The 71190-nt window shown below is 43.8% G+C and overlaps 4 protein-coding genes and 2 pseudogenes across 6 annotated transcripts; 5 read left to right on the top strand and 1 right to left on the bottom strand.

The window, feature by feature from the left end:
- Nucleotides 1-31051: 31051 nt before the first annotated feature.
- On the top strand, nucleotides 31052-34979 carry LOC115664388 (omega-hydroxypalmitate O-feruloyl transferase-like). The gene is made up of 4 exons (XM_030586325.2): nucleotides 31052-31187; nucleotides 31677-32143; nucleotides 33520-33846; nucleotides 34291-34979. Exons 2-4 carry the CDS (start codon nucleotides 31712-31714, stop codon nucleotides 34828-34830), a joined length of 1299 nt encoding a protein of 432 aa, XP_030442185.1. The 5' UTR covers nucleotides 31052-31187; nucleotides 31677-31711; the 3' UTR covers nucleotides 34831-34979.
- Nucleotides 34980-47568: 12589 nt separating this feature from the next.
- On the top strand, nucleotides 47569-54519 carry LOC115663075 (fatty alcohol:caffeoyl-CoA acyltransferase-like; annotated as a pseudogene).
- Nucleotides 54520-56680: 2161 nt separating this feature from the next.
- On the top strand, nucleotides 56681-59806 carry LOC115663079 (alpha-L-fucosidase 1-like). Its single transcript, XM_030585132.2, has 3 exons — nucleotides 56681-57545; nucleotides 57982-58218; nucleotides 58811-59806. The coding sequence occupies exons 1-3, from the start codon at nucleotides 56944-56946 to the stop codon at nucleotides 59577-59579; spliced, it is 1608 nt and encodes a 535-aa protein (XP_030440992.1). The 5' UTR covers nucleotides 56681-56943; the 3' UTR covers nucleotides 59580-59806.
- A 1144-nt stretch (nucleotides 59807-60950) lies between these two features.
- Nucleotides 60951-63533, top strand: LOC115663076 (S-adenosylmethionine synthase 1). 3 transcript variants are annotated; one of them, XM_056313216.1, is made up of 3 exons: nucleotides 60972-61075; nucleotides 61685-61799; nucleotides 62058-63533. In XM_056313216.1, the coding sequence occupies exons 2-3, from the start codon at nucleotides 61771-61773 to the stop codon at nucleotides 63235-63237; spliced, it is 1209 nt and encodes a 402-aa protein (XP_056169191.1). In that variant the 5' UTR covers nucleotides 60972-61075; nucleotides 61685-61770; the 3' UTR covers nucleotides 63238-63533. The 3 variants fall into 3 exon arrangements, with proteins under 3 accessions (XP_030440989.1, XP_056169191.1, XP_030440988.1); XM_030585128.2 differs by having other exon boundaries at nucleotides 61019-61075; nucleotides 61621-61799; XM_030585129.2 differs by lacking the exon at nucleotides 61685-61799 and having other exon boundaries at nucleotides 60951-61075.
- Nucleotides 63534-63694: 161 nt separating this feature from the next.
- LOC115663077 (serine carboxypeptidase-like) lies at nucleotides 63695-66737 on the bottom strand (annotated as a pseudogene).
- Nucleotides 66738-69105: 2368 nt separating this feature from the next.
- LOC115663078 (uncharacterized) lies at nucleotides 69106-70173 on the top strand. The gene has a single exon (XM_030585131.1). It carries the CDS (start codon nucleotides 69106-69108, stop codon nucleotides 70171-70173), a length of 1068 nt encoding a protein of 355 aa, XP_030440991.1.
- The last annotated feature ends 1017 nt before the right edge of the window (nucleotides 70174-71190 follow it).

Genomic DNA, 71190 nt, shown 5'->3' with positions numbered 1-71190 from the left:
TTGGCCAGTTGAGTGTAGTAAATGCTTGTTGAGCACGTGCATGAGTAAGAAAGAAATGTGGTGTGGTATGTGCTATCGTGGGAATTGTACCGTCCTGAGGCGTATACTTTAACGCGGGACGATGCCCGGTATTACCGGAAGACTGCCAAGCCTGAGGCATGTACTTTAACGCGGGTAGTGCAATAGGTGGTAGATGTTGAGCCTGAGGCGTGTACTTCAACGCGGGCAAGAAACATGGTCTGAGGTGTATACGTTAACGCGGCCCTGGAGTGTTGTGATAAGTTGGTCGCAGTGGACCTGAGGCATGTACTATAACGCGGGTCACTGGCGAGAGTTGTGGAAAAGATGTGATTAAACCGGAACGAATGTGCGAAGTGTAATTTGAACATGCCTGTCATTGCATATGATGTGATGGTGGTTAACGTGCAGGTAGCGTACATGATAGGCCCGGGTAAGAATAATTGATGTGTCTGGGTTGTGCTGATTATATGTGTGAATGTGTGTTTTGCGTGATTGTCTAGAGGTACGTGATAGCCTAGGTGGGGTTTAGGGGTGTACTTACTAAGATGTGATCTCATGGTTGTCTCAACCAATATTTTCATAACCCTGACCTGAGCCATGAATCCTCCGCCACCGCCACCAGAGTGTTTTGGAGTGCCAGTGCACACCGAGAATGAGGTTGCAGAATTTCCGATGGGTGATGGAATGACCTGGATTAAGCATACCACAACGGTTTCGTAGAAGTAGGATTACCTTTATGGGAGACTCATGTTTATACTGCCTGGTTCTTCCGGGATGTAGATGGGGATGAGTTCGGGCCCGTTAGGGGTTTTGATGTTCCGTTTGACTTAGTTGGGGATTGGGACCCGTCTGCCATACCCTCGATAGATGGAGAGTTGACCAGTACAGAGTTCAGTTTAGCTCAGTTGGGTTTGCATCCAGCGCCAGTAGCTCAAGAATCTTCCGGGGCTGAGCACGAACCTGAACCCAAAGCATCGCAGGCTAAAGGCCACCCGATGGATAGAGATTTAGAACCAATTCCCGAGGAGGAACCAGGGAGGTAGAACCCGAGATTGAGCCTGACGAGTCTGAGGAGCCTGAGGAGGAACCAGAGTATATACTCCTGTATGAGCAGTATATGGATCCCAATTTCGTGCCTGAGTATAATTTCTTTGATTTTCTAGCCGAGGAGGATCAAAATGAAGTTCCAGCTGAGTCGGGTGACATTAATCACCTGATCGTGATAGAGGCAGAGTCGGAGTCCTCAGAAGAACAGGCTGATCAAGGAGGCTTAGATTCGGATGAAGAGGAGTCAGACTCGGAGTGGACGCCGAGTAAAGGTCGTAGGGGTTAGTGTAGGGATGGAAAGATAAGCTTTTAGCGAGTACCATTTTTGAGTGTAGGATGCCAGGTCATCGGACCTTTTTGAAAATCGATGGTTGTATAGTTCGGTGTGCATATATATAAAGGCGGTCTGTAAAGTTGTGAATATTATGGTGTAGGTTTGAATGAAGAATAGTATATGTATTTTCTCCATGTTTTTCCCCAATTTCATATTGTCCGGGTGATTTGTGGTTCCGCTGTGGAATTAAATATTTGACGATTTTAAGTGAGGTCGGCGATACCCTGGGATGTCGCATAAATTGACCAATGGAGGATGTCGCAAGCTCGATGGGGTTCGGGGCGTGACATCCCTTTTTGAATTGGTATCAAAGCAAGGTCAGCTCGATCTAAACTGGTCGAGGTTGGAGTGATAAGGAGCAGAGAACCTGGGGTAGTATTTTGGGGAGACTTTACTGGGTTATAGGGCGGAATAAGCTACACGTGCCTCCAGATTGTTTGTTGTGATTGATTGAGTAAGTTAATTGTTGTGGTAATTGAAATGCAGGTGCGTCTGGACCTAAGGTAAGTGTTCAGACTCTTGTGATTGTGACTTCGTGATTAGTAGTGAGGGATTGTTTGCTGAGTGAACTCTTGTGTTAATTCACTGCTTAGAATTGGATTAATCTAGTGGGCCTAGATTGTTAATTCCTGAGTTGAATTATAGCAGGTAGGAGAGTGGTAGAATTGTGATGATGAGCAGTGAAGGAAAAGGTGTAGGAAGAGTCCCAAGAAGGGGCGTAGGTAGAGGAACAAGGGGTTGAGGTCGTGCTCGAGCTAGAGCCGTAGAGGACCTTGGAATGGGTGCAGGAGCGATAGAAAATCTTGGGGTTGGTGCTGGAGCTACAGTGGACCCCGGAGTGGAAGTTAGACCTGTTGAGGATCCTAAGATGGAAGCCGTTATGAGAACATTGGAGCAGATCGGAAATCTGTTAGGACAGCAGACTCAGGAAAGGGCTGCTACGATTGCCCAAGCTGCCGAGGCCGCTGCTGCTGTCAATAATAATGAGAACCAAGGGCATGGGCAATTGAATGTGAATAAGCCCATGCACCAACTGGTAGAGCAATTTATGAAGTTAAAACCGCCTAAGTTTTCTGGGAAAGGTGATCATGAGGCTGCACCTCGATGGGTAGAAGAACTTGAGAAAGCCTTTGAGGTGCTGGAGTGTACCGATAACGAGAAAGTAACTCTGGCGGTTTACCAGTTGCAGGATAACGCGAACGATTAGTGGAAAGCCACCAAGGATAGGGTTTTTCCGGAAGGTACAGCTCGGACTTGGGCTGCTTTTACTGAGAGCTTTTATGAGAAGTATTTCTCGGCCAGTGCCAGGGAAAGAAAGTTAGCCGAATTTATGAGACTCCGCCAGGGCCAGATGACAGTAGATCAGTATGAGGCGGAATTTGTGAAGTTGTCTAAATTTGCGCCGAGAATGGTGGAGCATCCCGATGATAAGGTGCGAAGATTTCGGGATGGATTGAAGGCTGACATTCGCAGCCAGTTATTACTGGTAAATCTGAGAACGTATGAGGAAATATTTGATCGGGCCCAAGTTCTTGAGCGAGATCAGATGGATAGTACCGCAGCTTCTGGATCGAGGTTTACCCCAGGTAGGGATAATCGTAATCTTGGGAAGAGACCGATGTCGGGCAACAGACGTTTTATTCCTCCTATTAGGCGGAACATTGAGAAGCCGGCCCAAAATCAGAATGGTCTGTGTAGGTTGTGTAGAGGTAGACACGAAAGTGGACCTTGTCCAACCCGGGGCGGAGCGTGTTTTGGATGTGGGGGATTTTGTCACCACATAAGGAATTGCCCCAATCCCAGACAGAATAAGCAGCCTGCGTTGCCGCCACCTCGAAATGGAAATCAGACTGGAGCGGCCCAGATAGCAAACCAGAATAGGCCTCAAGCGCAAGGACGAGTGTATGCTATGGCCAGACGAGAGGCTGAGAACGCACCGGAGGTTGTCACAGGTACGATTTCTCTGTGCAACCATGCTGCGTATGCTTTATTTGACCCTGGGGCATCACATTCTTTCATATCGAAACAGTTTGTTGAGTTAATTGGATTGGAACCGCAATTGCTTAATGTCGTATTATGCGTGACGACTCCCTTGAATGATAAGATGCTGATTTCGTTGGGTTGTCCAAACTGTAAGATCATGATTGGGGATAGGGAGGAAATGATTGATTTAGCAGTTCTAGACATGTACGATTTTGATGTGATAGTGGGTATGGATTGACTGTCTAAGTAGAGGGCCGTAATGGATTGCAATAGTAGGGTAATCCAATTTCATCCTGTTGGACATCTGGAATTTAAATTTGTGGGAAGTCGAGGAGGACCCTCGATTCCGTGGATTTCGTCGATAGAAATGACGAAGTTGTTGAGTGAAGGGTGTTAAGGATTCCTAGCTGCAGTAGTTGATTCAACGGCTGAGGAGCCGAGGCTTGAGGATATAGCTATGGTGTACGAGTATCCCGATGTGTTCCCTCTGGAATTGCCGGGACTGCCACCAGCAAGGGAGGTGGAATTTGTAATCGAGTTGGCACCTGGAATTGAGCCAATTTCGAAAGCACCTTATAGAATGTCACTGTCGGAGTTAAAAGAATTAAAGGTGCAAATGCAAGAATTGTTAGACAAGGGATTTATTCGACCGAGTGCGTCTCCGTGGGGAGCGCCGGTGTTATTTGTGAGGAAGAAAGATGGATCATTGAGGTTGTGTATAGATTACAGGCAGCTGAATCAAGTGACGGTTAAAAACAAATATCCCTTGCTGAGGATCGATGATTTGTTTGATCAGTTACAAAGGGCTTCGGTGTTCTCTAAAATTGATTTGAGAACGGGGTATCATCAGTTGAAGATTAGAAAGGAGGATATACCGAAGACGGCATTTAGGACGAGATATGGACATTATGAATTTATGGTAATGCCGTTCGGATTGACGAACGCCCCTGCTGCCTTTATGGATCTGATGAATCGGGTGTTTAAGGAATTTTTAGACCAGTTCGTGATTGTGTTTATAGATGATATATTGGTGTACTCGAAAAGCCTAGAGGAGCATGAATTTCATTTGCATCGAGTGTTACAGACTTTAAGGGAGAACGCACTGTATGCTAAGTTTAGCAAGTGTGAGTTTTGGCTCAATCGAGTAGCGTTTCTGGGACATGTGATCTCGGGGGAAGGAATCTCAGTAGATCCGTCAAAAATTGAGGCAGTAATGAAGTGGCCAAGACCAACGACGGTAACAGAGGTTCGAAGTTTTCTGGGTTTAGCGGGATATTATCGTCGTTTCGTGGAAGGGCTTTCGGCAATAGCAACGCCGTTGACGCATTTGTTGAAAAAGGAAATGAGATTTGAGTGGACCGACAAATGTGAGAGAAGTTTCCAGGAATTGAAGCATAGATTGACAACGGCACTGGTGTTGACGATTCCATCAGGACCCAGAGGGTATGAGATATATAGTGACGCGTCGTTGAAAGGATTGGGATGTGTACTCATGCAACATGGACAGGTAGTGACCTATGCGTCAAGACAGTTAAGATCGCATGAGTTGAATTATCTGACACATGACTTAGAATTGGTCGCAATCGTGTTCGCCCTAAAGATTTGGCGACATTATTTATGTGGAGAGAAGTTTCAGATTTATACAGACCATCAGAGCCTCAAATATTTGTTTTCTCAAAAGGAATTAAACATGAGACAGCGTCGGTGGATGGAGTTATTGAAGGATTATGATTGTGAAATTCTATATCATCCCGGGAAGGCTAACCGGGTAGCCGATGCTTTGAGTCGGAAGTCGAGCATAGCCCATTTGATGATTAAGGAATGGACACTGTTAGAAAAAGTGCGAGACTCGGAGTTTAGATTTGAAGTAAGTCAAGTCTCGAGCTTGCTGGCTACGCTTAGAATTGAACCGGAAATTTAGGCAAAAATTAAGGTATTGCAGTCTACGGACCCAGAGTTTCAAAGAATTTTAGAGATGGAGGAGGCCAGAAAGAAAACTAGATTTCTAGGTATCCGAAGATGGGACATTGAGGTTTCGAGGACGATTATGCGTGCCTAACGATGCGGAGTTGAGGGAAGAAATTGTATCAGAAGCACATCGTAGCAGTTATAGTATCCACCCAGGCAGTACTAAGATGTATCGAAATTTGAGGCAATATTACTGGTGGAATGGTATGAAGGTGGATATCGCTAAATACGTAGCTAAGTGCCTGACGTGCCAGCAAGTAAAGGCACATCATTGTAAGCCTGGAGGATTATTACGACCCTTGGAAATTCCAGAATGGAAATGCGAGCATATAACTACGGATTTTGTGACAAGATTACCAAGGAGCCAAAGAAGCCATGATGCTCTTTGGGTGATTGTCGACAGGTTGACCAAGTCGGCACACTTTTTGGCAGTGCGAAAGGATTTTGCATTAGAACGGTACGCTGAATTGTACGTGCAGTAGATAGTCCGTCTACATGGGGTACCAGTGTCGATAACCTCAGATCGTGATCCTAGATTTACCGCCAATTTTTGGAAAAGTCTGCAGACGGCATTAGGATCCAAGTTACAGTTCAGTACAGCGTATCATCCCCAGACAGATGGTCAGTCTGAGAGGACGATTCAGACTCTAGAGGATATGCTCAGGGTATGTGTGCTGGATTTTCAGGGTAAGTGGGAAGAACAACTGCCCTTAGTAGAGTTTGCTTATAATAATAGTTTCCAGCAGAGCATTGGAATGGCGCCTTTCGAAGCACTATATGGCCGTGCTTGTAGGACGCCCGTGTGCTGGGACGAAGTGGGAGAAAGAACTATAACCGGGCCAGAGCTAGTCGAACAGTCGATTGAGGCGGTTAAGATTATACGCGAAAGGCTGAAGACAGCGCAGAGCCGTCAAAAGAGTTATGCAGACAGAAGGCGAAGGCCTTTGGAGTTTCAAGTAGGAGATCACATGTTTCTTAAGGTATCGCCCATGAGAGGATTATCCAGGTTCGGTAAGAAAGGGAAATTGAGTCCGCGGTACGTGGGACCTTTTGAGGTTTTAGAAAAGATCGGGGATTTAGCGTATTGACTTGTACTTCCGCCGAGTTTATCGCGGGTGCATAATGTATTCCACGTATTGATGTTGAGGAAATATGAACCGGACTCGACGCATGTGCTGAATTATGAAGAGATAGAAGTACATGACAGAGTGTCATTTGTCGAGAGGCCGGTAAGAATTGATGATCGTAAGGAACGAGTTTTGAGGAACAAGACAATCCCAATGGTCAAAGTTATTTGGGAGCACCACGGGACTGAAGGCGCAACTTGGGAAAGTGAAGAGATGATGCAACGTCAATACCCCCAGTTGTTTGAGTATTAGTAGGATTTGTAAATTTTGGATAGTGGTGAGATTTGTAAATTTCGAGGACGAAATTTTTGTAAGGGGGGAAGAGTTGTGACATCCTGAAAATTAGTTCCATTTGAGATTTATAAAATACTGAGTTTTATGAATGTACTCGCAGTTAGTTCTCACCCGGAACTGATCATTCCTGGGATACTAACCATTAGGGAAAGGCTAATTAGGGATTTAAATTCGTACGACAAAAGAAAATTCGATCGTGGACTGACTTTCAATCATGAAATCGTCGAGGTGATATTTTGAGCCACTGTTGGCCGATCCAAGGATAGCTAGGGGTCAGTCCGCCACTGTCATAGTAATGGAACGCGGGTGATTCCGCCGGACCACGAAATGACTTGACGAATTATCCTGAACCTATACCGAACGATCGTACCCCTCGGATCTAGTAATTGATCCTCGCGATTTGAATGACAATCGAAGTCGTCGCGACCCGAATAAACTTACACGTGACCTGAATTATTGTCAGTCACGGGTCGAATATGCAAATTTCCCCAACAAGCCACCCGTTAGTTTGAGAAACGCTCGAGTTGCGTTTAATAAAAAAATAATTATTTAATTTAGCCCAAATCGGATACCGGAAAAATTTGGAAGTCACAATGGGACGTTAGGACGACGTTGCGGTTGTAACGTGCAATTTTGGATGTGCCCAAGTTTTTCAGAAAAATTCATTTTCGATGAGAAACGGAGAAAGTGACCATTTTACCCGTGGGAATTAATAAAGGGTTAGTTTTATGGGCAAAGGGCATTTTGGTCATTTCGGAAAAGACAATTTTGCCCTTGGACTTTTTGAGAAATTACAAGATTGCCCTTGGATATTTTTGGTAAGATTCGATTTGGGCCGTCGGTTTCAAGATAAGATCGAATCTGGACCGTCGGATGAAAAGATTAGAGAGGGGCATTTTGGTAATTAGCCAAAAGTGGACTTTTTAAGAGATAAGTCTCTCTCTCTCTCCTCTCTCTCCCCTCCCATTCGGTTTCCCCCCCCACCTTGAGCTTCCCCCTTCGGCCGCCTCTCCCCTCACCGGTCGCCGCCGTCCGTACGCCCGCCGGACCGCCGCCGCCGTGTGCCGCACCACCCGTCCGCCGAGCCTCACGCCACCCTCACCCCACCGTGATTCTCTCTCTCCCTCTCGGTTCCTCTCCCCTTGGCCGTGAGCCAACCGGCAACCGCCCAAGCCGCCGCCGTTCGCCGATCGTCGCCGATCATCACCGCCGTCAAAAGCCGCCGTTAGATCTTGGTTTTGCCGCCGCTTTCGCTCTAGCCGCGTGAGTCTAGAGTCGGGTAAGTCTCGCCTAAACCCGATTTAGGATATTGGGTATCGACGGATAGTTTTGGTTGGGAACCGGATTTATTTGGGTGCAGGATTGTGTGGATTAGAAGTAGAATCAATTGGCGGGCCTAGGATTGATTTCGGAAAATTTTTAATGGAAATTTCAAGGACAACAGTGGGCTGTGGATGGCTGTTCATTGGGCTATGATGGGCCGATCAGGACGCAAGTTGGATTTTTAGAACCGGCAATTAGTGGTGAGAAAGTGCCGTGAAGGGCCGGAATTGATTTGACGCCGTTTGGTTGGAGAAAAATGACAGATTGTGTGTTTAATGTGTGTTAGAATTTCGACTGGGTTGGGATGATGAAATTGAGTGCGTGGTTGTGTAATTACATGATTGAAATATGCCTGTTGAGTGCACGTTTGGGCCAGACTGATTTAATTATTAAAATTTGGCCATGTCAAATGTTGAGTGAGCACTGTATTGCGTGTGAATTGATGCGTGCACGGGGCCACGTGTGATTGGCCAGTTGAGTGTAGTAAATGCTTGTTGAGCACGTGCATGAGTAAGAAAGAAATGTGGTGTGGTATGTGCTATCGTGGGTAGTGCAGTAGGTGGTAGATGTTGAGCCTGAGGCGTGTACTTCAACGCGGGCAAGAAACATGGCCTGAGGCGTGTACGTTAACGCTGGCCCTGGAGTGTTGTGATAAGTTGGTCGCAATGGACCTGAGGCGTGTACTATAACGCGGGTCACTAGCGAGAGTTGTGGAAAAGATGTGATTAAACTGGAATGAATGTGCGAAGTGTAATTTGAACATGCCTGTCATTGCATATGATGTGATGGTGGTTAACGTGCAGGTAGCGTGCATGATAGGCCCTGGTAAGAATAATTGATGTGCCTGGGTTGTGCTGATTATATGTGTGAATGTGTGTTTTGCGTGATTTTCTGGAGGTACGTGATAGCCTAGGTGGGGTTTAGGGGTGTACTTACTGAGATGTGATCTCATGGTTGTCTCAACCAATATTTTCAGAACCCCGACCTGAGCCATGAATCCTCCGCAACCGCCACCAGAGCGTTTTGGGGTGCTAGTGCACACCGAGAATGAGGTTGCAGAATTTCCGATGGGTGATGGAATGACCTGGATTAAGCATACCACAACGATTTTCGTAGAAATAGGATTACCTTTATGGGAGACTCATGTTTATACTGCATGGTTCTTCCGGGATGTAGATGGGGATGAATTCGGGCCCGTTAGGGATTTTGATGTTCCGTTTGACTTAGTTGGGGATTGGGACCCGTCTGCCATACCCCCGATAGATGGAGAGTTGACCAGTACAGAGGTCAGTTTAGCTCAGTCAGGTTTGCATCCAGCGACAGCAGCTCAAGAATCTTCCGGGGCTGAGCACGAACCTGAACCCGAAGCATCGCAGGCTGAAGGCGACCCGATGGATATAGATTTAGAACCAATTCCCGAGGAGGAACCAGCGGAGGTAGAACCCGAGGTTGAGCCTGACGAGTCTGAGGAGCCTGAGGAGGAACCGGAGTATATACTCCCGTATGAGCAGTAGATGGATCCCAATCTCGTGCCTAAGTACAATTTCTTTGATTTTCTAGCCGAGGAGGATCAAAATGAAGTTCCAGCTGAGTCGGGTGACATTAATCACCCGATCGTGATAGAGGCAGAGTCGGAGTCCTCGGAAGAACAGGTTGATCAAGGAGGCTCAGATTCGGACGAAGAGGAGTCAGACTCGGAGTGGACACCGAGTAAGGGTCGTAGGGGTTAGTGTAGGGATGGAAAGATAAGCATTTAGCGAGTACCATTTTTGAGTGTAGGATGCCAGGTCATCGGACCTTTTTGAAAATCGATGGTTGTATAGTTCGGTGTGCATATATATAAAGGCGGTATGTAAAGTTGTGAATATTATGGTGTAGGTTTGAATGAAGAAAAGTATATGTATTTTCTCCCTGTTTTTCCCCAGTTTCATATTGTCCGGGTGATTTGTGGTTCCACTGTGGAATTAAATCTCTGACGATTTTAAGTGAGGTCGGCGATACTCTGGGATGTCACATAAATTGACCAGTGGAGGATGTCGCGAGCTCGATGGGGTTCGGGGCGTGACATATACCAACAATCTGCATATCATCTTCATATAAGTAGGTTATAATTCCACACTCTTTGGTAACTTTATAGTAAATGCATGGGAAAATGACACAAATGGTCCCTAAACTTTGGCTTAATATGCAATGTAGTCCTTGAACTTTTAATTTACTCAATGTGATCCCTGAACTTTAGCCCAATGTGCAATGTGGTCCTTGAACATTTAATTTGCTCAATGTAGTCCCTAAAATGTTGATACATGTTCAATTTAGTCATTGGACTATATAAAAATGTTCAATACCGTCCCTGATCTTAAATTAATCAAAGGACTACATTGAATATTTTCATACAGCTCAAGGGCTACATTGAATATATACCAAAATCCAAGGACTACATTGAATAAATTAAAAGTTCATGGACCACATTGAATTTTATGCTAAAATTCAAGGACCACATTAAACAAATTAAAAGTTTAGGGACCACCTTGCACATTAGGCCAAAGTTCAAAAATTATTTGTGTCATTATCCCTAAATGCACTTATCATCATTGTAATGCATAAATACACGTGATAATATCACCGAATCAAATTTTTCATGCCATTGTTTCAATGCTTGCTTCAACCATATAATGATTTGTTTTTTTTTTTTGGTCGAAACCATATAATGATTTGTTTACTTCTTAATTGGCAAAAGAACACTACAAGTACCATAAGTTGTGTACGGTGCTCACTTTGGTGCCATAAGTTTTTTTTAGATCACTTTAGTGCTAAAATTTTTTAAAAACGATCACTTAAGTGCCAACTCCGATGCCGTACACAATTTTTCGCCGGAAATCCGACGTGGCATTTTTTTTATTAATTTCTGAAGCTGACGTGGCTCACCGGAGATTGGCACTTAAGTGATCGTTTTTCAAAAATTTTAGCACTGAAGTGATCCAAAAAAAACTTTTGGCACTTAAGTGATCGTTTTTCCTCCGATTTGGCACTTAAGTGAGGCGGCGAAAACTTTTGGCACTAAAGTAAGCGCCGTACACAATTTATGGCACTTATAGTATCCTTTTGCCATTCTTAATTTATTTGTCTTTGCTCACGTTGTCATTCTCAACAAATTGCACATTGTTTGCAACTTCTTTTACATAAGTAGCCTCATGATCTCTAGAATCTTCCTCAATTAGGACGTGTTTTATCAAATTATCCACAATCAGGTTTTCGGTTATGTGGGGAAGTTTCTTTCAATAATCATTCCAAGTTGAAGGCAATTTTAAAATAATTGAGACAACTTGAAGAGGCTCGGAAACTTTCAATTATAAGATCTTTGAGTTTGGCAACATATATTTGAAGTTCATCCACTTACTTAGAGATGGATTTTCCATTAAACATAATAAATTTAAAATATTTCAAAGCAGTAAATCTATCTATACCTTGTTTGTCAATCTTGTATTTGGTTCCAAGGCATTCCAAACATCTCTAGGATTTGTGTAAGATCAAAAAATTTCACATAGACTATTTAACAAAGCATTAAGAATTCTTCCTTGGCACCTTCTTTCATCATAAATTGCTTCTTTCCAAAATGATGCATCTCTAGATGCAATTGCCTCAATAAACGTTCTTGAATCTTTGATAACAATTTCTTAGTCATTTTTGCATGTAAACATAGTTCACAATCGTTCTTATCCAAATTATCACAAGATGTCATACCACTTTTGTGACATTCTGAATTTCGATCCATGTTTGGGATTTATAAAGCGTGTATTTCGTCGGTGTGCTTATAGTAAAGTCTCACCCGGAACTGATCACTCTTGGGTTATTTTTAAATTAGAGATTTTGCTAGAATCGCACTCGATCGAATTTGGCCGTTATTTAGAGCCCGAACTTTGGTGTCGAATTTCTCGGAGTTTCATGACGAATTTAATTGGACGGTGTCTATATTATTGTGGCCAGCGTCGATATTGCCCGGAGTTAGTCAAAAGTGAAATTTGGACCGGGTGTGGATTTGGACTAGTAGACCTTCCTTGTAGTATCTTTTATTAAGTGTCTTTTGGCCTTTTTCCTAATTTATAATTAGGATTTTTCGTAGACCGTTGGATCGACTTCGAGTTCGAATGTGGGTCGTCGGATCGCACTCGAGTGTGTTTGACTTTCTCTCTCTCTCTCTTCTCCTCTGCCGCGCACCCCCTTGCGCGCACGTCCATTCCCCCCTTCCCCATGCAGACATCCTCTCTCTCTCTCTCTCTCTCTCTCTCTCTCTCTCTCTCTCTCTCTCTCTCTCTCTCTCTCCTTTCTTCTTCTTTTCTTCTTCTTCCTCCCTCGCCTGCTCCTGCTCCCCTCTGCCGATCGTCGCTCGCCAACGCCCAACCGCCGCACTCCACACACCGTCCACCTTGCGCCGCCGCTCGCCCGGCCGCCGCGACCGTCTGCCCCAGCCGCACCGTCCAACTCCCCCTACCCAGCTATCTTCCACCCTCCCCTTCGCGCGCAGCAGCCGCTCGCCGCCGTGGCCTGGCGCTGCCAAGCCGCCAGCCGGCCCGTCCGGCCTCGCCCAGCCACCTGCGACGCCGCCGTGCCACCCCCGACCGTCGCCAGCTCGCCACCACCACCCCAGCTCCCCCTCTCGTCCATCGCCGCTGCCCTGCTACCCTTCTGCCCGTCGTTACCGAGTCGCCAACTAGCCCGTCCGGCCTCGCCCAGCCGCCTGCGATGCCGCCGTGCCGCCCCTGACCGTCGCTGGCTCACCACCACCACCCTAGCTCCCCCTCTCTTACATTGCCGCTGCCCTGCTCCCCTTTTGCTCGTCACTGCCGCCGTCGTCGCCACAGCCGTCGCTCGTCGCCGCCGCCGTGCCGCCCAGCTAGCCGGCCAGCTCGCTCACTAGCCAGCCCAGCCGCTTGCCCAGCTCACCAGCTGCCTATCCGAGCCGTGGTCGAGCATGCCCGGCCGTCCCTACCGTGGCCGGACTGTCCCGGCCGTGGCCAAACCCGTTGCCCGAACGCCTGGTCGCCTGTCCCGGCCGTGGCCGAGCAGCCAGCCGCTGCCCTTGCCCATGGCCGAGTCGCCCAGTCGCTCGTCCAGCCGTGCCCAAGTTGTCCCAGCCGCTTGCTCGCTCTCCCGCTCGCTCGCCCGCTCTCCCGCTTGCTCGCCCGGCCAATCACCCGTCATCTGGCCGAGTGCCCTGCCGTGGTTGAGGGCCATGACAAGAGCTTTGCCGAGTGCCCCGGCTGTGCCGAGCCGTGGCCGGCCACCGTGCCCACTGGGCCATCGCCCGCACCAAGCCGCCGCTACCCCGACTGGCCCATTTTGGCCCTTTGTCGATTTTTCGCGGCCCAAACTTAGGTAAGTGACTTCCTAAACCTTACCTAGTATAATGGGTATTATTTTGACTTGTTTAGGGATTGTTTAGTATCGGTTTAGTGGTTAAGCTTGGAATATGATTGATGTGTGAATGTGGCTAGTTGGTGGATTAAATTGTGGTGAGTTGTGGCTAATTTATTGACTGAATGAGATGGATTCGATGATTGGGTTGTCGTGGCGTTTGTGGGTTAATTGATCTTTGAATGTGCCGACTTGAATGTCGGGTTGGTGGGCTAATGTGGGGAGCATGATTTGAGTTTGGAAATTATGACGTGATAGAATGGCGAATTGTGTTGTGGTGTATGTGCATGAGAAATGTCCTGAGGCGTGGTTACGCGGGACTAAGCCCGGATTGATCGGAGGTCTGCCAACCTGAGGCGTGGTTACGCGGGTGTGGCTACAAAGGCAAGAAATGACCTGAGGCATGGTTACGCGGGTCGAGAGAAATGTCCTGAGGCGTGATTACGCGGGACTGAGCTCGGATTGTTCGGAGGGCTGAGCCTGAGGCGTATTAACGCGGGCTGTAAGAATGGACCTAAGTCGTGTTGACGTGGGTTGTGGATAGTTGCTCGGCCACGCATGCGAAGTGTATTTGGTTGAATTGAGTGAATGTACGTAGTTATGGTGTTTGAGGGCAAAAGTACACTAGAAGTACCATAACTTGTGTACGGCGATCACTTTGGTGCCATAACTTTTTTTCAGATCACTTTGGTGCCAACTTTTTTGAAAATCGATCACTTTAGTGCCAATACTGACGTGGCTCGCCGGAAATCCGATGTGGCGCTGACACGGCTCGCCGGAGAGGTCCAGTCAGCATTAAAAACGAAAAACGACGCCGTTTAGCCCGCTGACGTGTACTTTTTTAAAAAATAAATAAATTATATTTTAAAAAAAAAACTTGCAGCAACTGCGAGGGAGCCCTCACCGCTGCTGTCGCTAACCCACCACCGCCAAGAAGGGCCGGCGGTGGTGGGCGCAGTGGTCGGAGAGGGTCGACGGCCCCTAGCTGGGGCCCAGCGACCCTCGCCGAGCCCAGCGAGGGCCGGATCGGGCGAGGCGAGACCTCGCCGTCGCGACCCGAGCGACGGCGAGGTCTCGCCACACCGGCAAGAAAGCCGAGACCTCGCCGTCACTTGGGTCGCGACGGCGAGGTCTCGCCTTCCCGGACGAAGGCGAGGCCGACCTCGCCGTCGCTTGGGTCGCGACGGCGAGGCGCGGCCTCATCTTCGCTGTGCGAGGCAAGACCTTGCCGTCGCACAGGTCGCTACGGCGAGGTCTCGCCTCGCCCGGCGAAGGCGAGGCCAACCTCGCCGTCGCGACCCGGCGACGACGAGGTCGGCCTTGCCTTCGGCCGGGCGAGCGAGACCTCGCCGTCACGACCTAGGCAACGGCGAGGTCTCGCCTCGCCCAAGCAAGCGAGGCGACCTCGCCGTCGCCCTGGGTCGCGACAGCGAGGTCTCGCCTCGCTGGATCCGGCCTTCGCTAGGCTCGGTGAGGGTCGTCGGATCCGGCCCTCCCTGGGCTCGGCGAGGGTCGCCGGATCCGGCCCTCCCTGGGCTCGGCGAGGGTCGCCGAGCCCCAGCCAGGGGCCGGCGACCCTCGCCGACCACTGCGCCCGCCACTGTCGGTTCTTCCCGGCCATGGTGGGTTGGCGGCAGCAGCGGCGAGGGCTCCCTCGCCACTGTTGCAACTTTTTTTTTAAATTAAAAAATTCGAAAAAAAATCCACGTAATTTTCACCGTGTACAAGTCAGACCATTTTTTTTTTAAATATAAATGCCAGGTCAGCTTTTTGGCCGGAATTTTGGCCGGAGTCACTAAAGTGATCGATTTTCCTCCGACTTGACACCAAAGTGATCCGAAAAAAAGTTATGGCACCAAAGTGATCGCCGTACACAAGTTGTGGCACATCTAGTGTACTTTTGCTGGTGTTTGAGTGTTGATGTTATGTTCTCTAGTTATTATTGGATTATGGTGATTGAACTAATATGCACAGTTGGCACTTATTTTAAGGCGAGGTAAGTATAATTGTGTGGATTCGAATGTTGTGGCTGTTAGATCGCATGTTAGACTCGTCTGGGTACGCATTGGCCTAGATGGGATTTAGGGTGTTTGCTTTTTGAGATTTATTCTCATTGTTGTAGTGCAAACCTTTTCAGACCCCTAACCCAGACCTTGATCATGCCGTCTCGGCATTTTGGGATACCCTTGCATATCGATCACATGGTGACGAAGTATCTAGTGGGGGAGAACATGGTGTACTATAGGCATGCTAGTGTGGTGTATGTAGATGAGGGCTCAGTGAACTGGAAACCCATGGTGTTTTTGGCTTGGCTGTATCGAGAGAATAACGGAGAATTGGTGGGGCTGATACAACGATTTGGTGTTCCCCAAGGAGGCTTAGTGGCAAGGCTTGGGGACTGGGACCCAATGGAAGTTGTCCCTCCCGACGGTGAAGTCATCGATCCGGAGTTCGTCCCTGAAAACCCTGACCCGTAACCGGAGCCGATGGAGTCTGACCCGGAGCCGGATCCTGTAGTTGAACCCTCTGAGTCCGAGCCCGAACGAGAGCCCATGGAGTTGGAGCTCGAAGAAGAGCCGTTCCAGATCGAAGCTGATACGGAGTCGGAGTCTACAGGGTCCGATTCTGATTGGGCACTGTAGGAGCGTTTGGGTGCCGGGCTTAGAATCTTTTGGTGGAGCCCTTTTTGTGTAGCTAGCTAACCTACCCTACCACCTGTTCCTTTTTTATGATGAAGGTAGATGCTAACCTTAGGAGCCTATTGTATGAAATTATGGTCTCAAGCTAATGATATGAGTTTATTGATTTGTACAAGTACTACCCTTTTGTCATTATTTATTGTCTGGATTGTTTGATTTCCGCTTCCGCTTCCGCTTGCGTTTGTCTTCGAGTGTTTCGTTTGGGTCAACGACGCATCCTGGGACGTTGCGTTCAATACAACCCTCGAGGGGTGTCGCGAGCCCGTTGGGGTTTGGGGCGTGACATCCCCCGGTTGATTTGGTGTCAGAGCAAGGTCAGCTCTATCCAAGTCGGTCGAAACCTGGAGTGATATGGAGCGATGACTTTGGGGTAGCCAATTAGGCAGACTCGTGTGCCATGCGTACCCCAAACTGCGTGATTGTGATTGCTGAGTGATTTTATGCAATAATATGTGGAGTGCAGGTACGTCAGGACTTGAGGTAAGTGCACGAACCATGTTGGCTGCGATTGAGTACTGTATGTGATTGACTGTTTGCTTAGTGAATTGTTGTTGTGATTCACTGCCTAGGGTTTTAGACTGGTATAGTTGGCCTAGGTCTCTAATTCCTGCGTAGAATTATAGCAGGTAGGCGAGTGTGAGATCCCGTGAGAATGAGTAGCCGAGGAAGAGGTCGAGGTCGAGGTCGTGTGGTCCTGCAAACTGGAGTTGTGGAGGACCCCTGGGTGGATGGAATTCTGAGGGCACTACAAGAAGTCGGGATTTTAATAGGTAGATAGACTGAAGAGTGAAATGCTACTGTCACTGCTATTGCTGAGGCCGCTGTTGTCGCCGCCAACGGAGCCAATGGGAATAATAAAAACAATGGGAACCACGGGAATGGTGAGCACCCCGCTCAGGGTCAAGTACAGGCAAACAAGCCGATGTCTAAGGTGGTTGAGCAGTTTTTGAAGCTGAAACCTCCGAGGTTTGATGGTAGAGGTAATACTGAGGCTGCACCTCGATGGGTGGAAGAGTTAGAGAAAGCTTTCAAGGTGCTAGGATGCATTGAAGAGGAGAAAGTAACCCTGGCAGTCTACCAGCTTTAGGAAAATGCAAGCGATTAGTGGAGAGCCACCAGAGGTCAAGTGTTTCCCACTGGTACTGCCCCGACTTGGACTGTTTTTACCGAGACCTTCAATGGCAAGTATTTCTCGGAAAGTGCCCGAGAGCAGAAGTTGGCTGAATTCATGAGACTTTGCCAGGGTCAGATGTCGGTGGATCAGTATGAGGTCGAGTTCGCAAGGCTGTCCAAGTTTACCCCAAAAATGGTAGAGGACCCAGTGGACAAAGCTAGGAGGTTCCGAAATAGACTGAAGCCGGACCTCCGCAGTCAGATGATCTCACTGAACTTGAGGGGCTATCATGAGATTTATGACCGGGCTCAGGCAATTGAGCGAGATTTGATGGATCGGGCTGCCGCCTCTGGATCGCGGTAGGCCCCGGCTTGGGACAACCGTCATTTTGGGAAGAGACCTATGACGGGAAATAATCGTTTTGTCTCTCCTGTTAAGAGAAATATCGGGAAGCCTAATCGCTTTCAGAACGCCCCGTGTAGGTTATGTGGAAGGAGACATGGAAATGGACCTTGCCCAAATAGGGGCGGAGCGTGTTTTCGATGTGGCGGAAGGGGCCATCATATGAAGGACTACCCCAACAACAGGCAGGCTAGGTCGCCTGCACTACTGCTACCGCCGCCCGGAATGGAAATCAGTTCGGAGCTATCCAGCCGACCAATCAAAATAGGCCACCGGCCCAAGGACGAGTATATGCAATGGCAAGGAGGGAAGCTGAGGATGTGCCTGGCGTGATCACAGATACGGTCTCTCTCTGTGATCATGCTACATATGCCTTATTTGTTCCGGGGGCGTCGCATTTGTTTATATCTAAGCAGTTCGTTAAATTATCTAGAATTGAGCCGAAACCGCTTGAAGTTATGCTGTGTGTGACTACTCCGTTGAATGATAAAGTGCTGATTGAGTTTGGATACCCTGATTGTAAGATAGTGATTGGTGATAGGGAAAAAAAGATAAATTTTGCGGTTTTAGCTATGTATGACTTTGATGTGATTGTTGGTATGGACTGGTTAGTTAAACAGAAAGCTGTAATGGACTGTAGTAACAAGGTGATCCAATTTAATCCGGTTGGACATCCTAGATTCGAGTTTGTGGGAAACCGAGGGGGAACCTCGATCCCTTGGATCTCGTCACTTGAGGTGACTAAGTTGTTAGATGAAGGGTGCCAAGGATTTCTGCCAAATGTAGTTGATTCGACGGCTAGAGATCCGAGGCTAGAAGACATAGCCGTGGTGCGCAATTTCCCCGATGTCTTTCCTCAGGAATTGCCGGGATTGCCACCTGATAGAGAAGTGGAGTTTGTGGTCGAGTTGGCCCCCGATACGAAACCAATCTCGAAAGCGTCCTATAGGATGTCATTATCAGAGTTAAAGGAATTGAAGGTTTAGATGCAAGAGTTACTAGATAAGGGCTTTATTCGCCCGAGTGCGTCTCCATGGGAGCACCAGTGTTATTCGTGAGAAAGAAGGACGGGTCTTGGAGGTTGTGCATTGACTACAGACAGCTAAATCAAGTGACCATTAAGAATAAGTACCCACTACCAAGGATAGACGACCTGTTTGATCAGCTGCAAGGAGCATCGATATTTTCTAAAATCGACTTGAGGACGGGTTATCACCAACTGAGGATTAAGAAAGAGGATATACTAAAAACGGCATTTAGGACGAAATATGGGCACTATGAGTTTACAGTAATGCCGTTCGGATTGACTAATGCCCCTGCAGCCTTCATGGATTTGATGAATAGGGTATTCAAAAAAATTTTGGATCAGTTTGTAATTGTGTTTATAGACGATATTCTGGTATATTCGAAGAGTTCCGCCGAGCACGAGTTACACTAGGAAAAAGTTCTACGGACTTTAAGGGAACATGCACTCTACGCTAAGTTTAGCAAGTACGAATTCTGGCTTCATCGAGTGGCATTCTTAGGACATGTGGTATCCGGGGAAGGAATTCCAGTGGATCCGACGAAGATCGAAGCCGTCACGAATTGGCCGAGGCCGACAACAGTAACCGAGGTTCGGAGCTTCTTGGGTCTGGGAGGTTATTACAGACGCTTCATGGAAAAATTTTCGGCATTAGCGACACTGTTGACGCGGTTACTAAAGAAGGAGACGAGGTTTGAATGGATGGATAAGTGTGAAAGGAGTTTCTAAGACTTAAAGCAGAGATTGATGATCGCCCCAGTATTGACAATCCTGTCTGGTCCGGGAGGATATGAGATCTACAGTGACGCGTCACTAAGGGGATTGGGATGCGTGCTAATGAAACACGGAAGAGTAGTGGCATACGCATCGCGATAATTGAGACCGCATGAGCTGAATTATCCGACTCACGACTTGAAATTGGCCACGATTATCTTCGCTCTTAAGATTTGGAGACACTACTTGTGTGGGGAGAAATTTCAGATTTATATGAACCATCAAAGTTTAAGGTACTTGTTCTCCCAAAAGGAATTGAACATGAGACAGCGTGGTTGGATGGAACTCCTTAAGGACTATGACTGCGATATTCTGTATCATCTCGGGAAAGCTAATAAAGTAGCGGATGCACTGAGCCAGAAATCGAGCAACGTGCATATGAGGGTCAAGGAATGGACTCTGTTGGAGGGAGTTCGGGATTCGGAGTTTAAATTTGAAGTGAGTCATGTCTCAAGTCTGCTTGCCGCATTGAGGATAGAACCGGAAATCCAGACTAAGATTAAGGCTTTACAATCGACGGACCCGAAAATTCAAAAGATTCTGAAAATGGATGTCGCAAAAAGGAAATCGAACTTCCTGGTACCCGAGGATGGGATTATGAAGTTCCGTGGACGGTTGTGTGTGCCCGGTAATGCAGACCTGAAGGAGGAGATTTTGTCAGAAGCTCACCGTAGCAATTACAGTATTCACCCGGGTAGTACGAAGATGTATCAGAACTTGCGTCAGCATTATTGGTGGAACGGCATGAAAGTGGATGTAACCAAGCATGTGGCTAAGTGTTTAACATGCCAACAAGTGAAGGCGCAACGTTGCAAACCAGGTCGAATGTTGCAGCCATTGGAAATCCTTGAGTGGAAGTGGGAACATATCACCATGGACTTTGTCATGGGATTACCGAGGAGTCAGAGGGGTCATGATTCAATTTGGGTGGTAGTCGACCGATTGACAAAGTCAGCACATTTTCTACCGGTGCGAAAGGACTTCGCCTTGGAAAGGTATGTCGAGATTTGAGTGCGACAAATAGCCCGTTTGCACGGAGTGCCAGTGACGATTACTTCATACCGTGATCCTAAGTTTACTGTCGCTTTTTGGAAAAGTCTTCGTACGGCATTAGGAACGAAGTTATAGTTTAGCACGGCCTATCATCCCCAAACGGATGGCCAGTCTAAAAGGACGATTCAGACTTTGGAAGATATGCTGCAGGCATGTCTATTGGATTTTAAGGGTAGTTAGGAGGAACAGTTGCATCTGGTGGAGTTTGCCTACAACAATAGCTATCAGTAGAGTATCAGAATGACCCCATTTGAAGTGATGTATGGCAGAACTTGCAGAACGCCGGTTTGTTGGGATGATGTTGGTGAGAGGAGCATCACGGCTCCAGAGTTAGTTAAGCAGTCAGTCGAAACAGCCAAGGTGATTCGGGACAGGCTTAAGACCGCTCAAAGCCGCCAAAAGAATTATGCAGATTGGAGACGTAGGCCTTTGGAATTTCAAGTGGGGGACCACGTTTTCCACAAAGTATCGCCGATGAGAGGATTGTCACGGTTTGGCAAGAAAGGGAAATTGAGCCCGAGGTATGTGGGTCCATTCGAGGTCTTAGAGAGAATTGGTACTTTGGCCTATCGTCTCACACTACCGCCGAATTTGTCCTAAGTTCACAATGTGTTCCACGTGTCTATGTTAAGGAAATACGAACCGGATCCGACCCATGTGCTGAATTATGAAGAAATAGACGTGGACGATAGTGTCGTATGTGGAAAGGCCAGTAAGGATCGAGGACAAAATGGAACGAGTATTGCGGAACAAGACAATCATGATAGTCAAAGTAATTTCGGAGCATCATCGAACCAAAGGTGTGACGTGGGAAAGCGAAGAGTTGATGCGACATCAATACCCCCATTTATTCGAATAATTGGGTTGGGTTGTAAATTTCGAGGACGAAATTTTTGTAAGGGGGAAGAGTTGTGACATTCCGAATTTCGACCCATTTTTGGGATTTATAAAGCGTGTATTTCGTCGGTGTGATTACAGTAAAATCTCGCTCGGAACTGATCACTCTTGGGTTATTTTTAAATTAGAGATTTCACTAGAATCGCACTCGATCGAATTTGGCCGTTATTTAGAGCCCGAACTTTGGTGTCGAATTTCTCGGAGTTTCATAACGAATTTAATTGGATGGTGTCGATATTACTGTGGCCAGCGTAGATATTGCTCGGGATCAGTGAAAAGTGAAATTTTGACCGAGTGCGGATTTGGACTAGTAGACCTTCCTCATAGTGTGTTTTATTTAGTGTCTTTTGGCCTTTTTCCTAATTTATAATTAGGATTTTTCGTGGACCGTTGGATCGACTTCAAGTTCGAATGTGGGCCGTCGGATCGCACCCGAGTGCGTTTGACTCTCTCTCTCTCTCTCTCTCTCTCTCTCTCTCTCTCTCTCTTCGCCTTTGCCGCGCGCCCCCCTGTACGCACGTCCATTCCCCCCTTCCCCATGCAGACGTCCCCTCTCTCTCTCTCTCTCTTCTCCTTCTTTTCTCTTCTTCCTTTTTCTTTCTCCGTTCTTCTTCTTTTCTTCTTATTCCTCCTTCTTCTTCTTCCTCCCTCGCCTGCTCCTGCTCCCCTTTGCCGACCGCCGCTTGCCGACGCCCGACCGCCGCATGCCGTCCGCCTTGCGCCGCCACTTGCTCGGCCGCCGCGACCATCCATCCCAGCCGCGCCATCCGACTCCCTCGACCCAGCTATCCTCCCTCCTCCCCTTCGCGCGCAGCAGCCGCTCGCCGCCGCGTCCGCCACGGCCTAGCGCTGCCGAGCCGCCAGCCGGCCCGCCCAGCATCGCCCAGCCGCCTATAACGATGCCTGCCGCCCCCGACCATCGCCGGCTCACCACCACCACCACCCCAGCTCCCCCTCTCGCCCATCGCCCCTGCCTTGCTCCCCTTCTACCCGCCGCCGCCGCCGTCGTCGCCGCCGCCGTACCGCCCAGATAGCCAGCCGGCTCGCTCACCAGCCAGCCCGACCGCTCGTCTAGCTCGTTGGTCGCCTGCCCGGGCCGTGGCTGAGCATGCCCGGCCGTCCCTGCCGTGGCTGGACTATCCTGATCGTGGCCTAGCCCGTTGCCCGAATGCCTAGTCACCATCCCAGCCGTGGCCAAGTAGCCAGCCGCTGCCCTTGCCCGTGGCCCAGTCGCCCAATCACTTGCCCACCGTGCCCGAGCCTTCCCAGCCGCTTGCCCGCTCGCCTGCTCGCTCGCCCGGCCAATCACCCGTCACCTAGCCGAGTGCCCTGCTGTGGCCGAGCGCCTCGCCCGTGGCCGAGGGCTGTGCCGAGCACCCCAGCCGTGCCGAGCCATGGCCGACCACCGTGCCCGCTGCGCCCTCGCCCGCGCCGAGCCGCCGCTGCCCCGACCGGGCCATTTTAGCCCTTTGCCGATTTTCCCCGGGCCAAACTTAGGTAAGTGACTTCCTAAACCTTACCTAGTATAATGGGTATTATTTGTACTTGTTTAGGGATTGTTTAGTTTTGGTTTAGTGGCTAAGGTTGGAATAGGATTGATGTGTGAATGTGGCTAGTTAGTGGATTAAATTGTGGTGAGTTGTGGCTAATTTATTGACTGATTGAGATGGGTTCGATGATTGGGCTGTTGTGGCATTTATGGGTGAATTGATGTTTGAATGTGCCGACTTGAATGTCGGGTTGGTGGGCTAATGTGGGAAGCATGATTTGAGTTTGGAAATTATGACGTGATAGAATGGTGAATTGTGTTGTGGTGTATGTGCATGAGAAATGTCCTGAGGCGTGGTTACGCGGGACTAAGCCCGGATTGATCGGAGGGCTGCCAACCTGAGGCGTGGTTACGCGGGTGTGGCTAGAAAGGTAAGAAATGACTTGAGGCGTGGTTATGCGGGACTGAGTACGGATTGATCGGAGGGCTGCCAACCCGAGGCGTGATTACGCGGGTGTGGCTAGAAAGGTAAGAAATGACCTGAGGCGTGGTTACGCGGGTCGAGAGAAATGTCCTGAGGCGTGGTTACGTGGGACTGAGCCCGGATTGATCGGAGGGCTGAGCCTAAGGCGTGTTGACGCGGGCTGTAAGAATGGACCTAAGGCGTGTTGACGCGGGCTGTAAGAATGGACCTAAGGCATGTTGACGCGGGTTGTGGATAGTTGCTCGGCCACGCATGCGAAATGTGTTTGATTGAATTGGGTGAATTTACGTGGTTATGGTGTTTGAGTGTTGATGTTATGTTCTTGAGTTATTATTGCATTATGGTGATTTAACTAATATGCAGAGTTGGCACTTATTTTAAGGCGAGGTAAGTATATTTGTGTGGATTCGAATGTGTTGGCTGTTAGATCGCATGTTAGACTCGTCTAGGTACGCATTGGCCTGAGTGGGGTTTAGGTTGTCTGCTTATTGAGATTTATTCTCATTGCTGTAGTGCAAACTTTTTTAGACCCCCGACCCAGACCTTAATCTTGCCGTCTCGGCATTTTGGGATACCCTTGCATATCGATCACATGGTGACAAAGTATCTAGTGGGGGAGAACATGGTGTACTATAGGCATGCTAGTGTGGTGTATGTAGACGAGGGCTTAGTGAACTGGAAACCCATGGTGTTTTTGGCTTGGCTGTATTGAGAGAATAACGGAGAATTTGTCACGCCCCGTACCCTACGAAGCGCTAACATCCCTACCTTAGTCGATTGCAGTGCGACGCTCCCAGGAAGCATCGCCGACCCAACGCCCAATCAGAGATCAAACACATGCAGAAGCACGCATATAAATATATATATACACCCTGACAATAAAACACATGAGACCAAGGTAGTACAACCAGCAAACAGCACCTCTGAAAATATTTATACTAGTATTACCATAGGAAACTTTTTACAAAATTCATTTATACAACGGACGAGAAAACACACAGTCGGCAGCCACTCAGTAAAAAGGGGTCAGCGTGTATCACTTCGGGCTCCTCAGCTTCCTCGACCATGGCTGCAGGTCCATCCCCACAAGGGTGCACACTAGATGACCGCTGGATGAATTGCGGTATACCAAAAAGAGGCGCTCTCCTCGGCATCTTACGGCTGGGGGTCTGAAATGTTTCGGTTTACACAACCGTGAGACGAATCTCAGTGAGTTCAACCCCTAAACCTAAGCTAGGCTAGCATGCAATCTCCTGATCGGAAACAAACATTTAAAATCATAACACAACCATAATCATACAATTCTCTGACCCTGCAGGTTAGATAGTTCAATATGTAATAATTACGGGACATACGTGGCACACATTATCACACGTACGCCAATCACATGCTCATACACCGAGTCTCACACACTCGCATGCCATTCAATGCATGTTTATGCATGCAAATGTCATTGACATGTCATGCACATTTCTTTGGCCCACTGGCCCACACTGGCACACTTGCCCAATTAATTATTATTACGACTCGAGTCATCAATTTTTCACGGCCCGGTGCGTCTAGCTCGCTTCAAAGTGCATGAGGCGCAGCATCCGATCTCGGCCCGGTGTCTCTAGCCTCGCTTCAAAGTGCATGAGGCGCAACACTTTTCTCCTTGCGAACCGAGCCGCTTCAAAGTGCATGAGGATGGTCGCCTTCCGGACGTACCGGGCATCGTCCTGCTTCAAAGTGCATGAGGACGGTATCGACCCGAAGGTCCTTAGGTGATCACACAGCTCATTATTATCTGAACCCAGCGTATAACGCTTCAGGGTATTTTAGGTGATCACATGCTCATGGCAGATACGCATTCTCGCACAATTTTCATCACATGCCTCACTCTTGGCATACGCAATGCGTGTCCATGTTATGCAATGTAATGAACCACGAGCACCAATATAATTCAGACAACCCGGGCATACCCGGCAATTTCACCGATGAACTCCTAAATTGGTCATTAACCCCTATTATCCTCCCCAACGATTCTCATTAATCCACTAAATTTTTCCGATAATAATTTCTACCAATCAATTCTCAACCCAGTCTCAATTACACACTGCTATTATCTAAGCCAGTCCAAAATGCACCGATAACACCTAAACCAGTCCAGAAAAAATGCAATATCAGTCCTAATCCGGGTTTAGGAATTTTACTCACCAAAACAAGGGTCACGACGACGGGGAATGGCGGCCGATCACTGATGAACAGTGAAACCGGCGGCGGAATTCCCGGCGGACGGCGGCGCGGTGTACGGACGGGTGAACAGTACCCCCCCCCCCGTACGGACGGCGTGAACAGTACCACCGTACGGACACCTGTATGGATGACTGGGAAACGGTGGCCGGAGAGGCGCCGGTCACGGCGGCTACGGCCGTACGGTATGGATGGATGAACAAGTGACCGTGCGGGCGATGAACGATGAATCGTACGGTCACCGTACGGATCGGGCGAACGGCGACGTATGGACATGCTTGAAAATGGGTGTCGACGGACAGCGATCGGAGTCTCCGTGAAGCTCCGCCAGACTGTTCACGAAGTAAATTGAGAAAAAGAGAGAAAAAGAGGGAAAAAGAGGGGGAAAGGGAGAGAGAAATGGACGGAACCGAGGCCGAGCCGTGGCGGGGGACCAAGGGGGTTGACGGCGAGGCACGGCGGTCGGCGGCGTGTCTCCGTGAGCCAACGGCAAGCTCCGGCAAGGCAAAATCAAGAGAGAAAAAGAAGAGGGGGAGTGAGCTACGGAGGAGAGGGAGCTGTTCTGGCCAGAATGAGGGTGAGAGGAGAGAGAGAGAGAGTTTATCTTGGTCAAACATCTAGACTAGGGGTGCCAAGTGTCAAAAATCAAGCCAATGTGACCATTTTACCCCTCATCCAATGGTTCACATTAGATCTTATCCAATAATTCATGGGCACTTAGGTCCTTTATTGCCATAATTAAGATAAGTCCAAATTTAATTAATTTCCTTAAAATTTTCCCAAAATTCGGAACCAAAAATGGCCTAGGGGCAAAACCGTCATTTTTCCGGTCCCGAACCGAAATTCCAATTTTCGCACATACGCGTTCCATATATGCGTGGCCAACATAATATGGCGTCGGAATCGCGAAATTCATCGCGCAAGCCCTCGAAAATCCACGTCAAAGTTTCGGGAATAAAATAATATTATTTTTCCAATTTTTGTCGAAATTCCAGTTTTTGTCCAAAATGACTCCTGGTAAGCGTGGCCACCCAAAAATGGCATCGGCCACGAAAAATAACCTCATTTGGCCTCGAAAGCGACGCGGCATCCCGGGGCAAAATCGTAATTTTTCACCCCGGCACCGAAATTCCAATTTTTACTCGTACTAACTCCACATGTGAGTGGCCAGCGTAATATGACGTCAGATTCCCAAAAATAGTCTCTTAAGCCTTTGAAAATCGATACCGAAATCCGGGCCCAATTCCGTGAACAAAACCCGCTAAACTTTCAATTTCAGAGTCTCTCACTAACGGGTGGCTGTTTAGAGGTTACGCGTATCGACCTAAGGCTATTCGTATCGTGACGGTCTCGATCATTGAGAGAATGAGAAATTATCATTAGTTCCAGAGGTCACAATCATTAGGTTCAAGTTCCGGACTGGTTGACCACGTGCACTTTTGGTCTTGTAGAATCACCTGCGTCCCAATCGTACATCGTTGGCCTTGGCCAAACCAAATCCGTTACCTTTCCTAAGATCGGCTCACGTTGGCCCAAAATATTTCCTCAGAGTCTCTCGTGATCGGTATCCCTTTCGCGATAGGGTCCCCGGTCCACGTACCATCTTCTAGTTAGCCATACCCTATTGGTTAGTATCCCGAGAGTGATCAGCTCTGGGTGAGACTTACTAAAATGAAATGCGAAATAATATCAGTTTCATTGATCCCGGAAATTACATCGAAATTCGGGCTGTTACAGAATTGGTGGGGCCGATACAAGGATTTGACGTTCCCCAAGGAGGCTTAGTGGCAAGGCTTGGGGACTGGGACCCAATGGAAGTTGTCCCTCCCAATGGTGAAGTCATCGATCCGGAGTTCGTCCCTGAAAACCCTGACCCGAAACCGGAGCCGATGGAGTCTGACCCGGAGCTGGATTCTGTAGTTGAACCCTCTGAGTCCGAGCCCGAACGAGAGCCCATGGAGTTGGAGCCCGAAGAAGAGCCGATCAAGTTCGAAGCTGATACGGAGTCGGAGTCTACAGGGTCCCATTCTAATTGGGCACTGTAGGAACGTTTGGGTGCCGGGCTTAGAATCTTTTGGTGGAGCCCTTTTTGTGTAGCTAGCTAACCTACCCTACCACCTGTTCCTTTTTTATGATGAAGGTATATGCTAACCTTAGGAGCCTATTGTATGAAATTATGGTCTCAAGCTAATGATATGAGTTTATTGATTTGTACAAGTACTACCCTTTTGTCATTATTTATTGTCTGGGTTATTTGATTTCCGCTTCCGCTTGCATTTGTCTTCGGGTGTTTCATTTGGGTCGGCGACGTGTCCTGGGACGTCGCGTTCAATACGACCCTCGAGGGGTGTCGCGAGCCCGTTGGGGTTCGGGGCGTGACAACTTTTATTCATAAATTTCAATTTAGTACAACAACATGAGATAATCTATTATGCCACAAGGAAGGAAGATGACGCAAGCATATAAAAAGAAACAAAACTTTCATAAATACTTATCTATCAAGATTGTGAACACTTGATGCAGCCACTGTCTCCATCTCCATGGTCATAATACCTTAGGATGGGGAAATTTCATATCTAATTAAGATAGTGTATTAGTTTATATTTTTTAAATGCTTTGATGTGTAATGACGATCACTGTCCTTAAGGTATTATTTCCCCACACTATTGTTGTCACCGGTTTTAAAACAAATATACCATCTGGATACACACCAAAGCCACTAAGAAACGAGAAAAGCAAATTACTCAATTTCTCTCTAGGAATTTCACCTTGAATGTACTGTCAAAGTTGTGTGAGAAAAGAGGAGAGAATGTTGTGAAGAAGAGAGAGTTGTTGTGAAGAATAGTTGTAATGAACAATGTATAATTGGTCACACATCTCTTGGGAATGAGTACATTATCCTCACTTTTCGTGTTCAACCATCACTTCTCTTCATGTCCATATTTATTTTCATATTTAATAATCACATCTTTCATGATAACAAACTAGTTCGCAACTACTACCCACTTGCAGGGAGATTAGCCAAAGACTCTCGAGGGAGACTGGATGTTGATTGCCAAAGAAGTTAGGAGTTCCCTTTGTGGAGGCAATGGAAAATTGTGACATTGCAAATTCTGGTCGATGTACGAGCATTCAATTTTGAGTATTTAGAGAAGGTTGTTTTAAGAGATCCTACCGAAAATATACTAGAAGTTACACCCCTTCTAACTAGGGGTAAAAGAAATGCCTGAACCGAAATCCAAACTGAACCGAATCGAACCGAACCGAACCGAACAAAAGATTTAGATCTTTCAAATTGAATTTCCTTGCGATTTAGGTAGTAAGTAAAACAATGGGCTTTTGACGGTTCGGTTCAATTTCGACTTCTAATGATAAAGCCGATTTTGTGGACGAGACTGGATAATGACTCGACGCACATTGGATGGGCACAGCCGAGGCAGTTCGGCATTGGTCACCAGTCGAGAGTTGATTATGCATTTTTGGCTAGGAAAATTATCCAAAAAGTCCTAAACCTATTGTACGGCGACCAATTCAGTCCTAAATCTTTTAATTGGATCAATTTAGTCCTAAACCTTTTGACAATTTGCCAATTTAATCCTAAATCTTTCAATTGTGCAAATTTAATCCTAAACCTTATGATGATTTGCTAATTTAGTCTTAAATCTTTTAATGATTTGCCAATGTAGTCTTTCTTGCCAATTATCCAAATAATAGGTTTAGGACTAAATTGGAAAATCTTCAAAAGGTTCAGGAGTAAATTGACACAATTAAAAGGTTTAGGATTAAACTAGCAAATCGTTAAAAACTTTAGGATTAAATTAGCATATTGGAAAGGTTTATAACAAAATTAGCCACTGTAAAATAGGTTTATGACCTTTTGGATAATTATCCCATTTTTTGGGTGACGGGAAAGACAAGGAGGGCATTGTGATGGTGTTGGGTTTGCCAGTTTCAGCCATGAACACTTTCCAAGAGTTGGTCCAAATGTATATTGACAAGCCATGAACAGCTTCGAGAGAGAGGTTGCTTATCATTTCAATAATTCTACACAGTACATGCATATTAATTATTGGAGATCAAATTATGAAATACGCTTTCGTTTCTTACTTAAACCTCCAACCCTTTTTTCTTATATAAAAAAACAGAGAGTTAGTCCCACCCTTTGTTAGACTGCAATTGCTTTGCTCTGTTTTGGTAAACTATATAAGTTTTTTCATCCCATGATCAAAGATATCAAGCTACTTTTTTTTGGGGAACTAAAATGCCAGGCGCTTATGAATGTATAACCTCGGAGAATAGCACGTGAAGGTCAACGTTCATCCAAGCAAAAAGTCCTAATTAAATTTTAAGTAATTCTAAACCAAGAACTGTGGCGCGATAAACGGATGAACAACGTGCGTGTAGACCCCTCAAAATAATTGAACCAAGAAAGTATTCGCACCATGATGCAACTATCTCATATTCAGTGCCAGATCTTTAAATTTTAGTGGAGGGGCCAGCTACCCAATATTTTGTTGTGAAGCTAAGGTCAATGTTCACCCAAACAACAAATTGACAATTCTTAAATTTGATTGGTTCGATCAACACGTTTCCAAGCCGGCAAAAGTGTCAAAAAAGTCCTAAACCTTTTGCATTAGTGCCAATTTAGTCATAAACCTTTTTTTGGTACCAGTTCAGTCCTAAACCTTTTGCATTTGTGCCAATTCAGTCATAAACCTTTGCATTTGTGCCAATTGAGTCTTAAACCTTTTTTTGGTGCCAATTGAGTCCTAAACCTTTTGCATTTGTGCCAATTCAGTCCCAAACCTTTTGTATTTGTGCCAATTTAGTCGTAAATCTTTTTGAGCTAAATTAACCGGAAGGACTGAATTGGCACAAATACAAAAGGTTTAGGACTGAATTGACACCAATGCAAAAGGTTTAGGACTCAATTGGCACCAAAAAAGGTTTAAAACTCAATTGGCACTAATGCAAAAGGTTTAGGACTGAATTGACACAAATACAAAATGTTTAGGATTGAATTGGAGCCAAAAAAAGGTTTATGACTCAATTGGTACAAATGCAAAAGGTTTAGGACTGAATTAGCACCAAAAAAGGGTTTAGGACTAAATTGGCACAAATGCAAAAGGTGTAGGACTTTTTTGACACTTTTCCCTTTCCAAGCCCTATTTTTTAAGAAAGCTTGTTTACCGAGATCCTACCCAAAATATACTAGAGGTTTTAGAGCGGCCGGCCTACTTAATATTTTGTCTCGAACTTAAGGTCAATGTTCACCCAAACAACAAATTGCCAATTCTTAAATTTGTTTGGTTTGGTCACCATATTTCCAAGCCCTATTTTTTAGAAAGCTTGTTTACGGAGATCCTACCCAGAATATAGTAGAGGTTGCACCAAGTCGCAACTATCTTATATTCAATGCCAAAACTCGAGAAGCCACGACTATAAATTCTGGATCCGCAAAGAGAAGCCAAATCAAAGTGTTTCGTCTCTAATATCTCCAGTTCTTACAGGTATGCTGGTTTTCGTCTGAGTTTTAGTCGTCTGTCCGTTGTATTTGGCCAAGCAAAAAAAAAGAATTACTATCACCAAAGCTCATGTATGGCCTATCTTTGTGCTGTGCATGTAAGATTCGTTTGGCATGTATGGTTGATGTGTTGCTACATGTGTGATTGACAACGCATATTGTGAAACCTGCAACATATTTTAAGCTTTTGAAGTGACTTTTCTATCATGGAACCAGATTAAAGTTTCAATCTCCATACTCCATTTTGAGATTCATATCGCTGGTGGATATACTCTTACTCATATTTTTCCTGTTCCTCAACTCCTCATGGTTTTTCTTGCATATCATTCCAAGCTACGAGTGAAGATGAAGTTACTAAATTCCTCTTTGATTTTGTGGGCATGTATACAAGATGTATAGCGGTTTTGTTTGCATGTGGTCTCTCTCTATGAAACAACTTTGTTTATACTTCTCAGTGCAATTTTTTTTTCTCAAGAAAGAGAGCAGGATATAAATTTCCAGTCTTCTACTATGGAGGCATCCGCGAAGAACAGCAGCTTAATAATAGAAAGATCCAGCCCCACTGTGGTCCTACCAGAACACGAAACACCGGAGGGTTCCATTTCCTTAACTAGCCTCGATCAAATGGCTCCTATGATGATGCTGTACGTTTATTCTTTCGATAGGAGTGACTCAAATGTGGTAGACGTGATTAAGAAAGCCTTGGCCAGAGTTCTGGTTCATTACTATCCAGTTGCGGGGCGATTAGCTAGAAACTCTCGAGGGAAGTTAGTTGTTGACTGCCAAAAGAAGTTAGGAGTCCCATTCGTAGAGGCAACGGCTGATTGTGACATCGAAAATCTGGGTGATGAGAGACTTGTAGATCCTGATGCTTTAGATAAGCTTGTCTACAGAGATCCTATGCAACATATACTTGAAGTTGCCCCCCTTCTAACTGCACAGGTAAGGAACAATCTTTTTATTTTGTTTATGCTTGAGAGTGCTTTCCATTTGGTTCTTTCAATTAAGTATGATAGTGAATTTGTTTTGGAAGACTTAATTATCGATTGAACTAGCTGATGTTAGGTTCGAGATTCGTTAACTTTGCTTACGATTCAAGAGATGATAATTTTCTACTTATTAGTAGCTATTTTTTTTTATATGACGAGTAACTTTTCATATTAGAAAAACTCGATAGTAATTAGCAAATTTTTATATTGTTAATTAATAACTTTCTATTTATGGTAAATAGGAACTTTCAACTTACTTATGCAACAGGTATTTCCTCCGGTGCATTTAGTAACTTTCCATCTAGTATTGCAATAATCTACATAAGGTAACTAGTATTTTCTCCAAACAATTGGTGGATAACTTAATTTTTTTGGCAAAGGAACGATTATTAATATATTTGGACCCATTAATAAGCTATTTTTCTAGTGTGATTAGTAACTTTTCATGTTGAAAAAATACATATAAATTTTAATAGCAAGTTCAATTATTGCTCCAGTTAATTAGTTCTCTCTCGATGACAAAATTATTTCGACGTAACTTCTCTGTGTATCCAAAAATAATGAAAATTTGGCATCTTCATCATTAGTAACTTTCTCAATGCTATGACAAAATATCAAATCCAATACCAACTCATAAATATACACACGGATATTAACTTACCATAAAGATTAGAGACAGTAACTTTTCCTAATTGGTAGAAACTTGTCTTGCTAAAGTCTCAATTGAGATTCATCAAATCCAAAGTTACGAGTCTAGGCAAATCTTTCCTTTTTTTATGGAAAGAAGTCGAGAGATTTTGGTATGGTCAAGAGCATCCACCCTGAACCCATTAAATCCGGTGATTCCCACCGAATGCAAGACTTCACATGGACATAAAGTGCATAAACTCGATCCGTCCAAGAACTTTTGCACACTGGAAAAATAGCTCAAAAAGTCATAAATCTATTGCATTTTTGTCAATTCAGTCTTAAACCTTTTAATTTTATCAATTGAGTCCTAAATATTTTCACGTTTTACCAATTGAGTCCATCTGATTAATTTTGGCAGAAAATCGCTAACGTGGACGTCGGCCGTCCTATGTGGCACAGCCGGCGTTGACGTAGACAATTTCTATAGTATTTTAATAATTTTTCCATTTTTTTCCTTTTTCTTTTTTCTTTTCTTTTTGTTTTCTAACCCTAGACCAGCGATATTATTTACTTGTTTTACATTTTAGGACTGAATTGACAAAAGTGCAATAGGTTTATGATGTTTTGGACAATTTTCCCCATATTTACTAATTCTGCATTTTATGTTGAGATATTATTTACTTTAGAGGCAAATCACAGGTGACAAAATTCAGAAGTGGAAGTTTCATTTTAGGGATCGCACTCAGCCATTACATAGCAGATGGCGTGTCGACAATGAATTTTATGAACGCATGGGCTGAAATAGCAAGAGGCAAGCCATTATCCATCGTCCCTTGTCATGATAGAACCATCCTAAAATCATGGGTGCCTCCTCAAATCACGGGTCCTTACGACGAATTTGTTCACATAAGTGATGTATCAAACATGACGGCATTATACGAGGAACAACAATTTGTATATAAAGCTCTCCACTTCAATGCTGAGAAGCTGGCGGCCCTAAAAAGAATGGCAACAAAAGACGAACAGGTAAATTTATGTGCTGTGATAACGGATAGGTGGTATTCATGGACATCTTTGTATATCATACACGTCAAATCACAGTTCGTTTTTTAAAAAAAATGCAAATACACCCAACAATACATCAAACTAAATTTTCAATTGAATCCATTGCTCTGCAACTTTTAAATAATGACGGCAACTAAAACTTTGCGTTCATGAGATCATTTCTTCCCAAATATTGTTTTGATTGACCAATGTATATGGAATACCACTGCCAAGTTAAATCCCAGAAAATCTGATGTGGACCACTAGCATGTACATTCATTACAGTTTGATTGATTACACTGTCATGTTAGTTGTAAATTTTTGAATCTATCAAGACATTTATATGACTTACATTTATGGCTATCAAGTAAGCCTTACATGAATATTTGGTCACCAAAAACGGAATCTATTCATCTTGAGCAACAGGTGACGAGCAAATGCACCAACTTCGTGGCACTGGCAGCCTTTGTGTGGCGGGCTCGCAGTATAGCCCTGAATATGAAACTTCACCAACAATCAAAGCTTCTTCTTGCGGTTAACTTCAGGTCTAGACTAAGAACACCATTGCCCGACGGATACTTTGGGAACACCGTGGTCTGGCCCTGCTGTCTCTGCACCAAGGGAGAGTTGATCGAGGAGCCAATCTTTGCTTCTGCAACAAGAATAAAGAAGGCAATCGAGAGTGCGACTGACAGCTACGTACAGTCGAGGATCGACTATTATGACAATAATCGATTAGGGGGACTCCCTGTGGACACACTACTAATGAGTTCATGGACGAGGTTCGAGTATGGCTCCACAGACTTTGGGTGGGGAGAGCCGAGGTTTGCGACCGGTGACATACAAAGGCAAAATTGCTTGTTTATGACGGACGGGAGAGAGAAGGGCATTGCGGTGGTGTTGGGATTGCCACTTTCAGCCATGAATACCTTTGAGAAGCTTGTTTGTGATCTTAATGATGCGTAGTACACTAATATTGGCATTCCAAACTATTTTACAAAGTGTGATCAACTGTAAGTGGATCATCGTATCCAACATCTGAGTAAAATCCGTCATGTCACTTAATAAATCATTTCTAAGAGTTTAGTCTTAATACCGATAATTAGTTGGACTTCTGAGTATATGTTGGGCCTTCTTATGTTTTTTGAGTTGTCACTGTCCAAGACCAATTCAATAAAACATGATCTTTCTGCTTGTCGTGAAGCTTCAAAATTTCCCCTTCATTTCATCCTTCAGAAGTCGATATTCACCCCCTTCATGGTGCCGATAATTGGACGTGGGCTTAGACAATTTCTACCTTTTTTTTTCGGAAATGGCAAATTTGATTCGATGTTGAGCAAGAGAGAGCTTTTCAATAAGCATCATAGAAATTTATCTAACTACTCAATCGACACTATTAATCAAATGCAAGTTCATCGGCATGGATGAAACGATCTTAATTCTTATGCCATATTCGAGCTACTCGATGTGGTAAGCCTGTATCATAGAGGCCGCAAGGATGTGCGCCTGTGCTCTATATATATCTCGCCATGGTCGGCGAAATCTATTGGAAAAATTATCCAAAAAATCTTAAACCTGTTACACTTTTGTCAATTTAGTCCTAAACCTTTCAATTTTGCCAATTGGATTCTAAACCTTTTTAAATTTTGTCAATTGAGTCCATTCGGCTAATGTTGGCTAGAATTTGCTGATATAGATAATTTTTAATAATATTTTTTTTCTTTTTTTTTCCTTTTTCCTTCTTTATTTCTTTTTTATTGTGGTTGGCGAGGCGCCAGCTGCAGATGAGGGTCACAGCCCTCACCTGGCCTCACCCAGATTTGGGCAAGCCTGCAAATATGGGCAAGGTTGCCTCACCTACAAGCGTCGCTTCACTCTAGTCCCCAAAATTTCACCCAAATGGAGTGAGGGCACTGAAAGAGGCAAAACCCTAAAAGAATGAACCATCTCATGAGACGGGCATCAGCACCTGTAATCCTATGCATCTATAATTCATATGCAAATTTTATCTCAAATTCTGCATCTAATTCTTATTTATATTTGGTAATATTTTTGTAAACAATATGTGTTCATATATTCTTATGCTTAAATCTCTAATATTATTCTGCATCTCTAACTCTTGTCCATATTCTATGTAATAAGTTTCCAATCGATATGTTTTCATATATGCTTATGCATAGTTCTCATAAAAATGATAATTGCATTACATGGATCATCCGCATTGCACATAGTTCAATGATAATTGATAGTTCTATTGACACCAAAAAATAACCTTCATGGGCCACAACAAACCGATAAAGTCCAAAGGTGTTACCAGATGTTCAACCCCCGAGTTTAAAAGAAGTCTGTGGATAAGGACAACCGCGGTTACTGACGGTTCGGTACACATCAGGATTCAAAAGTCAGCATAGCAAATGATAGACAAACTACCCAAGAATCCATGGAGACTGAAGTTCAACCACCTTGCGAAAACATAGCGCAGTTACTTGGAAACATCCTGAATGTTCCGGGAATAGTTTGAATTTGAATTAGTAAGCGCTATGACTGTTATCTGTCTAGTTTGGCTATAAATAGCCAACAAAGTGTTGTTGTAAGGATCCGAAAATCAATCAATGAAACAACACATCCTCAATTTCGCAAGTTATCTTTTGCATTCACATTGCTTTTATCCTTTATTCGCTTTATCTTTACCCTTTACTCGCCCTCGTTATTTCTTTATTCTTAATTTTTGCTAAGTTAGAACCGAATCATTCCTTTCCGAACCGCTACAAAACCCAGTACGTACAAAAAAGCCAAAGAGCCAACTTCGGTGAAAAGTATTTTGTCGGATACTGTTTTTGGCAAAACAAGTTCATTAGGCCATATTAGTCTTAGAATCAAAAGTTGCTATTTTTATAAAAATAAAAAATAAAAAGTAGCTTTATTCATTCTTTTCTCTCTTTCCCTGTTTTCATCTACGCATTTTCAGCCTGCCCATATATTCCACCAAGAACCCCATTCCCTGCTCTCTTTTTCTACCATTCCCTATCTCTGCTTTTTGGTTTTTCTTTTTCTGTTTTATTTTCTTCTTTGTTCCATGCCCATGTCCTGAACACGATCAGGATGACGATGATGATTGCGATGCCCATGTTGATGCACGAAAGTTTCCTTCAGATAATTAAACTCAAAGCTATAACCAATCACCTTGAAGATAAGAGCATGTTGCCAAGGTAAACATTGTCGGACAAGATAATCCTCAAGAAATGGTATGTAAGGAATGCCATTTGGATGGAGGTAGAAATAAAATATAGAAAGAAAATTAGGGACGGGTCGTACAAGGGGGTGGTTAACAAAAATTCACTATTTCGTCCAAGTTGATGTTCGAACCAAAATATTTCCCGTCCTTCTAAATGTGGGAAAATGCAATAAAGAATGTAAATGCAGGATTATGCAATGTTAGACATTTATGTTTAGGGGTCAAATTATATCATTATCAACAAATTTGATCCCTAATTTTTCATAAGAAGTCTCTTAGGTGAAAATTTAGGTGTCAACAAATAGCAAATTCCACTTTTATTCAGCCTCTTTAATGCGCATGAGACTGCATCATTTGCAAGAATGAAAACATATTCAGATGTTGACTTGTTATCAAATTGTGATAGTTGGATAACTAGCATATGAATATCCTTCTAGTATTACCGACTGTCTTCCATAAGACTAAGTAACCAAGAATTCTACTTATGACCTTCCAATGCACAGTATTAGCATTACTAAAATTTGGACAATTTACAAACAATAAAAGCTAGCATACATCATATTTCCAATTGTACCAGCATATTCTAATTGTGCTTAAGGTTGGCCAGTATTTTCCATCAATTTAATTGACACGTCATATGGTACATTTGACTCTTTAATTCCCAAGTGCCGATATCTTTGAATGATTTTCTCCACATAGTGGCCTCGACTTAAAGCAAAACCCCCACTATGTTAATCACTTTGATACCTAAAATTGTATCAACTTCTCCCAAATCTTTCATTTAAACTGAGAAGATGGATACCAAATTAGTATCATTTATGCCAAGCATTTTTGTACCAACCATCAACATGTCATCTACATATAAGTAGATTATAATTCCATTCTCTCTGGTAAATTTTGAGTAAATGCACTTACCAGCATTGTTATGCTTAAATACATATCATAATATCATCAGGCATTGTTTTGGTGCTTGCTTCAACCATATAATAATTTGTTTACTTAGTTTTTTTGTCTCTACTCATGTTGTCATTCTCAACAAATTGCACATTGTTTGCATCTTATTTCTTATAATTAGCCTCACGATCTCAAGAATCTTCCTCAATTAGAATTTGATTAATCAAATTATCCACAATGAGGTGTGACATCCCGAATTTCGACCCATAGTTGGGATTTATAAAACGTGTAATTCGTCAGTGTGCTTATAGTAAAAATCTCGCCCGGGAACTGATCACTCCCGGTTATTATTTTAAAATTGAGATTTCGCTAGAATCGCACTCGATCGAATTTGGCCGTTATTTAGAGCCCAAACTTTGGTGTCGAATTTCTTGGAGTTTCGGGACGAATTTGATTGGACGGTGTCGATATTATTGTGGCCAGCCTCGATATTACCCGGAATATGTGAAAAGTGGATTTTTGACCGGGTGCAGATTTGGACTAGTAGACCTCCCTCGTAGTGTGTTTTGGGTTATTTCTTTTGGCCCTTTTTCTTATATTATTAATTAGGATTTTCGTGGGCCGTTAGATCGTTTTCGAGTTCGATCGTGGGCCGTTGGATCGCGATGATGATGTTTGACTTTCTCTCTCTCTCTTTCTCTCTCTCTCTCTCCGGTCACCTTTTCCCCATGCGCACGTTTGCCCCCTCCCTTGTCAGACCCATCCACTTCTCTCTCTCTTCCTTTTCTTTCTTTCTTTTTCCTTTTTCTTTTCTTTTCTTCCTCTCTTCTTCCTTTCCTTCGCTGGTCTTCTCTTCCGCCGCAACAACTCGGCCTCCCCGTTGCTGCTCACCGGACCAGCCCGGCCCACGACCCACCACCGTTCGTCGTTCGCCTTGCGCTGCCGCTGACCGAGCCGTGCCGCCGCTTCGTCGCCCCGCGACCGCCGCTGACGGCCCCCGTCCGCTTGTCGCCGGCCCCTGTCCGCGCACCGCACGCGAGTAACAGCTCGCCGCTGCGTCTGCCGCAGACCGGCGTTGCCTAGCCATCCGCCGGCCTGTCCTCTGTCGCCCGACCACCCGAGACGCCTCCGGCCGCCGCCCGACCTCCCCTTTCCCCCTGTTTTCTTTCCGGCGCCTTCCCTGTTTCGAGCTCCCGGCTTCGCCGCCGCCGCGTGCCGCCGTTCCGGCCGCCGCCGCTCCGCCTACGCCACCCGGCCTCTCCCCTCAACCACCTTCGCCGCCCTGCTGCCCCCTTGGCTGCGACCACCGCCCTTCCCCTGATTTTTTTCTTCCTCCCCGACGCCTCCCCTGTTTTTCTCTTCCCCGGCGCCGCCTCGTCCAACCGCCGCGCACCGCCTTTCCGGCCGCCGCCGCTGCTCCGTCCGCCACCACCCAGCCCCCGGCGACCTTGCTCAGCCACTTGCATCCGCCGTGCTCGCCGGAACAGCTCAACCGTCCGCATCATCGCCGTTGGCCGGTCGTGGCCGAGCGGCCCAAGCCGTGGCCGAGCTCGCCCGGGCCACCGCCCGGCACCTCGCCCGTTCAGCCCGGCGCCTTGCCCGTCCCGGCTCGGCCGTGCGCCCCGGGCACGCCGTTCGGCCACCGCGCTCGCGCGCCAGGCACGCCGATCGGCCACCATGCCCGTGTTGGCCGGTCAGCGCGCTCGTTGGCCCGCGCCCGCGCCTAGTCCTGTACTGTTCACCCGGGCCATTTTAGGCCCGAGCCGATTTTCTCCGGGCCAAAACCAAGTAAGTGACTTTCTAAACCCTATTTAGTACTTTGGGTATTTTATGACTTGTCTCGGGTTTAGAACGGTTAGAGCGTGATTTAATTTAATTATATTAAGATATAATTGTGCTAATTGGATTGGATAAAATAAGTGCATGATTTGGGTGATCGTACGTGGCCGACTTGAACGTCGGGTTTGTGGATTGACGTGGCGAAATGTGAATTGGATTGAGATGTGAATATGGATGGTTTAATGCAAATGGCGTGAAATTGATTGAATTGAATGGCGTGTGCATGCCTGTCGATTATAAGCCCGGATTGATCGGAGGGCTACGGACTTGGGACGTGTTGACGGCGGTCTGTGTGAAGGCATGAATGGCCGGTGTGCCAAATGGATGCGGGCTTGAGACGCGTTGACGGTGGCCCGTTAGAGGTGTGTTGGACCGGGACGTATTTACGTCGGTCATTGGAAATTGAGCCCGGATTGATCGGAGGGCTACGGACTTGGGACGTGTTGACGGCGGTCCGTGTGAAAGCATGAATGGCCGGTGTGCCAAGTGGGCCTGAGGCGCAGTGGCGCGGGCAGTGAGAATGGACCTGAGGCGCAGTGGTGCGAGTCGTGAGAAAGATGTTCGGCCACGCATGCAATTTGAGTGTGATTGAAATGTCTGGTTGAGTATGACTGAATTGGCTGGTTGAGTGTGATTGAATTGGCTGGTTGAGCGTGTGATTGAATTGGCTGGTTGAATGTGTGGTCGAATTAGTAAGATGAATTGCGTGCAAGTGTGGTTGGCGTTTGAGCAATTGCAATGTGCTATTTAGTTACTATTACTGCATTACCATGTTATGACTAACGTGCAGTGTTAGCATGGATTCGATGGTGAGGTAAGTATAAGGATGCGATTTTATTTTATATGTTATGGGGTAGATTGCATGTACGACTTGTCTGGGTACGCATTGGCCTATGTGGGGTATAGGGGGTTGCTTATTGAGACTCGTTCTCACGGTTATTATATAACCATTTTCAGATCTGCGACAGTGATGATTGGAGACGCCACCAGGGTATCTCGGGAGTGGAGGACGGGTCAAGTTGCCCCATATTTTTGTGTGCCCCTCTTTTGTATAGTGAAGTAGGATATCCAAACCACTACTCCGTTTTGATGTTGTGTATTTGGAATTATTGTTTTGTGCTATCCCTTCGTCATATTTTATTGTCCGGGTTATTTTATTTCGCTTCCGCTTGCGTAGTTCGTTTGGGTCGGCGACGCGTCCTGAGACGTCGCGTTCAATGATCGACCATCGAGGGGTGATCGCGCGCTCGTAGGGTGCGGGGCGTGACATCCCGGTTGATTTGGTATCAGAGCAAGGTTAGCTCGATCCAAGTTGGTGGAAGCCTGGAGTGATAAGGAGCGATGACTTTGTGGTAGCTAGTTAGGGAGACTTGTGGGCCATGCGTTACCTAGACTGTTTGATTGTGATTGCTAAGTGATTTTTATGCAATATTACGTGAAATGCAGGTGCGTCAGGACTTGAGGTAAGTGCGCGAAACCTGTTGGTTGTGATTGGTTGTCGGTTGTGATTGGCTGCCTGCTTAGTGAATTGTGTTGTGATTCACTACCTAGGGCTTTAGACTGGTATAGTTGGCCTAGGTCTTTAATTCCCGAGGGAAATTATAGCAGGTAAGTGGGTGGTGTGAATCCTGTGAGTAAGAGTAGCCGAGGAAGAGGTCGAGGTCGAGGTTGTGTAGGTCCGCAAGTTGGAGTTGTGGGGGATCCCAGATGGGATGAGATTTTGAGGGCACTCGAGGAAGTTGGAATTTTAATGGGAAGACAGACTGAGGAGCGAAATGCTACTATTGCTATTGATGCTGAGGCCACTGTTGCTGCCGCCAATGGAAATAACGAGAATCGTGGGCATAATGGGAATTATGGGAATCAAGGTCAAGGGCAAGTTAATGCAATCAGATAGATGCGTCAGCTGGTTGGAAAATATTTGAAATTGAAACCTCTAAAGTTCGATGGTAAATGTGACCCTGAGGCTACATTACTTTGGATAGAGGACTTGGAAAGGGGGCTTTTGAGGTAATTGGGTGTACTGATGAGGAGAAAGTGACCCTGGCTATATATCAACTCTAAGGAAATGCAAGGAATTGGTAAGAGGGCCCCCGAAGTAGGATATTTCAGAGGGCATATTTCCAAGCTGGGGTGTCGTTATCGAGGCCTTCAATGGGAAGTACTTTCAGAGAGTGCGTGAGGACAGAAAATGACAGAGTTTCTTTGGCTTCGCTAAAATTGAATGTCAGTCGATCAGTACAAGGTCGAGTTTGTAAGGTTGTCTAAGTACGCACCAAGGATAGTCAATGATTGTGTGGATAGGACAAGGAGGTTCCGGGATGGACTGAAACTGAATCTCCGCAGTCAGTTGATGCTAATGAACTTAAGGGATTGTAATGAGCTGTATGACAAGGCTTAAATGATTGAAAGGGATATGAATGATAGGGTTACCGTATATGGATCGCGGTACGCGCCGGTTAGGGACAATTGGAACTTGGGAAGAAGTCTATGACAGAGAATTGGAGACTTGTCCCTTCGTTAAGGAAGAACTTTGGAAAGCCGAACTACTACTCCAACGCCGTATGTCGGTCTTGTGGAAAGGGGCATAGGAATGACTATTGCCAAGGTAGAAGTGGAGCATGTTGTGGATGTGGACAGTAAGGTCACCAAGTGAGAAATTGTTGAATTGACAGGTTAGGTCACTAATGCAATCGCAGCGACCGCAGTTAGGACATTAAGCGAGAGCTACCCCGCAGATTAATTAGAATCGGCTAAGGACGTAAGGAAAAGTGTACGTTGTGGCTGAGAAGGAAGTGAAGGATGTGCCTTGAAAGTCTAGATGCGTTATGAGATGGTATTGGGTACAATATGAGATGATTTAGAAGTTATTACTTGAATGATCATGTACGACGTATTATCACTTATGGTGAATAGGCGTAATCGATTTATGGATTTCTGATTTAATAATGACATTCTTGGACGAGTTTGGAAGGATGAGTTATGCTTGGAAATTTCGGATTTTGTAAAGAACCGGGGTAATTTAATTTGGGAGACTGTTGGATTGAAATTGGATGCATTAAGCATTGTCTTTGAGGTGTGGAAAGATAACTATCTTGTAATTAACTCGTTGGTTAAGGAGTCAAGGCTAGAGGACATAGCCGAGGTGTGTAATCTTCTCGATGTCTTTCCTCAGGAATTGCCGGGATTGCCACCTGATAGAGAAGTGGAGTTTGTGGTTGAATTAGCCCCAGGGATAAAACCGATCTTGAAAGTGCCATATAGGATGTCATTATCGGAATTGAAGTTATTGAAGGTCCAAACGCAAGAGTTATTGGATAAAGGTGTTATTCGCCTAGTGCGTCTCCATGGGGAGCGCTAGTGTTGTTCGTGAAGAAAAAGGATGGATCATTAAGGTTGTGCATTGACTATAGACAACTGAATAAGGTGACTATTAAGAATAAGTACCCGTTGCCTCGGATTGATGGCCTTTTTATCAGTTGCAAGGGGCGTCGATATTTTTAAAGATCGATTTGAGGACTAGCTATCACCAATAGAGGATTAAGAAGGAGGACGTGCCGAAGTCGGCATTTAGGACGAGGTATGGACACTACGAGTTCACGGTGATACATTTTTGACTGACAAACGCCCCTGCAGTCTTTATGGATTTAATGAATCGGGTGTTCAAGGAATTTCTGGATCAGTTTGTAATTGTGTTTATAGATGTTATCCTGGTATACTCGAAGAGTCCCGCTAAGCATGAGTTACATTTGGAAAAGAGTTCTACGGACTTTAAGGGAACACGCACTCTACGCTAAGTTTAATAAGTGCGAATGTTGGCTTCATTGAGTGGCGTCCTTAGGACATGGGATACCCGGGGAAGGAATTGCAGTGGACCCAATGAAGATTGAGGCCATCATGACTTGGCCAAGACCGACAATGGTAATCGAGATTCGGAGCTTCTTGGGTCTGGCAGGCTATTATAGACGTTTCGTGAAAAGGTTTTTAACGTTAGCGACACCGTGGACGCGTTTGCTAAAGAAGGAAACGGAATTTGAATAGACGGATGAGTGCAAAAGGAGTTTTCAGGAATTAAAACAGAGTTTGGCGACCACGCCGGTGTTGACGGTCCTGTCAGGTCTAGAAGGATATGAAATCTACTGTGACGCGTCGCTAAAGGGACTACGACGCATGATTTAGAATTGGCCGCGATCATTTCGCCCTTAAGATTTGGAGGCATTACTTGTGAGGGGGGAGAAGTTTCAGGTTTATATGGACAAATGGATGCGGGCTTGAGACGTGTTGACGGTGGCCCGTTAGAGGTGTGTTGGACCGGGACATATTTACGTCGGTCATTGGAAATTGAGCCCGGATTGATCGAAGGGCTACGGACTTGGGACGTGTTGACGGCGGTCCGTGTGAAAGCATGAATGGCCGGTGTGCCAAGTGGGCCTGAGGCGCAGTGGCGCGGGCAGTGAGAATGGACCTGAGGCGCAGTGGCGCGAGTCGTGAGAAAGATGTTTGACCACGCATGCGATTTGAGTGTGATTGAAATGTCTGGTTGAGTGTGACTGAATTGGCTGGTTGATTGTGATTGAATTGGCTGGTTGAGCGTGTGATTGAATTGGCTGGTTGAATGTGTGGTCGAATTAGTAAGATGAATTGCGTGCAAGTGTGGTTGGCGTTTGAGCAATTGCGATGTGCTATTTAGTTATTATTACTGCATTACCATGTTATGACTAACGTGCAGTGTTAGCATGGGTTCGATGGTGAGGTAAGTATAAGGATGCGATTTTATTTTATATGTTATGGGGTAGATTGCATGTACGACTTGTCTGGGTACGCATTGGCCTATGTGGGGTATAGGGGGTTGCTTATTGAGATTCGTTCTCACGGTTATTATATAAACATTTTCAGATCTGCGACAGTGATTGATTGGAGACGCCACCAGGGTATCTCGGGAGTGGAGGACGGGTCAAGTTGCCCCATATTTTTGTGTGCCCCTCTTTTGTATAGTGAAGTAGGATATCCAAACCACTACTCCGTTTTGATGTTGTGTATTTGGAATTATTGTTTTGTGCTATCCCTTCGTCATATTTTATTGTCCGGGTTGTTTTATTTCGCTTCCGCTTGCGTAGTTCGTTTGGGTCGGCGACGCGTCCTGGGACGTCGCGTTCAATGATCGACCATCGAGGGGTGATCGCGCGCTCGTAGGGTGCGGGGCGTGACATGAGGTTCTCGGTCGTGTGGGGAAGTTTCTTTGATAATTATTCCAAGTTGAAGGCAATTTTAAAATAATTGTAGCAACTTGAAGAGATTCAAAAACTTCAAGTATAAGGTCTTTGAGTTTGGCGATATATATTTGAAGTTCCTTTACTTGCTTATACATAGAATCTATTAATCATGCTAAATTCAAAATATTTCAAAGGAATAAATATATATGTACCTTGTTTGTCAATATTGTATTTGGTCTCCAAGGCATTCCAAATATCTCTAGGATTGTGTAAGATCGAAAATTTTCGTGTAGAGGGTCTAACAGAGCATTAAGAATTCTTCCTCGGCACCTTCTTTCATCACATATTGCTTCTTTCCAAAATGATGCATCTCTAGATGCAATTGCCTCAGTGGATGGTCTTGGATATTTAAGAACAATTTCTTTTTCTTGTAAACATATTTCGCAATCCTTCTTATCCAGATTATCTCATAATATCATACCACTTTTATTCATAAATTTCAATGTAGTATATCAACATGAAATAATCTATTATGCCACAAGGACAATGACTCAACATATAAACTGAAACAAAAGTTTCATTAATCCTCTGTCAAGATTGCGAGCACTTGATGCAACCACTGTCTCCGTCTCTATGGTCATAATACCTTAAGATTGTTGGGAATTCCTTATTAAGATAGAGTATTAGTCTATAATTCTTTGGTGTTTTGATGCGTGATGACGATTACTATCCTTAAGGTATTATTTGCCCCCTCTATTGTTGCTACCAGGTTTAAAACAAAAATATCATACACCAAAGCTACTAAGAAATCAGTTCAGCAATTACTCAATTTGTCTCTTGGAATTTTACCTTGAATGTGCGGTCAAATTTGTGTGAGAAAACAAAAGAAGGGAGAATGTAGTGAAGAAGAAAGAGTTGTTGTTGTTATGAACAGTTGTGATTAACAATGTATGATTTGGTCCTATTTTCAAACAACCAATCAACACATCTCTCGGGAATAGGTACATACATTATCCCCACTTTTCATGATCAACCACTACTTCTTTTTGTATCAACAATCATTTCTTCTCATATCTAACAATCACCTCTTTTCGTGATAACAAACTATTTCAACAACTATTACCCCCTTGCAAGGAGGTTAGCTAAAGACTCTTGAGGGAGGCTAGTCGTTGATTGCCAAAGAAGTTAGGAGTTCCCTTTGTGGAGGCAACGGAAAATCGTGACATTGAAAATCTGGTTGATGTACGAGCATTCAATTTTGAGGATTTAGGAAAGGTTTTTCACAGACTTCCTACCAAAAATATACTAGAAGTCATGCCCCTTCTAACTAGGGGTGTAAAAAAGAAATGCCTAAACTGAAATCGGAACCGAACCAAACCCAACCCAATCCAACCCAACCAATCCAAACAACAGATTTAGATCTTTCGGATCATATTTCCTTTCGATTCGGTTAGTAAGTAAAACAACGGGCTTATGATGGTTTAGTTCAATTTCTTCTTCTCACGATAAAGCCAAGTTTGTGGATGACGGTAGATAATGACTTGACATACATTGGATGGGCACAGCTGAGGCAATTCGGCACTGGCACCTACCGAGAGTTGATTGTGTGTTTTTGGTTGGGAAAATTGTCTAAAAAGTCCTAAAATTCTTGTAAGGTGGTCAATTTAGTTATAATTGACCGGAAGGATTAAATTGGCAAATTTTCAAAAGGTGTGGGACTAGATTGAAACAATTGAAATGTTTATAACTAAACTGGCTAAATTGGCACAATGAAAATTTTAAGACGAAATTGGCCGTTGTATAATAGGTTTATGATTTTTGGATAATTATCTCGATTTTGGCTTATGGGAAAGACAAGAAGGGCATTGCGATGGTGCTGGGGTTGCTAGTTTCAGCTATGAACACTTTCCAAGAGTTGGTCCAAATGTAAATTTACAAGCCATGAATAGTTTCGATAGAGAGGTTGCTTATCATTTCAATCCTACACAGTACTTGCATGTTCATTATTGGAGATCAAATTAACGAAATACGCTTTCTTTTCTTACTTAATGCTCCAACCCTTTTCTGATGATAAACAGAAAGTTAGTCCCACCCTCTTTGGACTGCAATTGCTTTGCTCTCTTTTGGTAAACTATAGATGTTTTTTTATCCCATGATCAACATTTATATATCAAGGGGGAGGGAACTAAAATGCCAGGCGCACAGGCTATGAATGTATAACCTCGGAGAATAATAGCACGTGAAGGTCAACGTTCATCCAAGCAAAAGTCCTAATTAAAGTCTAAAGTAATCCTAAACCAAAAAACTGGGGCCCGTTAAACGGATGATCAATGTGCGTGCAGACCCCTCCAAACAATTAAACCAATAAAGTACACAATGATGCAACTCTCTCATGTTCAGTGTCAGATCTCAAATTTGAGTGGAGGGGCTAAAGTCAATGTTCACCTAAACAACAAATTGCCAATTCTTAAATTTGTTTGGTTTGGTCAACACTTTTCCAAGCCCTATTTTTTAAGAAAGCTTGTTTACCGAGATCCTACCCAGAATATACTAGAGGTTGCACCAAGATGCAACTATCTCATATTCAATGCCAGAACTCGAGAAGCCACGACTATAAATTCTGGATCAGCAAAGAGAAGCCAATTCCAAGTGTTTCGTCTCTAATATCTTCAGTTCTTACAGGTATGCTGGTTTTCGTCTGAGTTTTAGTCGTGTGTCCGTTGTATTTGGCCAAGCGAAAAAAAAAAAAACATTACTATCACCAAAGCTCATGTATGGCCTATCTTTGTGCTGTGCATGTAGGATTCGTTCGGCATGATGGTTGATGTGTTGCTACATGTGTGATTGACAACGCGTACTGTGAAACCTGCCAACATATTTTAAGCTTTTGAAGTGACTTTTCTATTATGGAACCAGATTAAAGTTTCAATCTCCATGCTCCATTTTGAGATTCATATCGCTTGTGGATATACTCTTACTCATATTTTTCCTGTTCCTTAACTCCTCCTGGTTTTTCTTTCATTTCATTCCAAGGTACGAGTGACGATGAAGTTGCTAAATTCCACTTTGAATTTGTGTACATATATACAAGGTGTATAGCGGTTTTGTTTACATGTGGCCTCTCTCCATGTAACAACTTTGTTTATAGTTCGCAGTGCAATTTTGTTGTTTTCTCAAGAAAGAGAGCAGGATATAAATTTCCAGTCTTCTCCTATGGAGGCATCCGCGAAGAACAGCATCTTAATAATAGAAAGATCCAGCCCAACCGTGGTCCTACCAGAACACAAAACACCGGAGGGTTCCATTTTCTTAAGTAGCCTGGATCAAGTGGTTCACGTGATCGTACCGTACATTTATTCTTTCGACAGGAGCGACGCAAATGTGGTAGACATGATTAAGCAAGCCTTGGCCAGAGTTCTGGTTCATTACTATCCAGTTGCAGGGAGATTAGGTAAAAACTCTCAAGGGAAGTTGGTTGTTGACTGCCAAAAGAAGTTAGGAGTCCCATTTGTAGAGGCAACGGCTGATTGTGACATCGAAAATCTGGGTGATAAGAGACTTCTAGATCCTGATGTTTTAGATAAGCTTGTTTACAGAGATCCAATGGAACATATACTTGAAGTTGCCCCTCTTCTAACAGTCCAGGTGAGGAACAATCTTTTTATTTTGTTTATGCTTGAGAGTGCTTTCCATTTGGTTCTTTCAATTAAACATGATAGTGAATTTGTTTTGGAAGACTTAATTATCAATTGAACTAGCTAATGTTGGGTTCCGGATTCGTCAACTTTGCTTACGATTGAAGAGATGATAATTTTCTACTCGTAAGTAGCTATTTACCTTTTTTTTCATATGACGAGTAACTTTTCATATTAGAAATATTAGATAGTAAGTAGCAAATTTTTATATTGTTAATTAATAACTTTCTATTTATGGTAAATAGGAACTTTCAACTTACTTATGCAATAGGTATCTCCTCCGGTGCATTTAGTAGCTTTCCATCTAGGATTGCAATAATCTGCATAAGGTAACCAGTATTTTCTCCAAGCAATTGATGGATAACTTAATTTTTTTGGCAAAGGAACGATTATCAATATATTTGTACCCATTAATAAGCTATTTTTCTAGTGTGATTAGTAACTTTTCATGCTGAAAAAATACATATAAATTTTAATAGTAAGTTCAGTTATTGCTCCAGTTGATTTGTCGCTCTCTCGATGACAAAATTATTTCGACGTAAGTTCTCTGTGTGTCCAAAAATAATGAAAATTTAGCATCTTCTTCTTTAGGAACTTTCTCAATGCCTTAAACTAAAATGTAACTTTCTCAACGCTATGACAAACAATCAAATCCAATACCAACTTGTAAATATACACGCAGATATACACGCAGATGTTACCTTACCTTAAACATTAGAGACAGTAACTTTTCCTAATTGGTAGTCTAGAAATTTTGGCATGGTCGAGAGCATCTACCCTGAATCCATTTGCACCATTAAATCCGGTGATTCCACTGAATGCAAGACTTCGTATGGACATAAAGTGCATAAATTCAATCCGTGCAGTAACTTTTTCACACTAGGAAATTTGTTCAAAAAATTCTAAATCTATTGCACTTTTGTCAATTCAGTCTTAAACCTAGGCGAGGGCTGGGACCCTCGCCCATTGGCCGACGAGGGTCGCAATGCCCTCACCTGGATCTGGGCGAGAGTCGATGCCCTCGCCTGTGGCCAGCAAGGGTCGGCCGGTGACTTTGTCGGCCTAGGGTTAGGAAAAAAAAGAAAATTTAAAATATAAATTCGAAAAAATATTAAAATATCATTAAAAATTGTTTATGTCAGCATCAGCAGTACCACGTAGGACGAACAGTGTCCACGTTGGCGATTTTGGGTCAAATTTGGCCAGATTGACTTAATTGGTAAATTGTCAAAAGGTTTATGACTCAATTGAAAAAATTAAAAGGTTTATGACTAAATTGGCAAAAGTGCAATAGGTTTAGAATTTTTTGGACAATTTTTCCCATATTTACTTGTTCTGCATTTTATGTTGAGATATTATTTACTTTTGGAGCAAATCACAGGTGACAAAATTCAGATGTGGAGGTTTCATTTTAGGGATCGCACTCAGCCATTACATAGCAGATGGCGTGTCAGCAATGATTTTTATGAACGCGTGGGTGGAATGGCAAGAGGCAAGCCGTTATCCCTCATCCCTTGTCATGATAGAACCATCCTAAAATCAAGGGTGCCTCCTCAAATCACGGGTCCTTACGACGAATTTGTTCGCATAAGTGATGTATCCAACATGACGGCATTACATGAGGAACAACAATTAGGGGTATCAGAACCGAACCGAAAAATCGAACTGAGATACGAACCGAATCGAATCGAATCGAAAATTTTGTGCATTTCGGTTCGGTTCGGATTATCTAAATTGACCGACTTTTTTTTTTCAGTTCGGTTTATTTCAGTTCGGTTCGGATCGAACCGAACTGAAATAAACGCTTCGTTCAGTTCGTTCTTTTACCCTAAGTAAAACTGAAAAGGGTTTTAGGGCTCCTGCGTCTGCTCCGTCTCCTCCGATCTGAAGGCCGCGACGATGACGACGACGACGGAACTGAAGGCCGTCGCTCCAAGAACTGAAGGCGACGATCCTGGTCTCTGCTCGCCCTTCGATCGAGAGCAGAGACTAAAGTTTCGTGGGTCAAAGTTTCAAATCAATTTCTGGACACCCTTCTACGTGTACGGTCTTCTTCTTTCGCTCTCATACTCCATTGTGCTTGCTCTGTGCAATTGGGTGGGTTCTTGTCATTTCGTGCTCAAGCAGATTGGGCTGACAAAGTTGGTCTTGCAAAGTTGTTTTCTGGGTAGAGCAAGGTGTTCCCTCGAAACCCTCTTGCCTTCTGGCGCTTTCTCCTCGCGCGCGCCGGGGTGTTTTTTCGATCATGGTCCGTTTCGGAGCTGTTTTTCACGAATTTGGGCGGTTGTTGTGCAGGAGTGCCTCATCATCTTTTGGGCACCGTGAGCCCGAACGTGGAGTTCACGGCCAAGGCGTTTAGGGACTCTGCTGTTCCTGTGGGTTCGCCTTCCTTAAACCGACGGTGATATGTTGAATTTGATTAACTTTGTTTTGATGAGATTGAAACTTTTGTGTTTTTCCCAAACTTCAGCTCATTGATGAGATCTTGTCTCGGAATAACTTGCCAGTCATAGTTGGGGGTACAAATTACTATATCCAGGTAGAGTATGCGACACTTCTTTTTCATTTAATTTGCTTGAATAGCCTGCGGCTTTTTCTCTGTGTTCGCACTTTGCAGTAGTTACTCTGTGAATTCACTAACGGGGGCTGTAGTGTTAATTCAATCACACCTCATGCTCTAAATTCACGCAAGATTGTAACGATGAGTTTGCTTAACTTCTGTCACTTTAAAGTCCATCCCTTGTCAGAGTCAACTTGTGAATTTTAGTTTCCTGACTAAATGTGAGTGACTCAGCTTCTGGACTATGAGATTATTTAGTTGCCAATGCCTGATAAAGAATAGCTATTTGCTGTCTCTACGTGTCCTGCATAGTTTTTGTACTTATGATGCTCTATTTGATTCTATCATGTGAATCTTCAATGAAGTATCTGTTGCTGGAAAACGTAATTTAGATCATCTTCTTACTCAATTTGGATCTATAGTAATAGGTATGTACTGGGACAAAGTTGTTCCAGTACATATAATGAAACCCCTTATATTCATCAATGCCAGAGACTAAAAACAGGACCATTTTTTGGTGCTGCAATACAAATAATTAATAGTGTTTTCTATCTCTCGTGATGACTAGCCTACTTTGTAAATGTGATATAGCACGCTTTCACCACAATGTTTTGATCTTGGCTGTCTTTGGCTACATATGGCGGTACTATCTCACATCTGTACTAAGAACTCTGGTACTTTAATGGCTACCCCTTCTATTATGCTTTTATTTGGATTAAGTATTTGCTTGTCATACAAAGTTTGTTAACTTGACACAGCCACTTGAATTATAATAATTTCAGGTTTTAATTGTCATAGATTGGTAGATGTCTACTTCAATGAGTCAGATGATGCCAATGTACGGATTCATGCTGTGAAGGTGGTGGCCAACCTTGCTGCTGAAGATGCTTCATCTTGTGAACATGTCGGAGCGTTTGGGACCTTGATTTCTCATTTTTGTGAACATGTCGGAGGGTTTAAACACTGTTACTGTGTAGTTCAACTCCTTCAGCAGTCGAACTGCTTATTCAACTTGTCCAAAGTACTATATATCCTATCCATCTGTGGGTGTGTTTTCTCTCCAGCAATGAATTCACAGACACCCCCATTAAGTTGAATTGAGCTGCAACCAGGTGCCTTGTAAACTCCTCTGCTTGTCATCAACTTTCTGATTCTTCGAACTTCATCTTGCTTTTCGGCAACAGCATATAAGTTAGAAAGTAGAACATATGCTCCACTGTCAACATTTTATACAACAGCCTCAGACCTTCACGTGGCAAACCTGAATGGTTGCATGCAGTGAAGATGGAAATGAATGTGATGTCATCTGGTCGAATGCCACCATTCTCCATCTCTGTAAACAGCTTGAGTGCATTCTCTCCGTCACCATTGACTGCATATCCTGAAATCATAGCATTCCAGCAAATATTATCTTTTTCAGGCATTTTATCAAACAGTTTCTTGGCTATGTCTATATACCCACATTTGGCATACATATCTATGAGACCGGTACACAGTCGAGAACTCAATGTCAACCGCCACAGGTTGACAAACCTGTGAATCCAAATACCAGTATCCAGAGCCCCCCAAGTGAGCGCAAGCAGAGAGTGTGCTAACCAGCACTGACTCATCAGGCTCAACACCATTCAATTGCATCAAGCGAAACATGTACAGTCCTTTATCATAAAATTATCATAAAAATTGTCATAAAATTATCTTTTTTTCATAATCTATGGTTTCTTAAGTATACATAATCTACTGAAGCCATTATCTTTTTCTACAACGTGATGAAATTTCTAGAGCTTTCTTAATTTTTTATCATAAAATTATCATAAATACATATTATTATCAAAAAATTATCATAAAAAAATTATCATGAAATTTTTTTCATAAAAACAGAAAACTGAGCCATGAATAAAAAAGCAAAAAAAAAAAAAAAAGAAGAAACCGAAAAGCAAACCGAACCAAATCGGCTTATCGGTTCGGTTCCAATTCGGTTCGGTTCCTATTTGGTTCGGTTCAGGGAGGCACCCTTAAAGGTTCGGTTCGGTTCGGTTTTTCAAGAAAACCGAACCGAATCGTTTACACCCCTAACAACAATTTGTATATAAATCTTTCCACTTCGACACTGAGAAGCTAGCGACCCTAAAAAGAATGGCAATGAAAGACGAACGGGTAAATTTATATTTTGTGATAATGGATAGGTGGCTATTCATGGACATCTTTGTATAAAATACACATCAACTCAGTTAGTTCCAAAAAAAATTCCAAATACACCCAACACTACATCAAAATAAATTTTCAACTGAACACATTCCTCTGCAACTTTTAAATAATGACCGCAACTAAAACTATACGTTCATGAGATCATTTCTTCCCTAAATATAGTTTTGATTGACCAATGTATATGGAATACCATTACCAAATTAAATCTGAGAAAATCTGACGAGGAACATTAGCATGCACATTCCTTACGGTTTGATTGGTTACAACTGTCATGTTAGGTGTAAATATATGAATCTATTAAGACATTTATATGACTTACATTTATGGCTATCAAGTAAGCCTTACATGAATATTTGGTCACCAAAAACGGAATCTATTCATCTTGAGCAACAGGTAACGAGCAGATGCACCACCTTTGTAGCACTAGCAGCCTTTGTGTGGCGGGCTCGCAGTATGGCCCTCAAGATGAAACTTCACCAACAATCGATGTTTCTTTTTGCGCTTAACTTCAGGTCTAGACTAAGAACGCCATTGCCCGACGGATACTTTGGGAACACCGTGGTCTGGCCCTGCTGTCTCTGCACCATGGGAGAGTTGATCGAGGAGCCAATATCTGCTTCCGCAACAAGAATAAAGAAGGCGATTGAGAGTGCAACTGACAACTACGTACAGTCGAGAATCGACTATTATGACAATAATCGTCTAGAGCGACTCCCTGTAGGCACACTAGTAATAAGTTCATGGACGAGGTTCGAGTATGGCTCCACGGACTTTGGGTGGGGAGAGCTGAGGTTTGGGACCGGTGACCTGCAAAGGCAAAACTGCTTGTTTATGACGGACGGCAGAGAGAAAGGCATTGCGGTGGTGTTGGGTTTGCCACTTTCAGCCATGAATACCTTTGAGAAGCTTGTTTGTGATCTTAAGGATGCTTAGTACACTAATATTGGCATCCCAAACTATTTTACAAAGTTTAACCAAATTGTAAGTGGATCATCGTATTCGACACATAAGTAAAATCCGTCATGTCACTTAATAAATCATTTCTAAGAGTTTGGTCTTAATACCTAAGACAATCAGTTGAAATTCTGAGTATATGTTGTGCCTTCCCATGTTATTTCAGTTATCATTGTCCAAGATCAATTCAATAAAACATGATCTTTCTGCTTGTCGTGAAGCTTCAAAATTACCTTTTCATTTCGTCCTTCGAAAGTCTATATTCACCCCCTTCATGGTGCCGATAGTTGGACGTGGGCTTGGACAATTACTCCTCCTTTTTTTGGAAATGGCAGAAAAAGAATTAATTTAATTCGATGTTGAGCAAGAGAGAGCTTTCGAATAAGCATCATAGAAATTTATCTAACTACTCAATTGACACTAATTATCAAATGCAAGTTCATCGAAGTGGATGAAACGATCTTAATTCTTATGCCATATTTGAGCTACTCGATGCAGTATGCTCGATGCGGTATAGCCTATCGCACAGACGCCAAAAAGATGTGCGTTCGTGCTCTATATATATCTCGCCGTGGTACCGGCGCAACCTATTGGACGGATGGTAGGGTACATCGAGTCCTACATACATAAGACAGATGACTGAAATTATCATCATATTTCTAAATATTTACTATAAGGAAGAGGAGGGTCTTAATTAAGCCCTTGTTAACATGTGGCCCTGTAATTAAAGATTTTGTGAAGGTAATGGGCATTCTAACATTAGGGGGCAAGGTTCTCTTTTCAGTATTTCCAACTAATCTTTCTTCTCAACTTCTTTTTTCTTTTTTTCCATTTAGTGTTTCATAAATGTGGTAATTTTGTAATTATAAGGTTTTTAATAGAATCTAATTTGTCGATTAATTAATTTCCTTCACTTGATTCTATACTTTTAAATTCTACTTTGAAATAAAGAAACGTATAGATATAATGTTTTAATTGATCAAAATTTGATTTCATTTTATGGTTTGATAATGAAATAATTTATACTAAAGAGATACTTTCCAACTCGATTTTATAGAAGAGATCTGCAGATAGTTCTGCTAATTTGACAAAGAAGAATTTAACTTCTAATTAGAAATTGAAATTAAAAAAATATTATGTATTCTTTATTTTCTTAGAGATGGAGAGTTTCTCGATTAAGAGATAGTGTTTTCCCACAATTGCACAATTTAAGGCTCTGTTTGTTTTGAGGAAAATGAATGATTTAGAAAATATTTTATTAAAAAATGATCACTTATATCTCTTACGAAAATGAATGAACGAATAATATTTTCATCATCCCCGAAAAGATTTTTATTATAAATTATTGGCGATAATGAAAATATTTTCCACTGACTAATTATTTGAAACGATTATTTTTAGGAAAAATATTTTTCAAATCATTCATTTTTTGCCAAACAAACGGAGTTTAAGTTTCTAATCCTATGCATTTGGTAATTCACATGCATATTTTATCTCAAATTCTTCAATCGATATGTTCTCATATATGCTTATGCATAATACTCTAGTATAATGATCCACACTTTAGTTATGAATGCTTAAAATTAATTATATAATTATTAATTCGATTTTGAGATACCCTTTTCTTAGATGTGCAAAGTAATTGTTTATGACGACTTTTCCAAAGAGCAGAACAATTTAGAGATACCTATCTCATGCTTGACTTATGTTTGACAAATAGCATATCAAAAGATCAATCTCATATCGAACCAGTGTTCTCATACCATAGCCCTAAGGCGCTTCTTAGGATCCATTCGTTTCGCGAAAAATGAGTGATTTGAAAAATATTTTCCGAAAAATGATTGCTTATATCGTTTAAAGAAATTGATCAATGGAAAATGTTTTCATGATCGATATCAATATATGCCTGACTATTTTCATGGGCGATAAATAAATTGCCATTCATTTACTTTTGTATCTTTCAAAAAAATATTTTTCAAATCACTCATTTTTCGTGAAACGTACCTACCCTTAATATTGCAATAAAAGAATTTCTCATAGGAACTTGAGTTCATCGCAACTGATTTCCGGTGCTTCTGCAATCCTTTCAGAGATCCTTTTTTGGGTAGTTTAATTAGATCATAAAAAAAAACATATCTCAATGGTTGTTTGCGTAATGTTATAGGCAGGATACGACCGTGAAATCTATGATGTTTTGATCCTTTGCTCGGGCTATGGAAGATGCCTCCTCTCTGACTCAGACTCTGCTGTGAAAATCTATGATGTTTTTTTGAGTTTTACCGACCGGTCAATACCAAAACGAGGTTGCTTTCCAACGTGTCGACCGGCTTTGACTTCGCCGGACCCAAACACCAATCGGTCTCTCCAATGGCGGATCGAGTTGGGGACGACGACTGCGCAGCGCTCATACCCAACTCGCCATGACCGACCGCCTCCTCTGATCTCTTTCTCTCTGTCTCTGTCGAGCGACAACATCAGCGAACGATGAAGAAGGAGACGATGGCCTCGAGATGCGCGAGCCCCATCTCTCCAAACGCATTCTTGAGCCTCTTCACGCTATCAATCTCTCTCCTTTCTGTTTCTTCTGTTGGCGACTGTCTCGTCCGATCGGCTGACTCGCCCGAGATACCTCCGCCACTCCCGGTTCTGCCCATACCCACCTCGCGGCAACTCCGATGGCAGTCCTCCCCCATGGCCCTCTTCCTCCACTTCGGGCCCAACACCTTCACCGACTCCGAGTGGGGCTCCGGCCACGCGGACCCCTCCGTCTTCCGCCCCACCCGCCTCGACGCTGCCCAGTGGGTGGGCGTCGCGAAGCAGGCCGGATTCTCGCGTGTGATCCTCACCGCCAAGCACCACGACGGCTTCTGCCTGTGGCCGAGCGAGTACACGGACTACTCCGTGCGGTCGAGCCCGTGGCGGGGCGGCCGCGGCGACGTGGTTGCGGAACTCTCGAGTGCAGCGAGGGACGCCGGTGTTGGGTTGGGGCTATATCTCTCGCCGTGGGATCGGCACGAGCCGTTGTATGGACGGACGGTGGAGTACAATGAATTCTACATGGGACAGATGGCGGAGCTGCTGACCAGGTGAAAAGAACTTGAAATTGCCGTTCCATTTTGCCGGATTTTGCTCATTATTGTACTCTGCTTAGTCGTTTTGGTCGTGTTCTGGTTGTTTATATTGCAGTGGGGATTTCGTTTTAGTAAAACCGATTCGGGTTTCTCGGGGATCCTGATTGCTTTTTGTTGATTTGAATGCTTCTCTCGGATGAGTTTTCCATTCAAATTTAGAATTGTGTCCTTCTAAGGAGTTATATACACTTGATGTTGTAATCTTAGTAAATGCAATATTATTGTGTTCTTTCCATTTTGTTGGTCTGTGCTTATCTGTGTTAAGACACTTGATTCTTGGGAAAGTGCTTGAAGCTGAATTAGCTTGTACATTCTCCAATTATCTCAATTTTGAGAGTTTGTTGTTATATCTGGTGAAACTTTGAGGTTGATGTGCTGTGGAATTGTACAGATATGGGGAGATTAAGGAGGTGTGGTTAGACGGTGCCAAAGGGGAGGGAGAGAAGGACATGGACTATTACTTTGAGAGTTGGTTTAGTCTAATCCGCCAGCTCCAGCCCAGGGCCGTCATTTTTTCTGATGCTGGTCCGGACACCAGGTGGATCGGGGACGAGGCTGGCGTCGCCAGTTCGACTTGCTGGTCTCCATTCAATAGGAGTAGCGCCAAGATCGGTGGAACTGATCCTCAGTGAGTTCTATTTCTAGCTTCTGTTCTATATCTCAGTTTAACGGGGTACTATTCCAAAGAAAAGAAGCAGAGTGATGCTTACATTTTAGGTTACTAATTCAACATGCTTGCTATTCTCCGGTTTAGAAGGCAAGAAGGAAGTTCCAATGACCAGTGAATCAGTTCTTTCCTCAAAGAAGAAATCTTTAGCTCATGTGAGAGAATTTCGTCTGTTCAAACACCTTCTCAATTTCACCGGTTTGAGATAGTATAGCAAAGAGTGGATTGAATTTGTCAATTTTTGGAAAAGTGATCATTGCTAGCTGTTTAAAACACAGAAAAGAACTAGAAAAGGCCATTTCTTTTCATGACAAACTATCGGAGTCTAACAATTTTCAGATTGTCTTTACCTAGTGACTTCACATCGTGGAAGATAGTTCCTTGACACCTAATTTCTGTTTCTTTGGTAAGTGGTGGTTAGATTGTTGTGAATATGAGAGAGATCCCTTCATCCAATTAGGTCCGCCTTTCTTGCTCTTCATTGCTTTCCTTCTACAAAAGCCATTGAAAAGTTCCAACTTCTTGGTGCTGAATTGCTAATTACGTAAATCAGATACTCAAGGAGTGGAGACCCTGTTGGGCATGACTGGGTGCCAGCCGAGTGTGATGTCTCCATCAGACCCGGTTGGTTTTGGCATGCCTCAGAAGTTCCTAAGTCTGCAAGAACCCTTCTCGACATCTATTACAAATCCGTTGGAAGAAACTGTCTCTTGTTACTAAACGTACCTCCAAACTCCTCGGGTCTCATATCTGAAGAAGACGTACAAGTGCTTCAAGAATTTAATGAGCTTCGGGGGTCGATATTTGATGAAAATCTAGCCAGGAGTGCTCTTCTCAGTGCCAGTAGTACCCGAGGAGGGATGATGAACAATTCCCGTTTCAGCCCGGAGAATGTCCTCAAAGAGGGTATCTACAGCTATTGGGCACCTGAGGAGAATCAGTCAGATTGGACATTACATCTAAGGTTTCAGGAGAAGGTGAAGTTCAATGTTCTGCAAGTGCAGGAGCCGATCCAATTGGGCCAGCGGGTTATACAGTTCCATCTTGACACCCTGAACAACGGAGAAGAATGGAGACAAGTGATCAACGGCACCACGGTGGGATACCAGAGGCTCCTGCAATTTCCTATGCTTGAAACGCAGGAGTTGAGGTTTGTGATCGACAAATCTCGGGGTGACCCGCTTATCTCTTATTTGGGGGTCTATGTAGATAGCTTTTCGATTTTGACAGAAACTTCTACTAATACTTCTCAAACACATGCAAATGGAAGTTGGGTGATTATGAAAACTGCCCGCGACAATCCTCTCTCAGCCACACTGTAGAGTATGTAAATTAAACGCATATCTCTTCTGCAACACTCGCTGGCATTGCGTGGAATTCTATATATGAAGATCATCCGCACGGCATCTACTGAATTCACAATCGAGTGTTGGCTTGGAAGTTCAATCTTCTTTCGTTGAAAAACAATGCGAACTATATAGAGATGGTCATATTCTTTGAAATACGACATTCAGGAAATGTAGTTACCTCTCGGATTCATCATTCTTCAGCCCAAGTTTCCTGATTGGTTTGTCACTCTATGGCGAACTTGAGGTTTTCTCTATTTACAACGATGGTGATTCTAGTTCGTAACTCATTATCTCTGCCATCACGAATAGCGGGCGCCTGTTGATGAATATTTCAAGGAAAACGGTGTAAAAAAAGTTGAGTCATTTGACGATCATCTAGTCTAATACACTGACTGTCGTTACGATATTCACAACTGATATTTTGATAAACTCGAAATTATATATCCTTTTTCTCCAATAAAATTAATAGGATAAATCACTTCAAAGAATTATCTCGCAATATTTTTTGTGTCCTCATGAAGAAAATGATAGAAATGAATATGCAATGTTGTCGCTGAATTTTTAATTTGTTCAATATAGTCTATGAATTTTTGGTACATGTTCAATTTAGTCACTGAATTATATGAAAACGTACAGTGTTGTCATTCCATTAATTCAAATTCGTGGTAACATTGAACAATTTCTTGTAATCTAAAGACTAGATTAAACATGTATCAAAAGTTTGTGGATAATATTGCACATTAAAATAAAGTTAAAGGACCATATTTAACAAACTAAAAGTTCAGGAGCAAAATTGCGCATTGAGCTAAAGTCCGGAGACAATTTGTATAATTATCGCTATGTGTAAATTATTTCAAAATCTTATTGATCAAGTGTCCCTTTCTTTAGTTCCGTATTTGCCAAATTTTGCGTTAGAATGCCTCTTTTATTATTATCTTTTCACGAATTTAAATATGAGATGACCTATAAGTTAAAATTACCAACTTCAAGAATGACATCATGTCCATAATCTTGTAAGGGTGTTTACTTTGTTGAATAAACCAACTTCTAAAATTACATGTTGATGATTTCTCTTACGAATTTTTCGATATCTAATCTCAACACTCCTAAATCATTCACGTCAGGCTTTTCTCATCATGTTATAATGCATGCAAGCTTATGTTCTTGACAAATATTTCGATGAGTACTGTCGTCAGCATTCCCAAGAAAACCGCTAAAATATTCCTCCGAACATCCTCGTACGAGAAAGCTGGATCTTGAAATCCCGGATTGGAAAGGCCAAGAGCGGGTCAAGCGAGAAGACCGTTTCTTCTTCTTGGTTGCGACGCAACAGACTCGCCCTTCATATGCGGGACGTTTTATAAAACACGCCCCCTTTAACCATCTCTTGGTCCTCTGTTTTCCAGAGTTCAACACGCATTTTCCTCCCTTGCACAGGCTCTGCAAATCCTTGGTAATCCCAAAACCAGGTACTTCAGCTGAATTCATGACAAAGTGTTGCGTTTTCGCCTTTTTTTTCTTGCTGTCTCGTCCCGTCTGCGCCCAAGATTTGATGTCGATCACGTACTCTGTTTGGGTGCTCGTTATCCTCGGCTTCGTCTTGCGAACATAATGGGCTCTCTCGTGCAAATTTCGCCGCTTGAGTCGAGAGGTTGAACGTGGTTGGTTGGTGGAGAGAGCTTGAAATTAAAAGATTATCGTTGTGATTATCTCTCGAGTCATTTCAGGTTCTCGTTCTTGGTTTGTGCCCATTCTTTGTTTTTCCCGTGATGCTGAGAGATATGGCTTGGACACTGTGGGTCCGAGTGCGACGTTTTAGCCAAACAAAAAGCAACCGCCGGCGTAACTATGTTGCATGTGACTGTGTCCTATCATTATCATTCACCTTTTCCTTCTCTTGTATTGCTTGTGTGTCAAGGGTCGGCTAAATTTTAGCAGCATAGCTATCCTAAGGTTGATCTTAGACAATTTCTTACTAATGTCCTCTGGGTTTTCGATGAAAGTCTTGATCCAGCACCTTGATTCCGACAGGAGTTTGGTCGTCAAGCCGCATTTAATTGTCAATCATTTGTATGTAGATGATTTATGCATTTGTTGGATCTGCATATCTAGAACGGCTTGTCTTCTCTGTGTTCCATCGTGGTTTTTTCCAATACAAAGAAGCATGAGAGATCATATCATTACAAACACAGTGTAGGTTCATAGCTTTTCATGCCATTGCTTCACTAATTTATAATGCCTTGTTTGCCATCACGGGGAAATCACAAGGAAACACGCAGTTCAGATACAATGCAGGAACTTTTGCCTGGTAATTTACTGTCGGTATGGGAATAACATAGATATTAGGCTTTGCTATGATGATTCTCTCAGAGTAGCCGCCATTTCTTTGATCGTCGGTGTTTTCCACCATCTCCCTAACTACAGAATTGTTGTCAATATGGCATTTCAGAGTGTAATGGACACTTTTCTCTTCACCTCGGAGTCTGTCAATGAAGGCCACCCTGACAAGATCTGTGACCAAGTCTCAGATGCTATCCTCGATGCTTGTTTGGAGCAAGATCCAGAAAGCAAAGTTGCCTGTGAGACATGTACCAAGACAAATATGGTCATGGTGTTCGGGGAAATTACCACCAAGGCTAAGGTCAATTATGAGAAGATCATTCGCGACACATGCCGAGGAATTGGGTTCACCTCAGCCGATGTCGGTCTCGACGCTGACAAATGCAAAGTCCTTGTCAATATCGAACAGCAGAGCCCTGATATTGCTCAAGGAGTCCATGGAAATCTGACCAAGAAACCTGAGGAGATTGGTGCTGGAGACCAAGGTCACATGTTTGGTTATGCTACAGATGAAACGCCCGAGCTTATGCCATTGACTCACGTCCTAGCCACCAAACTAGGAGCCAAGCTGACCGAAGTGAGGAAGAACAAAACATGCCCGTGGCTGAGACCTGATGGGAAGACCCAGGTGACAGTGGAATACCGCAATGATGGGGGAGCCATGGTGCCTCTGAGGGTCCATACAGTCCTAATCTCGACTCAGCATGATGAGACCGTTACCAATGAGCAGATTGCAAAAGATTTGAAAGACCATGTGATCAAGCCCGTGATTCCACCTCAGTATCTTGACGACAAGACGATTTTCCACCTCAACCCCTCAGGACGTTTTGTGATCGGTGGGCCCCATGGTGACGCAGGCCTCACTGGGAGGAAGATAATTATCGACACTTACGGTGGTTGGGGTGCTCATGGTGGCGGTGCTTTTTCAGGCAAGGACCCAACCAAGGTCGACCGTAGTGGTGCCTACATTGTTAGGCAAGCTGCAAAGAGTGTGGTAGCTTCTGGGCTTGCTCGACGCTGCATTGTGCAGGTTTCTTATGCCATCGGTGTTCCCGAACCGTTATCTGTGTTCGTAGACACTTATAAAACTGGGAAGATTCCAGACAAGGAAATTCTGGCATTGATCAAGGAGAAATTCGATTTCAGGCCGGGAATGATCTCTATCAATCTTGATCTGAAGAGAGGAGGTAACTTCAGGTTTCAGAAGACAGCAGCATATGGGCATTTTGGACGTGACGACCCAGATTTCACCTGGGAGACAGTGAAGCTTCTCAAACCTCGTAAAGCATAGAGATTTGCCTTCACCTGGTCACACTGTTATTCCTGAATGATTTCTGCTTTTACTTGGATTTTGTGTTTGTGTTCTACTCTTGGTACTAATGGAAGATAAAAGAGAGGGAATCTTGAATTGAAGTCAGTAGAGGAGTGGAGATTATCCATAAAGAGAAGCGTCAGATGACACCATTCTTTCATTTGTTTATGTCACTGTTCTTTTTTTCCCCTTGATAAATAATAGACTGCAGATCACTTTGGATTTGTATACCACGTCGAATTTCACAAATTAATTTTTGCTTATCTATTTGAGTATGATGTGTGCCCTATCCAGTCTCTCAGCTCTTCTTCCGTAGCTAGATAAGGCATGTTAAACGCCACACTCGGGAATCATGCCTTCAAGTTATGCAGGGCTAACTGGTAAGTGTGTTATGCTCTATTAACCCTGTATCTTGTATTTTTGGATATGAACAAGATTCAAATGTTGGGTACTGTTGGCATTCTTTTCATTAAGTAGCAATCTCGCTATCTGCACCAACTGTGGCAACTTCGCCTGCCATCCAGCTCTTTAGCATTTGTAGAGCAGCTTTTGGCTGATCCATCGGTACCATGTGCCCAGCATTATGAACCTGCATTTCATCGAGCAGCCAGAATTGAACTTATAATTTACCTCTCTTGTCTTTATAGTATGTTGTGTGCGCATGCTCGCATGTTGCAATCCTGTGCGTGTGCTTCTGTGAGAGAGAGAGAGAGAGAGACCCTCAAGAAAGTAAGTGGTCCATGGCTTTTCACCAATCCTGCCTTGGCACCATCAACGACAAATGGAACAGTTGGAGATGTCCCAAACTGCTTTTGACCGGACCGCTGCATGGCATGAACCCACCTGGAGTTTCCTGATCAAATTAACATCAGGAAAGACATGTCATTCACCAGGTAATGTTCGTTTGATTCTGTCTAGTGTCTACCAACTTGAAAGATCGGGGTTTACCAAGCCAATTACAGATGAGATCATATTCACCGGCATAAATGAGCACCTCCAGCCCGTCCTCAAGAAGCGTGGGGATACCTGCTTCGAGATTCTTCATCCAATCCCAGACCATCACTGTGTACACTTCTCTGCTGCACGACACAAACCCTATATCCCCGACTCCTAAAGCATCTCTCGCCGTCTGTTGGTTCAGGAGTGTCTCCATGTTTCAGAAGTAGCACAGTGGCCCCTCACAGCTCTTTCGTATATCATAGTACTGCAGGTCAATCATCAACATGTCAAATTCACGGTAATCAAACGTTAATTTCAGAAAGCTTCCGTCAAGGGAAAAGTAGACTGTCACTATCGTACATTGGTGTTCCCGATAAAGTCCCTAATCTTAGCGAAAATAATGTTGCACTTGAGAAATGCTAACCCACAGCCATCTCCGCCCTTGGTTGCTGCACATAATTTGCAAAGATTAATAGTAAACTCTCCGCTTTCAGAAAGAAAAAAGAGAGCTTCCCGAATGTTTTTATGAAGCATAAACAGAGATTTAGGACCAAAAAAGATACCACACTGTTGAATCGCCTGTTTGCATTTTGGGAACAATGTGTCAATGCTGTCGTGATCAGACTGCGTGATCAACCCCATGTTTAGAGCATACTCTGTGTATGCTCCATACTGGATCTCAGGATCGGTTAGGCCATTGCCAATTGCGAACCCCTGTTCGAGATTCAGAAGTTAACTATGTCAAAAGAAAGACCAAGTTAATATGTCATGCAAGAAATTACCAGACAAACATGAAGTACCTTCAGGTTTATGTGAATTCCTTCCTTTGCCTTGTTCCCTTGTTGAACACGAGCAGCTAAAGCGGGAATGTAGTGCCCAGCGTACGATTCTCCAGTTATGTAAAAATCATTCTTGACAAGTTGAGGATGCGCTGCAAAGAATGCCTGAACATCGCAGCAAGATATCTATCATATGCTTGAATTCTTAACTTGAAAAGTACCCAATCAAAAGTCCGTAAAAACGAAAGTAGTCAATCAGGTGCTTAGATTATGATCAATGAGCTCATGTACACCTGCAAGAAGTCGTACAAGTCATTGCTGACACCCTGCTCATCATGCCGAATGTCACGCTCATCAGAGGAGTAACTGAAACCGGTTCCAGTAGGCTGGTCGACGAAGATGATATTCGACACCTGTGGGAAAAAAAACATTAACAAAAGCATGTAATGTGATATACTTCAAAATGTAAATAGTTTATACATCAACAACATGTGTTTTTAAATTGTCTGATTTTCCGTTTTAATTTAATAAGATACGCATTGTTTATTCGTTCAATAATTAATTTTATTGACCATGATCACTATTATCGCACACGACTATCAATTTGTCAAAACAATGTTGAAGTTTTGTTTCATGACAAGCTATCGAAGGCGAAAGCAACAGAAGAAGTTGGCAATTGCTTTCCAAGAAAGAATACTGAAACGAACTAACCCAACATCATGTGCAATAATGTCACGGAAAAACACAACAGAAAAGAGTAGTAGGACGATGCCGTCAAACAACGCTAACGCTGGATAATTCAAAACAAATATTTAGAACAAAGAGAAAAATCCAAAGAATGATGCAACGTTCTTGGGAGTATTAATTATGATTAATAATGCTATGATTTGTACAAAATTGTCACCCACTCACCTTGTCCCAACCGTAATCATTCCACGCAAGAGACAAGTTGTTGGCAATATGGAAGGGCCATTCTCATAGAACAATGCCAATTCACTGCTACAACCAGGCCCTCCGGTTAACCATATCACCACTGAGTCATTTGTGCTGTTCCGTGATTCGAAGAAGAAGTAGAACATCCTGAAAAATCGGACAAAAAACAGGACAAAGAGTCGTGACCAGAACTTGATGTACTAGAACGTGCCGAATCTCATTTGGCTCGCGCGAATCGAAGAAACATATATAAGAAAGAAAATTTCTTGGCTGGTTTTAGAAACTGATTTCTGTTAACTTCTCATTTATCATGTTTCATTGATAACCCCAGTAATTTTCCTATCATCTAGGCCTAACAAAATAAGTATAACAGGTGACTCGAAACATTTCTAGAACATATTGATTGAGTACTCGATATATGAAAATCATATTCTACATCCAAAAAAAAAAAAAAATCTGGCTATCAAATTTAATTCCAAGGCCTCACCTTGCAGCACGGGAGTGCGGAAGCCGGTAATACCCGGCATGGTGACCGAGGTCCTGAATGGACGACCCGGAATCACCAAGAACTGGGAGCTCAAAGCGCCTCTCGATGATCTTCTCATCAGAAGCCAAAGAAGAAGAATCTTTATCTCTAGTTCTGATATTAACAGCTTCTTTGGGGTGCAAGTTGAGCCCTTTAATGAGCTTCTCTGCTTGTGTGATTGGCGATAAGTCCTCGGTTAAAGATGATGTCTTTGATGGGGATGCAGTTGAGAAGGATGAAGTTGAGAACAGGAGGAGAAGAGAGAAGAGAAAGCTGTATGGTGAGAGAAAAGTTGATGCCATTGTTAAGACTTTTGAGAAAGACTCCGAAGTTTGAGGATGATGATGACAAATCGTGGGGTTTTTGTAGTGTTTGATGTAAAGGATGTTCTTGATGAGGCTCCCCGAAAATGTGGCTTTACATATATATAGAGAGAGATTTGTCTGCTTCTTGTTACCATGTGGTACGTCTTTTTTGGTGTTTCATTCCCTTTTGGAAGAAAAAAAAGGTGTCCAATATCTGTGATAGACTTGTTAAACGGGTGGGTCGGGCTGGATTAGATTTGGATCAAGTCATAAATGGTCTGACCCAACTTGATCTATTTAACCCGTTTATGACCCATTTATCGTAAGGCAAATTTCTCGACCCATCCCTACCCGACCCATTTAACTATATCTAGGAAAGCTTATTTATGATAATTATATTAAAAAATTGTATTGCTAAAACATCTTCATGCAATGCAAATTTAGTGGACAATTTATATATATATATATTTTAAATTGAGGCTCCGTTTGTTTCACGGAAAATATGACATTTCTAGAAAATGTTTTCAGGAAACTGAAAATGTTTTTTTAAATTTTTTTTATTTTATTTTTAAAAAATCATTTTTTTTCTTTTTTTCTTTTTTCTTCTTCCCCGCCGGTGGCCGACCAAGACGACAACCGGCAGCTAGCCACATGCAAGGGATGAGCTCACTAGAGGCTGGCGAAGCTCGAGCTCCCCCGAGCATAGCGAGGCCTTGGCCTCACTTGATTGGCAAGCTCGAGTCTTGCCAGATCGGTGAGGCCCAAGGCACAAAGCTTGCCAGATCGGTGAACTCGAGGCCTTGCCGGCCTCCGGCGAGCTCGTCCCTCGCCTGTGGCCGGCAACCGGCCGTCGCCTCGGCCAACCACCGGCGGGGAAGAAGAAAAAAGAAAAAGAAAAAAAAGAAAAGTACTATAAAAAATTTGAAAATTTAAAAATCAGAAAATTAAAAAAAATGAAAATAATATGTTTGTTATTCACTTAAACTTGTTGGGTAACCCATTTGTGACCCATTAATACCCATTAAGTTAATAGGCCAAACCATTAATGACCCATTTAAGTCTATTTTTTTTTAACTAAAACCAACCCATTAATAACCCATCATCATTATATTTGGGTTAATAAATGGGTTCTTGACCCATTTACCACCTCTATCTGTGAATTTCTTGTCTGAGATACTTTCCCGAATGTGCTGCATGTCCTTTTATTGTGTTGGTTCCGGTTGCCAATTAATCTTAATGGCAGATTGTGGTCAAAGAGGCACCATTATTCACAACACTCATTAGATTTCCTTCTGTTTGTTGCTTATTGAATGAATCGGGACAGAGTGGTGATTATGTCTTTTACAGATGAATTTTATTTGTACGAAAAAAATTGCTTAAAGATTAATTCTAATAGACCATGAAAGCGAGGGTTCGGTTTTTGCAGCTTATAAAGTTGTTGACGCGGGGGCATCAAATTGTATGGAAGATAATCAACTTATAAGTTTAACTCGAAATCTCATCAATTAACCGAGACTATGTTTATACAAGCAAGGAAGATTTCGGCGACATGATCCAATGGATCCAATAAGAAGCAAGAGAGATAGAGTTCCTAGAAATTGAAGAATGAAGGCTCATTAGTCAAAGCAGGAGGATTGTTTCCTTATTTGAGTGGATTTTCTAATTTGACTAGAATCCCTAATATAATATTTCCTAATAGAACATCTACTAGTTTAATATTCCTAATTCATTATTTCCTAGCTTAATGTTTCCACAATTAAATGTTTCCCAATATAATGTCTTAGTCTATCTATAAATAGGAAAGTGCATTCGGAGTTGTAAGAAAGAAGATTTTGAGTTGTAAAATGTAAGAATTTCTCTTAATTGAGTCATTCCTTCACTTCTTTATACAGTTCGTTGGTGATCAACCTCAAAATTATCACATTTGCGGGCGCCCTGGTACTGTTCACCTGAGTACTGTGCATTTCTCTCTCGAGAGCAGGCGTTCGTGGCACTGTTCACCCGTCTGGCTCTTCTTCATTTCTGGTCGATCAGACCATTGGATTTCTCTGAGAGTTGGAGCTGAGTTTCGCCAGGAGGTATACCCTCCATTGACCGTAGGGATTCCCACACGGTGCCTCCTTTTTGTCTGGTGGACAGATCTAGGAATTTTCTTGATTTCCTCTCTGTTCGTAAGTGCAGGAGCGTTTTCTGGAAATTGCCTTGATTTTGTGTACTAAGATTCTGGGAAGGGCGCCGCCTATACATTGCCATTCAACCCTTCAGTTGATTCCTATGCGGTGCCTCTGGTGTACTCCATGGCAGCTCTGGTGTGAGGAACTCCATGGATGGAAAACCCAGTTCACGGGAGATGTTTCCTGTACCGATGGCTCCTGAGGTATTGGCGAAGGCCAAACAAGCCAAGGTACTCCCTCAACATCCCTCTTTGGCTATTGTTGACTCTTCCGATGCCACCCTGCGGACCACTCTTTCTATGGTACCCGCAAAGTTCAATACTCAGGCTGCTCCTGTAGAAGCGGGAACCTCCTATGCTACTGCTCCTCAGGGACAACGGACTTATAGACGTGGCTCTATTACCATACTCAGAGTTCCTATGATTCTTCAACAGTGGCACCCAGCGTTAAAGATGAAGAAGAACCACCATGAATCCCTGCCGGTCTGGGTCAAACTGAGGGATATTCCCTATGCTCTATGGTCTGTTGCAGGCATAAGTACAATCGCTAGTGCAATTGGAAAACCATTGCATGTCGATATGCAAACTGAAAAAATGAGAATGATCTCTTATGCCATAGTGTGTGTAGAGATCAAGGCAAACCAGAAAATACTTGCATCGGTGGAAGTCATCATTAATGATGAGAGTTGGACGATCGTTGTTGAGTTTGAATGGCGTCCTGTATCATGTATGACTTGTGGCACGTTCGACCACAGATGTCCTCCTCCGAGTGTAGTGCATATTGCCACTCAGAATGACCCAACACCAGCAGCTGCTGCAGATACAATACCTCCTGCGCGAGGTGATAAATGGGAAACTATTAAGAAAAAAAATGGTGCGGGACAGACTAGAGTCCCTGCTGTGACGCCCTCCCCTGGGATTAGTTTCAAATCTCTTGAACCAAAATCTAGTATGGTAGAGAAGTCCCTCCCCGACCTTGGCTTGCCATCTCCTGCTACCTCTATGGATTCTTCTGACTCGGAAGACACTGATAAGGAGTTGGCCAACAACATTGGTAGCGACTCAGAGAAAGACCCCTCTCCTGCCCCACCACACACCAGATCACGATCTGTTCTGAACCCTGGGGATGCAACAGATATGGGAAGTCGTGACACACCTTTGCTTGCTCCCGCTCTGGCCCCTCCCAACCCCAACAGCAGCCCTTCTACTATTAAAATGCCCATCTCGAAGAAAAAATGGGTTGGCAAGAAAAGGCGGTAGGCCTCTCTCTCCCTTGTATATTTCCTGTCTGTTTTTTTGGAATATGGAACATTAGGGGCCTTATGAATCCCCTCAAACAGGCCGAGATTAGATCCCTAGTTAGATCTAATATGCTTTCTTGTATTGGCATACTTGAGACGAAGGTCAATCCGTCTTTCTTTGTCAAGATCTCCATTGGGTTATTACCGGGTTGGGTGTGGACCTCTAACTATAATCTCTCTCCTCGTGGAAGAATTTGGATTGGATGGAAACCCCAAGAGGTGGACCTAGTAGTTATATCCATGTCCACACAGGTGATTCATGGGCAGTTGCGCATACTAGCTTTGAATAAAACTTGTTTTATGTCTGTGGCTTATGGGAAACACACTTTTGCTGCCCGAATGGCTTTATGGTATGATCTTGTTCAATCAAGTAGTTGTTTTGTTGCTGATCCCTGGTTGGTTGCTCATGACTTTAATGCCATCCGACACTAGTCGGATAGAATTGGTAGCTCCAATGCTTGAATTCCTGCTTTTGACGAATTCGGCACGTGCTTAGACCAAGCCGGCCTTGACGACTTAAGATATGTTGGCCATAGATCTACCTGGTCAACCTCTTCTGGTGCACTCCGTAAGCAAAGGAAAATTGACAGAGTACATATTAACGAGCATTGGTGCAGAGTTTTCTCTTTCTCGGAGGCCACATTCTTGCCTCCCGGAGTTTCTGATCACTCGCCCATGATCATCAGAATTTTGCCTCCTAACTATGCCAGGAAGCCGTTTAAATTCTTCAACTTTTGGATATCCCATCCATCTTTTTTGGACATCGTCACTCAGGTATGGGAATCTAGGATTGTTGGAACTCCTATGTACATTCTATGCCAAAAGCTTAAGATTCTTAAAAGGCGCCTCAGGCAGCTGAACAAAGATGCCTACTCGGATATTTCCTCTCGTACCGCTGTAGCCAGGGCAGCTCTTATGCATACCCAAGATGATCTTTCTACTGATCCTTTTAACATGTTACTAGCCAATCAAGAGA

The sequence above is a fragment of the Syzygium oleosum genome, unplaced genomic scaffold (assembly GCF_021117445.2).
Source record: "Syzygium oleosum isolate NSW1041296 unplaced genomic scaffold, Sole_v2.1 Sole_v2.07, whole genome shotgun sequence".
Lineage (NCBI taxonomy): Eukaryota > Viridiplantae > Streptophyta > Magnoliopsida > Myrtales > Myrtaceae > Syzygium > Syzygium oleosum.
Note: the sequence above shows the minus strand (reverse complement) of the source record. Positions and strands in the feature narration are given on the sequence as shown.

What these genes read in the sequence shown, in the direction of transcription:
- LOC115663079 (XM_030585132.2), top strand. Translation starts at nt 56,944, where the DNA reads ATGAAGAAGGAGACGATGGCCTCGAGATGCGCGAGCCCCATCTCTCCA. An exon ending in ATGGCGGAGCTGCTGACCAG is followed by an intron (nt 57,546 to 57,981) that starts GTGAAAAGAACT and finishes GGAATTGTACAG; the next exon opens with ATATGGGGAGATTAAGGAGG. An exon ending in ATCGGTGGAACTGATCCTCA is followed by an intron (nt 58,219 to 58,810) that starts GTGAGTTCTATT and finishes TACGTAAATCAG; the next exon opens with ATACTCAAGGAGTGGAGACC.
- LOC115663078 (XM_030585131.1), top strand. Translation starts at nt 69,106, where the DNA reads ATGGCTCCTGAGGTATTGGCGAAGGCCAAACAAGCCAAGGTACTCCCT.
- LOC115664388 (XM_030586325.2), top strand. Translation starts at nt 31,712, where the DNA reads ATGGAGGCATCCGCGAAGAACAGCAGCTTAATAATAGAAAGATCCAGC. An exon ending in CCCCCCTTCTAACTGCACAG is followed by an intron (nt 32,144 to 33,519) that starts GTAAGGAACAAT and finishes GGCAAATCACAG; the next exon opens with GTGACAAAATTCAGAAGTGG. An exon ending in TGGCAACAAAAGACGAACAG is followed by an intron (nt 33,847 to 34,290) that starts GTAAATTTATGT and finishes CTTGAGCAACAG; the next exon opens with GTGACGAGCAAATGCACCAA.
- LOC115663076 (XM_056313216.1), top strand. Translation starts at nt 61,771, where the DNA reads ATGAGAGATCATATCATTACAAACACAGT. An exon ending in CATATCATTACAAACACAGT is followed by an intron (nt 61,800 to 62,057) that starts GTAGGTTCATAG and finishes GGCATTTCAGAG; the next exon opens with TGTAATGGACACTTTTCTCT.